The sequence below is a fragment of the Quercus suber genome, unplaced genomic scaffold, assembly GCF_002906115.3.
Source record: "Quercus suber isolate HL8 unplaced genomic scaffold, Cork oak 2.0 scaffold_170, whole genome shotgun sequence".
Classification (NCBI taxonomy): Eukaryota; Viridiplantae; Streptophyta; class Magnoliopsida; order Fagales; family Fagaceae; genus Quercus; species Quercus suber.
The window spans coordinates 591326-663414 of NW_027069630.1; the positions used below are offsets into that span (position 1 = coordinate 591326).

At 36.0% G+C, this 72089-nt stretch overlaps 4 protein-coding genes across 4 annotated transcripts; 3 read left to right on the plus strand and 1 right to left on the minus strand.

The window, feature by feature from the left end:
* The first annotated feature begins 8415 nt into the window (after window positions 1-8415).
* LOC112027220 (uncharacterized) lies at window positions 8416-10666 on the plus strand. Its single transcript, XM_024059892.2, has 2 exons — window positions 8416-8676; window positions 9149-10666. The coding sequence occupies exon 2, from the start codon at window positions 9181-9183 to the stop codon at window positions 10249-10251; it is 1071 nt and encodes a 356-aa protein (XP_023915660.1). The 5' UTR covers window positions 8416-8676; window positions 9149-9180; the 3' UTR covers window positions 10252-10666.
* A 6425-nt stretch (window positions 10667-17091) lies between these two features.
* Window positions 17092-20689, plus strand: LOC112027223 (protein phosphatase 1 regulatory inhibitor subunit PPP1R7 homolog). Its single transcript, XM_024059893.2, has 6 exons — window positions 17092-17510; window positions 18073-18303; window positions 18523-18669; window positions 18783-18925; window positions 19018-19132; window positions 20519-20689. The coding sequence occupies exons 1-6, from the start codon at window positions 17220-17222 to the stop codon at window positions 20597-20599; spliced, it is 1008 nt and encodes a 335-aa protein (XP_023915661.2). The 5' UTR covers window positions 17092-17219; the 3' UTR covers window positions 20600-20689.
* Window positions 20690-36340: 15651 nt separating this feature from the next.
* On the plus strand, window positions 36341-45004 carry LOC112027213 (dolichyl-diphosphooligosaccharide--protein glycosyltransferase subunit STT3A). Its single transcript, XM_024059886.2, has 23 exons — window positions 36341-36564; window positions 36979-37041; window positions 37215-37270; window positions 37432-37503; window positions 37682-37787; window positions 37874-37924; window positions 38887-38982; window positions 39227-39286; window positions 39501-39614; window positions 39862-39948; window positions 40760-40863; window positions 40955-41050; window positions 41344-41464; window positions 41548-41628; window positions 41721-41852; window positions 41951-42181; window positions 42726-42869; window positions 42993-43179; window positions 43261-43358; window positions 43546-43625; window positions 43721-43808; window positions 44420-44509; window positions 44607-45004. The coding sequence occupies exons 1-23, from the start codon at window positions 36448-36450 to the stop codon at window positions 44667-44669; spliced, it is 2337 nt and encodes a 778-aa protein (XP_023915654.1). The 5' UTR covers window positions 36341-36447; the 3' UTR covers window positions 44670-45004.
* Window positions 45005-45715: 711 nt separating this feature from the next.
* On the minus strand, window positions 45716-51515 carry LOC112027218 (protein unc-13 homolog). Its single transcript, XM_024059890.2, has 5 exons — window positions 50467-51515; window positions 48963-49829; window positions 47746-48201; window positions 47234-47423; window positions 45716-47142 (listed from the first exon to the last, which is right to left on the minus strand). Exons 1-5 carry the CDS (start codon window positions 50965-50967, stop codon window positions 46208-46210), a joined length of 2949 nt encoding a protein of 982 aa, XP_023915658.1. The 5' UTR covers window positions 50968-51515; the 3' UTR covers window positions 45716-46207.
* Between the last annotated feature and the right edge of the window lie 20574 nt (window positions 51516-72089).

Sequence of the window (72089 nt, forward strand, 5' to 3'; positions counted from 1 at the left end):
TTGTGACTTTGGCCTCCATTATCATTGTCACTGGTTCTGTTTCTACCTATTTTGTGAAGTAATCAATTGCAACAATCAGAAATTTGAATTGCTTTTTCCTTAAAGGGAATGGGCCTATAATGTCAATCCTCCACTAGGCGAAGGGCCACGGCAAGGATATGGGTGTCATCGTCTTTCTTGGTCTCTTTTGGACATTTGCAAAGCGTTAACACTTATCGCGTGCTTAAACGGTGTCGTGTGTGTCCTTTTGTAAGGTCAGCCAGTAATTTCCTACTCTGAGTGTCTTTCCTGCTAAAGATCTTGCTCCAGCATAATTTCCACAAATTCCCTCGTGTATCTCGTGGAGCACATAATTTGCTTATTTTGAGCTGGCACATCTTAGATATGGGAGTGAATACCCTCGTCTGTACAGCGCATCGTCAATAATGATGAATTGGGCTGCTCTGATCTGTATCTTCCTTGCTTTCGTCTTATTTTTTGGGAGCCATCCTTCTTTCAAGTAACGGATGATAGGAGTCATCCACTCGTCTTGTTCCTTTATCTTCAGAACCTGCCCACCTTCTGTGCTTGGTTGCCCCCTTATCTCTATACATAGTTTGGAGGTCGCATTGTAGTTGTTTAACATGGCGAATCTTGCTAGGAAGTCAGCTTTTACGTTTTTGGCTCGAGGGATTTGCACAAAGTCTAGGCTGTCAAAATGCTGTGAGAGTTGTTAGACGATATTAAGGTACTTCTGCATCATTTCTTCTTTGGCTTCATAATCTCCCTTCACTTGTCCAATTATTAGATGAGAATCAGCTTGAACGATAAGATTCTTTGCTCTTAGAGCATTTGCTAGACTTAGCCCTATTAGCAATTCTTCGTATTCTGCCTCGTTATTTGTTGCTGAGAATTGCAATCTAACTGCATACTTCAATGTTTCTCTTTTTAGAGATATGAGCACTACTCCTGCTCCTCTTACTTTCTTCGTGGCAGACCCATCTGTTTGGACCGTCTATGTTTCCATGGGAAGTTCTTCTTCCTTATAGGGGTAAGTGAATTCTGCAATGAAGTCCACTAGTACTTGGGCTTTAATTGCTGCTTGAGGCCAATATTCGATGTCAAATTGGCCCAATTTAATTGCCCATTGAATAAGTCGTCCTGCTGCATCTATCTTGTTCATCGTCTTTCTTATTGGTTGGTCTATCATGACGATGATGAAGTGTGCTTGGAAGTACCGATGAAGTTTCCTGGAAGCGACCAACAATGTGAAAGCTATCTTTTAAATCATTGGGTAACTTGCCTCTGCTCCCTAGAATGCCTGGTTGGTATAGTAGATTGGCTTTTGGACATTTTCTTCTTCTCTGATCAATGCTGAACTTAATGCAGTGTTAGATACTACTAAGTAGAGGTACAGCTTTTCTCCCATCACTGAGGGGCTTATCAGTGGTGGCATCGTCAAGTACTCTTTTAACTTGGCAAGGGCTTCTTTGCATTTATCAATCCAATAAAAGGCCTTTTTCAATACCTTGAAGAATGGCATGCACTTATCCATTGCCCTAGAAATGAATCTGTTTAGGCCTGTGACCTTTCCTGTCAAGCTTTGAACCTCCTTCACTGTTTTTGGTGATTTGACCTTGATTGTCGCCTTTACTTTGTCTAGATTTGCCACTGTACCTAGTTGGGACACCATGAATCCCAAAAACTTTCCTAAAGCAACAGCAAAAACACACTTTGCAGGGTTTAGTTTCATATTGTACTTGTATAGTGTGCTAAAGGTTTCTTTTAGATCGTCCAAGTGGTTGGCTTTGTCCTTACTTTTCACTAGCATATCATCTATATATACTTCCACATTCCTTCCAATTTGATGAGAGAACATGCGGTTCACCAATCTTTGGTATGTGGCTCCTGCATTCTTCAATCCAAAGGGCATAACTTTGTAATAGTACAACCCTTGACTAGTGATGAACAAGGTTTTCTCTTGATCATTTTCATCCATAAGAATCTGGTTGTATCCAGAAAATGCATCTATGAAACTTAAGGGTTTGTGTCCAGCAATTGAGTCTACTAGTTAATTAATCCTCGGCGAAGGGAAGCTATCCTTTAGGCAAGCTCTGTTCAGGTCTGTGAAATCAATGCACACTCTTCATTTGTAATTGCTACTCTTTACTATTATCATGTTTGCTAGCCAATCTGGATAGAAGACTTTCCTGATGAAATTAGCTTCTAGTAACTACTCTACTTCTTCAATTACAGCTTTATTGTACTCTGGTGCAGATATTCTCCACTTCTGCTGTACAAGTTTGTATTCTGGGTTGACGTTGAGACGATGCTGTATGATCTTCCTGTCGATTCTAAGCATATCCTCGTATTTCCATGCAAAAACATCTTGGTTTGCCCTTAAGAAGGAAATCATCTTCTCTTTCTCTAGAGTTGGGAGTGTTGATCCTATTTTCAATACCTTTGTCAAATCTCCTAGGACGATCTCAACTTCTTGTGGTGTTTCTGACAATTCAGGGATGGGCACTGGTTCATTGATCACCCACGTGTGGTTCTCCCCAGATGCTAAGGCAGCTTAATAGCATTCTCTTGCCAAAACTTGGTCTCCTTTGATTTCTCCTACTCCGTGGGCTGTTGGAAACTTCACCTTCAAGTAATATGTTGACGTTATTGCTCTTACCCTGTTAAGTGCAAGTCTTCCCAAGATAATGTTGTATGTTGAAGGGCAATCAACTATAAGGAAATCAATTTCCTTGGTGACCTATGCTAGGTAATTTCCTGCAATTACAGTTAGAGTGACAATGCCCCTAGGGATGATTCTATCCCCTGTGAAGCTTACGAGATGCGAGGTGAAAGGCCTGATCCTTTTCTTATCCAGTTTCATCTGCTAAAACGCAGGCAAGTAAATATTATTTGCTAAGCTTATGTTGTCAATGAGCACCCAGTGGATGTTGAATTCTTCTACCCTGAGCATGATTACCAGTGGATTGTTATGGGTTTGCTTGATTCTGCGACCATCTCTCTTTGAGAAAACAATATCAAGCTCGTCATTCTTTGGCATCTTCATTGGAGGGAGCTACGAATAGACGTTGTTTATTTCTCTCCCATGGGATTTTTTAAGGACTTTAGTGTTCCGCCTGTCTTTAGTCCTCCCGAGATCGTCTTTATCTCTCATGTAAGAGGTTTGCTATCTCCTGCTCCCTGAGTTTCGTCATAATCGCCCTTCCATTGGTATCTGTGGGGCTTCGTCTTCCTGACATACTTCTGTAACTTTCCTTGCTTGATTAAAGTCTCCACCTGTTCTTTCAAATGCCTACACTTGTCGGTGCGATGCCCATGGTCCTAATAGAACCTACAGTACTTGTTCTTGTCTCTTTTTTTTGTTGGAGTACTAACTGGTTTCGGCCATTACAGGGAGGGATCGTCCCTTATCCGTATAAGGACCTGCTCAATTGGCATTATTAGAGGAGTAAAGTTATTGAACTTTGGTTTCTTGTCTGGAAGTTCTTTTTTTTTCCCTGTGCTCTACCCAACACTTTGCATCTCTTTCTTTTTATAGCTATTGTTGCTTGTTCCTTCGTCTCTCTTCCTTTTTCCTTTCATTTCTTTTACGAGCACCACATCTTCTACATTCATGTACCTTTGAGCTTTTTGAAACAACTGCATGACTATTTTTGGTAGACTTTTAGTGATTGAGAAGAAGAAATCCCCAAGTCGCAACCCTACTTGGAAAGTTGTTAGGATGACTTGATCTTCAGCTTCGTCTACCTGCAGTAGCTCCTTATTGAATCGAGTAACGTACTATCTTAGTGATTCTCCTTCTGCTTGTTAAACGTTGAGAAGATAGCCAATTGGCTTTTTATGCCTTTACCCCCCAATGAAATGACGAACAAAACCCTTGCTGAGTTGTTTGAAATCTGCAATAGTTCCTAGGGGTATCTTGTTAAACCATACTTTAGCTGCTCCCTTCAGTGTTGTTGGTAATGCCCTACACATCACCTCGTTTGGGGTCATCTACAATAGCATCAGTGTCTTGAATGATTCAATGTGATCTAAGGGATCCTTGAAACCATCATACGACTCCAACTGTGGAAGACGAAATTTCGGTGATAGGGGACTATTCAGTACTTCAGTAGTAAATGGTGAGTCCGTCCTTCGAATCATCCCTTCCAAATTCTCCCTGCCTTTGTCCTTCATGGCACTTTTTAACTCGTTCATCTCCTTTCTCATGTTGCAAAGCTCATTCTCCATCCTGGAAGAATCTTCTCTTGAGGTCCTATCTCGCCTGTTGGCTTAAGAGTTTGATTCTTCTTCATTTTGGTTTTCACCTATTCGTCGACGTTTTGCATTTTGGGATTCAATTTTCTTTTGCAACTCTTCATTCTGGCAAGGCAACTCTTCCACATTAGCTAGGAGGGCCTAGATTTGTTGTTGTTGCACAGCTTCTTGTTATTGTGCAATTTCTGATTCCATCTTGTACTTCGAGAAACTCTTTTGTCTCTGGGAAAAATGACTTGAATGATTAGCGTTTCCATAGATGGCGCCAAACTGATGATGCAAAAAATCAGTAGTTAAGCCCCTTGTCGTAGCGGATGGACGAAGCTGTGATTGAGGTCGTCTCTGTTGGAGGAAAACCTGCAAAATGAACTGGGTGGAAGAGTAACATGTCGGTGTAGCGTTAGCCAAATCGCCTCCGATGCTTAAGTCAGTGAGGGGAAAATATTTTAGGGAGAAACAGATTGGAGAGTGATTTTCGTAGAGTATTTGTGTGTACCTTTCACTTTGGTTGCTCTTTCTTTTATAGTTGTATGCCTCATTAATAGGCAATGAATCACTGTATTTATGCCCAACGGCTAATGCGTTACAAAATCTTGGTCTGAAGTTCACAACTTATCCTGTGATCGTTGCTCTGTTCGTTACGTTTTGTCATCAATGAACGTAATAAATGTGTGACATCATCTCTTGGTTAATGACAGCTTCAGCTTAATGACGATCGTAAATTTTTGACTAATCAATTATTATTTGGATAAGAGGGTTCAATCCACAGATGTCCAAAGCTCAACCTAATATCCAACCCAAGAGCATATAAACTCATATTTTCTATCATTTCTTATGTGAGACTTAAGGATTTTCACCACTTTAATATCATATTCAAGTTGTTTTGAATACATAATTTGAGTATAGAATATATCATACCGAGTTTGGTAATTTTTTTTTTTTAAATAACTTTTCTCACTTACACAAATCACATCACTTAAAAAAAAAAGTAATTTTGTGTTTTCACAATATTTACAAATATGTCACTGTATTCGTTTTCATAGAAAATGAAAATGTTAAAAAAGCTATTTTCATTTTTTGTATTCAAATCCAGCTTTTAAGATATTGAAAATGAAAACTGAGTACAAATGCTAAAACCAAACCAATTTTTTAGTGATAGGTCCCACATAAATCTGACAATGAATATAGAATATTTCATTTTTTTGGGCTAATCAAACAGCCTCATGCCGTTTTCAATTTCCTTTATAACCTAGGATTTGGAGACACACAAAAATTACCAAACAAGTATTTTGGCCTAAAAAAAACAGAAAACTGTTGTTAGAAATAGAAAATTGAAAGAAGAAAAAAAGGTCATAAAACACACCCTTATAGTTTTCAAAATTTTATGGTTATAAACAAAATTAAAGGCCTTCTAAGCTTTTGCAGATGATCTAATATGTATTTTTTATCAAGGTTCGTAGAGTTCAGCTTTCTCTTCTTAAGCGTTTTTAAAAAACAAATATTGATATTGATTGAATACACTACCATCACACTAACATCAAAATTATATGGACAGAACTCATGTGATAAATACAAACTCCAGTGTTGTTGCCACAACATTTATTTATTTTTTTTAATTGAACCTTGATTGTTTTCTTTAAAACCAAGGAAGTCAATTCCGTATAGAGAAAATATATGATACCAACCACTAAACCGGTATAGGTACTTCTCTAAAATGTACCAGAAAAAATACAGGATTGTACCAACCTATTTCGGTTGTAATAGCTTGTATCAACCTATATCAGCCTATATCACCCTGTACCGACCGGTAATTGCATTTCGGCCAGGACAATAAAAAAAATTAATAATTGAAAAAATTAATAAAAAATAATTTATTTAATTTAATATATTGGTTAATGTATTGAAGCAAATATGTAGGCTTACAAAATATGTGGATTTTAAAATTTTATGGTGGTAAACATAAAAATTGATAAATTTATACTTACATAAATAATGCAATTATATATTTATGTATAGAATTATATGAACAGCGGTAATTTCAAAAGGGTACATCGATATTAACTGATACCAAAATATTTTGTTCGTCTGACCAAACCTAAACAACATTCGGTATGAAATTGACTCCCTTGATTAAAATTGAAATTGAAATTGAAGTACAACAAAAAGAAAGACCAAAATACAAGAAATTATATAGGGAAATTAACATTTTGACTAATCGATCAAGAGAGTATGGTGAAGCATTAGGAGGTCAATCCTAATCCATGTTTAGGGTGTCCCCGTATCTCTTGTAACCTGAGCTAAATCATGTGCCACTTTGTTATAGTCCATTAATTTCAAATGCTTGCTTTCCAACTTCTAAAGGAATCCAGCAAGGCAAGGATTACAGTGAGTACTAAATTAGTAATATAACTTTCTTTTTATGAGTGAATTTGATCCCAAAGGGGGAAAAAGAGGGGAAATTTCAAATTGGTGATCTTGGACGTAATATTTGGACAATTGTGTTTCCCTTTTAAGCTTAAATCAAAGAGTACTTTGAACTTTGAACTAGCTTATAATAAGGTGGAGATTTACAATAGTACATTGAAAAATGACTCTACTCACTAGTCTTTCATGAAAGATACTTACAATTTTGGGTAAATTACAACGTACCCATCTGTGGTTTGACTGAAATTTAAGTTACCTACCTGGGGTTTGAAATATCATGATGCAAGTGTTCCATTGGTTTCTTTTTGAACTTATTTGATCTTGTCTTTTATGTTTTTTGTGTTTTTGAAGGAGAGAAACATAAAAGTAGAGCAAAATTGCATATTTAGTCATGTAGGTTACGAAACTCTAACTGAGCTAATCTGAGGTAGATAAAGTGTTAAATTTCAAACTATAGGTAGACAACTTAAATTTTGGCCAAACTACAGGTGGATAAGTTATAATTTTCCCTACAATCCTTATTCAGCAAGGAAAAAAAAAATACTTACAAAGGGGAAATTATTGTGTATTTTCGGAGTACCTGATGCGTACTCCCTCCTCTCACATGAATAGTAGGTCCCACTAATTAAATTTATAGTGAAACTTACTATTTCTATGAGAAGAAGGACTACGTATTTATGATATTTTAAGAGTAACTGATAATTTTCCCTCACAAAGGTACAATTTTCATTTTTCCCTGTTAAATAAAGGGATATTAGTCCACGGAAGCAAGGACGCATTAGGAAATGGGCCTGTGTCCATCCTTTTGTAAGGCTTCCCAGACTCAACTCAAGGAAGCAGCTTAGGAAATGGGACTGGCCTAGACCGATTACACAAAAAAGCCCAAGTAGCCGAACATTACAATACCCTTTTTGTTTTTAATTGAAGTCATTTGAATGACCAGCAATTCCTTGGTTCAACTCTGTGAATAATTGTAGGAAAAAAAAAAAAACTGGGAATAATTACTTTTTTTTTTTTGGTTGAGGTGAATAATTACTTTTATTAGCCTGTTTGTGTTTTATCAATGCAAACAAGTGTTTAAACTTTTCTTTTTCTTTTTCTTTTTTCTTTTTTTTTGAGAAAAAACAAGTGTTTAAACTTAATTGTAAATTTTAATGTATTGCAGTATTCCACCTAAAATATTATACTTTTTTTTTTTTTTGAATTTGATATAAGATATTATGCTTTAAAGTTTTATCATTATTTGTATTATCAATTTATTTTAGGTGTCTTACATGAAAATAAGTTACATAATTTTTGTTAAAAGATTTGTAGCTCAACTGATTTCAATAAAAACTTTTTTTTTTGGGTAAACTTTTCAATAAAAACATTCTTAGTTTAAATTCTCTACCCCTTAATTATTGATCTGTCATATATAGTTACCTAGTATCCCATAAAAAAATAAAAAAGGGAGTTACCTAGTATTTCTTCATAGTTCATACAATAAAAAGGAGGATGAGAGATTTGCAAGTTGCAACTGAAAATGTGAAATAGTAAAATTATGATGGTAATATCGGTACTTAGAAATCAGTGCGGCAATTTGGCATGGCAACAAAGCAATGGTAATGCTAAAAGGCAACGCATTTGCGGTCCCGTCATATGCGGATCTAACCAAGTGGAAGTGGGGTAACCGGGCGGCGTCGACGGTAGTTAGTCAACGGAGTTCACATATTCTCTCAACATAAAATAAGTAAAACTCTAAAATGACAGGTCAGCAGGTCCTGTGTCAGAGGGTAATTTGGGGATCACGTTGAGGAAAAAACATAACCGCTACTTCTGAAACCTCTAAAAGGAATAATCCCAAGAGCAGTTGGCTTCAACTTTCAAGTTTCAACGTTCAAACTTCAAAAGCACCCAACTTTGAAAACAAGGAAAAAGCAACCATATATTCTGGTTCTGCTACGTTCTGGGTTACTTTGGCTTACGGTTTTGGGTTTCTTGCTGCAACTGAACAAGGTAAATTTTCGTTTTCTTTAATTTCCATCCTGCAGTTTTACTATATTGCTTATATCTTATTATCATCTTAGTTGGAATCTATTTCTATATTTGAAACCTGGGTTATCTTGTGTAAACTGATCAAGTTCTTTTACTTGGTTTTAATTAATTTGAAAGATAGTAGGGACTAGGGAATGTAACTTACTATTATTATTATTGATTTAAATAGAGCAAAATACAGAAATATGAACTTAATTACATCTGAAGCCCAAGGGATTTTTTTTTCTCTGAAAACTCTCTTGCTGCATAGAGTGACTTTGATTGGTTTACATATTCAATTCCTGATGCCACTCATGATGCATACCTATTATTTCCCTAGTAGTTGACCTTATGTTTTTGTTGACTTAATTTTCTGTACATTTTAGAGCTAGCTTGTAATTTGTTTTAATTGGGAGATTCTTGATAAGTAATTTTCGCGATTTTTCTTCTTCAGTGATTGTTCATTTGGTTAGTCCACAGAGTGTGATGAATTACCAGTCCACTAGTCGTAACCAAATGCCCAAAGGGTTTAAGGTAAAACATGTTTTGCAATTGGTATTGTTTTTGGCTGTTGTCATCTGGTTGCAATACCAGTTAAGGCAGTCAAACTCAAACAAAAATGGAAATAACGATGGTGAAAGCATACAGAGCAAACTTAGTGAAGATCATGGTGGCATAATTTTGGGGCGTAAGGGGAATGCTGGGTTGTCAAGTGATGGTGGTAATACTGACTTAGAAGATGTGAATCTTGTGGAAGAAGATAAAAGAAAAGATGATGGAGAAGGTGGAGATGATGAATTTGATGGAAATGTTGAAGAAGAATTTTTCCACAAGGAAAGCGAATATTCTCGTGGGCAATTTTGGACTCGTGAAAAGAAAGAAAATTGGAAGGAACTGGAACTAGAACATAAGGACAACAATTCTGATATTGGAGTTGGAGGAAAAGGTGAATCAGTGGGCTTATATAATCATTCTGTTCAAGGAGGATATATTAAAAAAGGTCATGATGATTCATGGAGTAGTGTCCCAGATCATGATAAGAAAGGGGATGAGAAGGGTGGTGAAGTTCATGATGAAGAAGATGACAAGGACCCAGAAACACTAGTCAAGCAAGGGGATGACAAAGTTTCAGGAAGACAAGTTAAGGAACCACAACATATTGAGAAACTTACTGATGATACACTTAAAAAAGTCCAATACGAGGCAGATCACTTAAATAGCAATAATAAAGAAGATAATAACATTATGGAAAGCAAACGGGAGATTGCAATGCAGCCTAGTGGAACAGACAATAATGCTACTGTTCTTGACCGAAATGAAGTGTTAGATGGAGTCCTTGGCTTTCATGATGAGAATGGGGTACCACCAGATGGTAGTGATCTTTCAAAATCCATATTCACTGATTCACAGGATAATTATGCAAACATTCAACATCAAGAAACCATTTCCAATTCAAGTTATCAAAGTAGATTCAGTGAAAGCGCCAACATTGCAGAAGTTGCAACCGAAGAAGATATGGATGCTGCTGATGTAGAAAGCAGAAATAAAGAAGCCTAGAAGACTCAAAAAAGTTTATGCAGAAGTCAATTCTCAAGCTTCAGGCATCGTTCATGTTTCAGAAGCAACACCAGAAGATTCACAAGATCCTCATCTAATCTATACAACAAATTTAAGAGCAGGTCATAAAATAAAAGATTTTCTCTCCCCTCAAAAGAACCTCAAAGTAAAGACTGACTTCCATTGAAATATTTGCTGAGTTTTAGATGCATTTGCATCCTTTGTTCCTTCATGATTTTGTACAGTTCAATCTCATTTTGACATTAAATTTTTCAACATTTTCCTTGCCTGTGTTGTAAGTACTAGCTACTATGGTTTATGTGTTGGCTCTCTTTTGGTAGTGTATGAACATTCTAGTCTCAAGTGCTACTTAATCAATTCTAGTTCAGGGAGAAATGATTTCTACCTTTCATCATGTTCAAATTATTAATAGATTAGTGTGCTTCAATCAATAAAATTGCTTGAATAAAATTTTTTTGTTGTGTCTTGTATCATTTAACTTTTGACAGTAGTGGGACTAGGACAATGACATTAATCTCACAACTATAGCAGAACAGCTTGCTCCAAATTTTATTTCAGCAAATTAAAGTACTTGATTGTGTTAGCTCATTTCAAATATAACTGTAAAAAAACACTATGGGCAACTAATTACAATTTTTCCTTATTTGGAATGTGTAGTTAGCTTAATTTACATGAGAGAACAATGTGAAAAATAAAGGTTGGGAATTCACCCTACTCTCCTCCCTCCCCCTGGAAAAAGAAAAAGAAAGAAAGAAACCTGCAATTTTATGGTTCTCAATTCAAGTATATGTCATTAATTACCAAGCCATACAGTTGAGGCCTCGTGGGAGGATATTATTGGTGCCATTTTGTTAACATTACCGTCGTTGTTGTTCAAACTAAGTTGCTATATGATTCCTGTTTCATATCTCAATTATTTCATGATTCTACATCTAATGAGGTATTTGACAAGCTGGAACGATACTACATGATTTTAGTTAGCACTTGAAATAGTTGAAAAGGAGCATTACAAATTAATCTATGGATGTAATTCAAGGGATAATCTCAATTCTCAAAGCACCCGTTTTCCCATGGCTTATTATGACTATGGCAGTACAGCAGGAGTACCTTGACTACTGCCTCCTAATATATCTATGCTGCAGCAACAATATTTAGCACCTCAGGGTGACCTTTTCGTTGCCTCCTTGTGTTCTTCAGGGAGAGATAGTATCTTCAGTGCTGATTTGTACTGCATCCTAAAGTGTTGTGGTGGTTTTTATTCAACTTAGCTTTTGCATAGAGCAATATGACTTTAAGCCATGTTGATTATGAAACTATTGCTCCCCTCCAGTACCAATCTAACTGGATCATGCTGTGGGTTATTTTTATAATATTATGCAGACACTTTATTTCTATCATTGCTTGCCTTCTCTAAAGTTCACTGGACCCATCATTCTCTATTATAGGGAAGATATCTCTTGATTCAGATAGTTGTTGAGACATGATTCTTAGGTAGTCCCGGAGTATGGTGAAATGGTGTTCTTTACTCTCACATTCATGATGGACCCCATCATGAATTTAATAAGTGGACCCCACCATGAATGTAAGAGGAGGGAGTACCATTCTTCGTGCTCCGGAAATACCTAAGAATTACTCGTTGTTGAGATTCACTCCTTGTGCGACATGATGCAAGGGACACTGCACTGCTCAAAAGAGGAGGGAGAAACTAATACAAATTTTAGGAAATTTTGAACTAACATTGAAGTCGGATGAAGAAAGAACAAATTGTTTCTAAATGAGCTTAGTAATCTGAAGAAAACCAGAGAAGTTACTGAATCATAGTAAATCAATGGGATTTGAAATTAGCCACCTAATAAAAATGAAGTACTCTTGATACATGGCTTAAAGCGCATATTCAGTAAACACTACTGTTAGTGTATAATAAGCTAATTCAAACCTGTTTGGGTTATTACTCCATACTAGTCGCGGATTCCACACATTGCATGTGATAATATTTTTAGGATGGTCTCATTAAATTTATTTTTATAGTTTGAACTAATTTAATAAATAGTAATGTATTTCATAATCATATTTTCATTTGTTATATTGACAATCACAAATGTAATATATATAATTTTTGTCATACAAAAATGAAAACAATACAATTTTTCTTAGAAATTCAAAAGGTTGAAAAATATTAATTTTTTAATAAAAATTATTTATAACATTTTGTGTATTATCAAAAAGTAACTAAATTTTAGAAATTATTTTTTAGTTTAAAAAAATAATTCAAACCCAATTTTTTTTTACAGTACAATAAAAAATGCTGAGAAACGTATCAAAAAAATTTATAAAGTTCAACAAAACTACAATTCAAATAAAAAGAAAAGGAAAAATAAAACTCACATCAAAATCAAACCCAGTCTCCCGAATATGTAAAACATTTCAAGTGTGATGTGATCAAGTCAAATATTCAAAGCATAATCAAATTCAAAAATTTTACCTTATAATACATAATAATTGTAATCAAGCCAATATTGTGTTAATATTGTCAAATTTGATAAATATTGTGTTAATATTGTCATAATCTACTCTATAATAATTGTGTTAATATAGGAACAACTGAAGGTTGAATGAATAGTTATTTTCTCAGTATTTAAATGGCTGGAGATATTGAGTATTTGTCATATGATGAATATTAAGCTTTAGGAAAAGAGCAAATGGTGAATTTTATTGTTTTAAGTGCTATGTGATAAGAGATGCTTATTATATGTTACCTGCTATACCCAGACTAGTCAGAGTTCAGAGAGTTGGGGAAGACACGCCAAGTAACATGTTTCTTTAATCAACTTTAAACTACTAGAGCTTTACTGAACGTACCTCTTGGCCCTCCAAATCACGACTCTCAAAGAGACTTACGAGCTTGGATCATAAGTGAAAAATGAGATGATATACCTTGGGTTTTGTTGTCATTTTGTGTAAATATGGGCTTTTGTTGAAAAAGCCAATTGCCATGAGTGTAAGAGAAGTAATATGGGCCATGAGTTTTGATTCATTACTTGCGCCTGATCTATATGTTGATATTGATAATGTCATGAGATTATGATCCAATTGATGAAGAGGAATTGTAGACCATGAATCTGCCTCTTGAAGTAAGAATCTTGTGGGCCATGTGAGCCCAATCTATGAGATATAAGCTTATTTTGGGTTTTAAAGAGATTTACCAAATCAATAATATGTTGATATGGCGTGTGTTGCCAATGAAGTAGTGCCATGTAGGGCAAAAAAATAGTCCTCAACAAAGATAATTAGAGGGAGAAAGAATTGAAAAGTTTATGAGAGAGTTGTTCTTCTCTATTGGAATCCCATTTGAGGTGTTGATGAAGGGTTCTGTTTATAGCTAAGTTTAAGGGGTATTTTAGTAAAAAATATCAACCAAAATCTGTCTCAATTAGTAATGAATTTTCAGAGAATCTATCTTAAGATTTGGCCAAAAATGGTATGTTTAGCTTTAATGTATTCTTACTATTTTGGGTAAGAGCTGCTGGGGAAAGAGCAGCAGAAATGGAAAGTATTTTTGCAAGAAAAAAATAGTTTCTTTAGTTGGTTTTAGTTTTAGTCAAATGTGAAAAATCAGTAATGCTAAGGTTGTTGGATCAATTGTTACATCTGTTCTGAAAAAAGCTGTCCCAACTGTCAGGAAAAGCTGTAACAACTATTATATGACAGCTATCACAACTGTCATAAGACAGCTGTTGCTTGGGACAGAAGCAAATGAGGTCAGATGTCAGGTTGATGAGATTTGAGCATTAGAAGGCTAATGATATCACTTCCAGCCAAGTGTCAAGTGTTGAACATACTGCTGGAATTTTGCTAGAAATGTTTCCTTTTTTGGGTGTTTGTATTTTTGGTTCAAAGTTCTATTACAACACGTTTTTGGTAAGTAATAGAATGATTGGTTGAAAGTTAATGAAGATTTAGAGATTTAGTTAAGGTCTCATTGTGTTGTGACTTAATCTTGGTGAGCAAGAAGAGCATTTAATGCTCTGCTCTGACAATTGGCAGAGAAATATTTGGTTTGATTGTGACAGACAGTAGTTGGATATTGGAGATATCATGAATATATATATATATATATATATATGGAGATTAAAGATTGCTAATCAGATTAAGCCATGTGATTGAGTTGGATTTTAGCTGCAAGTAGTAATGTAGTTTATGTAGAATAATATAATGAAGTTTCTAAATATAGGAACAGCTGAATGTTAAATGAATAGTTATTTTCTTAGCATTTAGATGGCTGGAGATATTGAGTATTTGTCATATGATGAATATTAAGTTTTAGGAAAAGAGCAAATAGGGAATTTTATCGTTTTAAGTGCCATGTGATAAGAGATGCTTACTATATGTTACCCGCTACACACAAACTCATCAGAGTTCAGAGAGTTGGAGAAGACACGCTAAGTAACATGTTTCTTTTATCAACTTTAAATCGCTAGAGTTTTACTAAACATACCTCTTGGCCCTCCAAACCACGACTCCCAAAATTTCTCCAAAGAGACTTACGAGCTTAGATCATAAGTCGATGATGAGATGACATACCTTGGGTTTTGTTGTCATTTTGTGTAAATATAGGCTTTTGTTGAAGAAGTCGCTTGCCATGAGTGTAAGAGAGGTAATATGGGCCATGAGTTTTGATTCATTGCTTGAGCACGATCTATATGTTAATGTTGATGATGTCATGGGGTTATGGTCCTAATTGATGAAGAGGAATTGTGGACCGCCTCTTGAAGTAAGGATCTTGTGGTCCATATGAGCCCAATCCATGAGATATAAGCTTATTTTGGACTTTAAAGATATTTACTCAAAAAATCAATAATATGTTGATGTGGCGTGGGTTACCAACGAAGTAGTGCCATGTGGGGCGAAAAAAGAGTCCTTAATAAGTTCTCATACCCGGTTGGAGCTTCTTTTTATGGTTAGTGGGTAAAATAGCAACTTGGGGAGTTTTACACCACCAATGTTAATGCTCTACCTATGATATGAACCCAAATGCCAACAAGAAAAAATGAACAGTAAAGTAAGTAACCCTATTTTGCATTACCATGAGAATGAATGGAAATAATAATCATATTATTATATTATAAAATGTGAGTATTTTTTTTAGGTAGAATAAGATGTGAGTACTTGAAATAATAATAATAATAATAAGATGAGTAAATTGAGACTATTGATTATAATAATTTTTTATCATATAATTATAAGTGAACATTTTAGAGATTTTGATCAAAATTTTATTATAAGTTATTTCATTTTCTTTTAATTTCTATTGAAGTAAAAAAAAAAAAAAATGCTACATCTACAACATTTTCACAACAAATTATAGGTGGTCAATTGTTATTATTTTAAATTTAAACTTAACACTAAGATTACTTTTTTGCCCCAATAATAACAACCACTAACAACCTACTACTTAGAGCACTAGCATTGGTGGTGCTAAAAAGTTATAAAGCTATTTTTAGCACCACCAAATGCAAAAATGAGGCTCCATTGGTGGAGCTATAGCCAAAATTTTTGTATTCTTTGTTACAGTGCACATCTATCTTTGGCTGTGCACTGTAACTCAAAAGTAAAAAAAATAAATAAAAAAAATATTTGCACGTTCACATTGCTTTGATTATTTTAATGATTTCTTCTTCTATTTTCTTTTTATTTTTTTTTCTTCCTTTTCTTTCATTTCATCCTAGCTATCTCTCTCCTTACGTTTTGTTCTCCATCTTCCCTCTGAGTTTCTCTCTTCCTCCATCACCAATTTGCACAAGCCCAGCCATCACAAACCTAACTTGCCTACCCAGCTTCGACCTAGCCCTTCCGCCGACATAGTTTGTCGATCTCCCTAGCCCATTCCGTCGACCTAGCTTTCTCTTTAGTTCCTCACTCTCACCACCCAAGTCGTGGGTTTTGCCGTGTTTAATGTAGGTTTCGGGTTTAATGGTTTGTGGGTTTGATGGTGGTGGATTTTGGCCGTGTTAGTGGGTTTATGGCAGTGGATTTTGGTTGGTTTTGTGGTGGATTGTGGGTCAATGATGGTGTGGCTGGATTTTGCTTGTGTTTCGAGGTAGCTGGGTTGTTGGATTTCGCCGCCATGCCTCACCTCTTTGGGTGGATCGTGGTCGTGGTTTGGGTTGCTTGATTTTTTTCTTGTTAATGGGTTTTGTAGTGGATCTTGGTTGGGTTCATGGTGGCCGATTAGTGGTTGATGGTAGCTGAGTTTGTGATGGTGGATCATGGATGGTGGCAAATTGGTGATTGGTGATTGACAGTTGTTGGGTTTGTGGTGGTGGATCGTGACTGGTGGCAAATCGATGGTGGGTTTTGCCGTGGGTTGGTTGTGAGTTGGTGGCTTGGTTGGTTTGACACAACAGTGAGTGGTGGTGGTGCCGTGAGGGGTTGTGGGTCAAAGAGAGGGAAGGGAGGGAGAAGATAGAGAGATAGAGATGAATAGTGAGAAAAAAATAATAAATAGGTGTATGTAGATATATATATATATATATATTATTGTGTAGTTTATGTTATTTTATTATGTTAAAAGCTAAAATAAAACCATTGATGTTAGGAGTTTTGTAAAGTGAGAATGTAAAATAGATAAAGTACTTTTGGTAGAGTCAAATAACTAAAATTATGGCTCTACCAATCTAAATGCTCTTAGAATTTGTCGCGAAAATATTATAGAAGTAGCAATTTTTTAGAAAAAAAAAAAAAAAAAGGGGAATAATCTCTCCCGTCCATTATATTCTTTAAAAAAAGAAAAAAGATTTTTGAAACGTTAAAAAAAGGAATGTTGTTTTCATCTCATTTCCGAAGTGTGTTAAGACTTACGAGTTGAGAGAGAGGGGTAGCTGGCTATCGCGGTGCGCGCCGTGCCAGAACAATTACCATTACATCGATTACAATCGAATTAGTCTGAGATGGAGGCAACACGAACACCAGCGGTAGCGGGTTCGGATCCTGTGGCGGAGGAGGAGGATGATTCTTCCTCCACAGTCCTCGACCTCACCAGCTTCCAGCTCCACGATCTCGAGTCAGTCGAGTTGCCCCTGAGTCTCACTGAGTTGGACCTCACTGCGAATCGTTTGTCCAGCTTGGACTCTCGGATTGGGACCCTCTCCAACCTCAAAAAGCTCTCTTTCCGCCAAAACCTAATCCACGATAACGCCCTCGAACCCATCTCTCGTTGGGACGCCTTGTCAGCTCTCGAGGTTTTCTATTTTTCTATTGAGATAATTTCATTGTCTTCAACTTTGGTTGGATAATTATATGCTTTTAACTTTTACTTTACTGTTTCATTTTGTTCTTAATGCATGTGTCTGGTTTTCCTGCTGCTCTGTTTAACGTTAGCTGAAAGGCTTATTTTGTTAATTTGGACTTATCTATGTTTGGATTCTCACAAAATGTTTGAAAAGAGAAATATAAGTTGAAAGCCTTGAAGATATTAGGGTTTCTCAATTTGTGAGAGAATTGAAAGGGTTACGTGTGTATGTGTGCGTGCGTGTTGGTTTTCCTGAGAGTTTGGGCTGTGTTTGGATGCTCAGAAAATGTTTGAAAGAAAAAATAAGCCGAAAGCTTTGATGCTTGGATATTTCTGAATTTGGACATGAGAAAAGGGGGTATGTTTGTGGTTTCTCCTCCATCTTAATTTGGAAGACTCTCTCAGCTGAGGTGTACCAGGCTAGTGGAAACGATGATTCTTCTGCATCCATTATTTTAGTACTCTACTGTGTAACTAGTTGCTTGAATGACACCGAAGCTGTTATTTTGCAGGAACTGGTGCTTAGGGATAATAAGCTGATGAAAATTCCTGATGTCAGTATATTTAAGAAGCTTCTGGTTTTCGATGTTTCTTTTAATGAAATTACTTCCTTACATGGGCTGTGCAAGGTCTCCAACACACTCAAGGAACTCTATGTATCCAAAAATCAAGTTAGCAAAATAGAGGAGATTGACCACTTCTATGATCTGCTCATTCTTGAACTTGGCTGCAACAGATTACGGGTTAGTTCTCTTCATTCTTAATGAGTCTTTTTGATGCTAAACTAATAAGGCTTTATTGTATACTTAATTGGTGGATGCAATCCTTTGTATGATTTTTTTAATTGTGCACCATTTGCTGAAAGGGTGAGGTATTGACTAGGATGGAACAACCATTTGTTGTATAGGTCTGTCTTTATTGGAGTATAGGCTCAATCCTTAATTAATGTTTTGCTACTTCAGGTAATGGAGAACTTTCAGAACTTAACAAATTTACAGGAGTTATGGCTGGGACGAAATCGCATTAAAGTAGTAAACCTATGTGGTTTAAAATGCATCAAGAAGATTAGCTTGCAAAGCAATCGTTTAACTTCTACGAGAGGATTTGAGGTATGCCATCCAGCAATTGTGAGACAGTATTTCTTTTTTCTTTTGACTCTCAAGGCATTATATTACATAAAAGATTGCACTGAACATGTTGTTTCATTGATTGTTTCTATAAGGATTGTGTTGCCCTTGAAGAACTATACTTGAGCCATAATGGTATTGCTAAGATGGAAGGCCTATCATCTTTAGTCAACCTCCGGGTTTTGGATGTATCATCAAATAAGATAACACAAGTGAATGACATTCAAAACCTGACACAGTATGTATAATATTTCCTTATCCTATGCTGCGGGTGGTATTCTCTTGTCTTCCATTGTTGATTTTGCCACCTGTATGAATATCTGTTTACAGGTTAGAAGATCTATGGCTTAATGACAATCAAATAGAATCATTTGAAGACCTTGCTGTGGCTGTTGCTGGTTCAAAAGAGAAGCTCACCACTATCTACTTAGAGAACAATCCATGTGTATGTACATTCACATCTTGGAGAACTTAAATTTTTAGACTTCACTATTGCATTTGCCAGTATGCTTGGCCGTCTTTTTTGACTGTTCATGTATGTTGATTCTCATGTCCTGTTCTAGCTGTTCATTTGTAAATCAGAAAACGCCCTTATCCTAAATATTTTTACCTTTGAGCTCTTGTTGGGGGCGTAAATTGTATCACTTGTAGGCCATTGCAACTTGATCCATGATCTCTCAACTGTCCTCTAGTCCTAGGATGGCTTTAAATCAACACACTCCCAATTGGTGTACTAGTTGTTTTTTTTTTTTTTTTTTACTTTGTATGCCTTGTTACCCCTTTTTCTATAAACTTCATGTTTCATGATTTCTCCTTGCTAAAACAGTGAGATGAAGCAACCTTCTTTGATGCCATCCTTTACTTGGAAACTTGTTATGGTTTCCTTTTTTGAATGACATCATATGCCTCATGCTTGAAATTCATTTACTAAGAGGAGTCAGTGAAAACAGAGGAAGTTACAAATCAGTTTCTTCAGTAGTGTTAACGTTAACGTTATAGATGGTAAATGGGCATTTAGAAAGTCTCATGTGCACCTATTTGGGGTATCATAGATTAGCTGATGATTATGTATCTCCAAAAGATAGTAGTGCTTATATTATGGGTCTTATTATATCAGAAGGTTTGAGAGTTACCTTCTTTCTCTTCTTGCTTCTTTTGGGATTTCATTTAGGAGGTTTACATCAATGACAGGTCCTATTTGTTATCATTAGGCAAGTTTTCAACATAATTCTGAATGATACATTCACTTTTTGTTGACAAATGTATTTACTGTCCTCGCCAACCATTCCTCCTCAAGGGAGAACTAACTTCTCAATAAAAATTATGTGTTTGAACTTTTTATAGAATTCCTGTAAGGAAAGCAAATGTTAGTAAGTTGCACACGCACCTGATGGGTAATTAACTTTTGACCTCATTTTCCACTTACAAGGGAAGGAATTGCCACTTGAGCTAGAGCTCATTGACCATTGCCAAAGTTTATATTAATGGGGAAGAATATTACTACACAAATCAAATTAGTTACCTCTCACTGCAATCATAGGCACTAATTTAAATATAGTACTATACAAGCATGCGCATAAGGTTATCATATTTTCTCTTGTTTGTTTCTGATTAACTGAGTCTGTAACGATCCTCATTTAAAGATTGAAAAAACAGCTTCTTTTATTATACTATATAGCATACTTTTGATTCTGCTTTTTTGCCTTTTATATGTGATTGATGGGGGAGTACTTCTCTCTGTATGGCTATGATAATTAAGTTATATTGCCTTTCAACTTCATCAAATGTATTTCTTTCAGATTCTATATCTGATCCTGCTTCTTTATTGCAGGGCAAGACTCAAAACTATTCTGCCACACTGAGAGGAATCTTCCCAAACATCCAACAAATTGATTCTGATGTATTTGCTTAAAAGTTTTTTGTGGCTATAACTTTTCTCAGGACCTTTGTGGTTGAAAGCCCCAGCCAGAAGTAATAATCCTACATTAGTTAGTTCTCTGCATGCTTTTTTCCAGGGTTTTAATGGAATGTTGCTGCCTTCAGCTAATAGGCTGAGCGTTCACCAATCAGGCTTGCAGGCAAAATTGTGGTTTCAAAGGTTACTTAAAAGGAGTAGTGGTTTGATAGGAACACCCTTGATACAGGGAATTATATACTGATAAAGCACGGGATATTCTAGACTCATATNCTATAAACTTCATGTTTCATGATTTCTCCTTGCTAAAACAGTGAGATGAAGCAACCTTCTTTGATGCCATCCTTTACTTGGAAACTTGTTATGGTTTCCTTTTTTGAATGACATCATATGCCTCATGCTTGAAATTCATTTACTAAGAGGAGTCAGTGAAAACAGAGGAAGTTACAAATCAGTTTCTTCAGTAGTGTTAACGTTAACGTTATAGATGGTAAATGGGCATTTAGAAAGTCTCATGTGCACCTATTTGGGGTATCATAGATTAGCTGATGATTATGTATCTCCAAAAGATAGTAGTGCTTATATTATGGGTCTTATTATATCAGAAGGTTTGAGAGTTACCTTCTTTCTCTTCTTGCTTCTTTTGGGATTTCATTTAGGAGGTTTACATCAATGACAGGTCCTATTTGTTATCATTAGGCAAGTTTTCAACATAATTCTGAATGATACATTCACTTTTTGTTGACAAATGTATTTACTGTCCTCGCCAACCATTCCTCCTCAAGGGAGAACTAACTTCTCAATAAAAATTATGTGTTTGAACTTTTTATAGAATTCCTGTAAGGAAAGCAAATGTTAGTAAGTTGCACACGCACCTGATGGGTAATTAACTTTTGACCTCATTTTCCACTTACAAGGGAAGGAATTGCCACTTGAGCTAGAGCTCATTGACCATTGCCAAAGTTTATATTAATGGGGAAGAATATTACTACACAAATCAAATTAGTTACCTCTCACTGCAATCATAGGCACTAATTTAAATATAGTACTATACAAGCATGCGCATAAGGTTATCATATTTTCTCTTGTTTGTTTCTGATTAACTGAGTCTGTAACGATCCTCATTTAAAGATTGAAAAAACAGCTTCTTTTATTATACTATATAGCATACTTTTGATTCTGCTTTTTTGCCTTTTATATGTGATTGATGGGGGGGTACTTCTCTCTGTATGGCTATGATAATTAAGTTATATTGCCTTTCAACTTCATCAAATGTATTTCTTTCAGATTCTATATCTGATCCTGCTTCTTTATTGCAGGGCAAGACTCAAAACTATTCTGCCACACTGAGAGGAATCTTCCCAAACATCCAACAAATTGATTCTGATGTATTTGCTTAAAAGTTTTTTGTGGCTATAACTTTTCTCAGGACCTTTGTGGTTGAAAGCCCCAGCCAGAAGTAATAATCCTACATTAGTTAGTTCTCTGCATGCTTTTTCCAGGGTTTTAATGGAATGTTGCTGCCTTCAGCTAATAGGCTGAGCGTTCACCAATCAGGCTTGCAGGCAAAATTGTGGTTTCAAAGGTTACTTAAAAGGAGTAGTGGTTTGATAGGAACACCCTTGATACAGGGAATTATATACTGATCAAGCACGGGATATTCTAGACTCATATGCTTGCTCATTGGTTATGAGGCATTTAAGATGCTTTTAACTAATGTTTCTTGAGACCACCTTCTTCTTCCTCATTTCCTACCGGTCAACTTTTGAGTTTAAAGTAAATTTGTTTCTTTGTTATGGTTGTTTTTAGCACTTTTGTTAGTTATTCTGTTATGGACGAGGATGTATGATGAAATGCTCTGACCGCATAAAGATGTAATTAGTATTAAACTTCATTTGGAGGATCTATAAAGATTTATTTAACACCGGTTCCAGAATGATCAAGTAAAATGGCATTTCTTTTTTATACTGTTGGCTTGAGAGTTATTGCATGATTTGAAAAGCTTAAGTCAACTCAATCTTTGGAATGAGTAGATTGAATTTTTTGTCATATCATTCATTGTTAATAGTTTAATAGATATTAAAATTGTGATAATTACAGTTTGTTTAAATAATGATAATTTGGTAAAAATTAACTCACTTATTTCAAAATAGATTGATAGGATTAGAAAATTTTACCCCGCCGGGGGGGGGGGGGGGGGGGAGGGGGACATGCTTGGTTATTCATAACTGAGGCCTATCTTCAAAATGGACCAGACCTAATTAAGATTCAACCTTTTACCCACATTACCTGGAGACAGGTTGACAATATATTCGATGTATGTGTGCATTTGAACTCTGGATGTCATGTATTCACCACACCACATCAGGTGTCAACTAGTTGAAAACTACAAGGCTCTTCTTAGCATTATATTAAAAATTAATGTTAATATGACTAATGATGTATTAGTTGATAAAAGTGCGTAGTTCTCACTAATTATGCTAAGATCAACAAGAATCTATATCTCAGCTCATTTGAGCTAGTATTTTCTTCTTAAAATGAAGTTGTTTGTGGAAAAAATATTAACGAGAATAAGAGCATCTCCAACAGATGCTGTATCCGGGTTTGTTGGCTAAAATTTGAAAAATCTGTGCATTATTCATGCTCCAACCAGTTCGGTATTCTTGGATTTTTCTTGGCTAATAAACACTAGCCCATCAGATTGGGCTACTGTTCATTCTTCAAATACTTTTTTTTTTCTATTATAATAATTAGATATTGAATAAAAAAATGTTAGCAAATGTGTAATTGTTAAAAAAAGAATAAATAATGAATGAAGAAATAATATTTAAATGAGATAGAGAATTTGTTGGAAAGTATATTTAAAAAAAAAAAGTAAATAAAGATAAAAATTACTGTTTATTCTCCAAATACTATAAAAATTTGATGAATTTGTTTGAGATGCGCAATGCTATTATTAACAACTAAATTTCAGTCACATAACATGAGTGTCCCATTTCCAGTTGCCTGCACGCTAGAGGCACATGACTGTCCAACAAGGCACTTCCGACCGCTCCTATTTCTATTTATTGAAAAACGGGTTTGTGGCATGTTCCTTTTTTTTTTTTATCCTTGTGGCATGTTCCTCGTCCTCCAAGCAAAGCAAAGCAAACATTTGGGAAATTAGTTGAACCCATATTTATTTTTTTCCCATGAAACCTCAGGTCTCTAGAGCAAATATGCTTTTTTCTTTTTTTTTTTTTGTATCGCCACTGATGAGACAGCCTCACACACATAAGAAGTGATAGTTATAAAAGAAAAATATGAAGTAGCCACCACTAAGGTATAATAGGCAACTCATCTTTGTCTTTAACGACTGATTGCTGACTCGATAGTGTATTCCTCATTTAGAGCAAGAACGATACGATCCACCCACGAATTTCTTCCAACCAAGCAGTGGCAACAATATTATTTAAACAATCATTGGCAGAACAACTTACCGGATGACACCTCCAATGGCATCTCATTCTAGCTCTTGCAAAAAACACTTCTTCTATTGTGACAGTAACAGATGAACCCCTCAAGTGTATTATTATTGTCCACAGTTTCAGTCTTAATTTTTGCTTCCATATCAGAGAACACCCAACCCAATCGTTTATTGGAGATTAAGCATATTTTCTGGCAACAGTAACACTGCAATTTCAAATTTAGTATCATCACAAAGATTTAGTGCTCATAACAAAATTAACTGCTACATTCAAATTACAATTAATAAATCAATGCTAAATATCATTTGTGTAATACCCCTAACATTGCCAATAGTGGCCCTATAGCTTGAAGAATAAATTGCAAATTCAAGCCTGTAAGTAAGTAAACCCTAAACACAGATTATTAATAATAGACTCATCTCTAGGTGGTAAAATCCATGCAAAGGTGGGTGAAAAAAAAGAGTTTCCCTTCACGGAGATGGAACAGTATCTCAGAAGGAAAAATCTGCACAAAATGCTTGCTTGGTATACATGACAGAGAGTCTCTTTCTTACAAGCATATTACTTTTCTGCCTGTATTTTCACCCCTACAACAGATAGTGTAACCAAGAACCATACATTGACTACATGTAAATAACCTCAGTCAATATTATCAAGGCCAAAATAGACAAAAAGTTCTACCACTTTGATTAGGACAAAGCTACCATGAAAATGTGGTAAAAACTAAAAACGAACAACCACCCTGGGTTCTCACTTTTAGTCATATGGAATCATAAGTCATAACATGTCAATTTTTTTAGTTTGGCCACTTCATCTTAAGGGACTAAAAGCGATTACTTGGAACTTCAGGGACTAAAATCGATCCATGTGCTAAACTTTAGAGACCCAGCAATATATTTAAGCCCTTTTTAATATTTTTATGTAATTTGGAAGTTTTAGGATTTAGAGTTTTTTTTTTTTGATGGGAAATACTTCGACTTTATTAAAATAAGAAGACAATTTACATTTTGTCATGCAAACAGGCATGGGCTATCAGAGGAGGAACTTCCTCTAGCCATGCATCATAATCCTCAACAGATTTAGTGTGTTGAGCGAGCAAATGGGCAGGGACATTTCCCTGCCGTTTTGTGTGAGTAAAACTCCACCATCTAAAATGTGAGACTTGGTCCATTATTCCAGCAAGCACTGTGACTACTGAAGCAGGTGGCGAGCTTAAACCTTGCAAGGCGTTGCACACTAGCAAGGAGTCACTTTCAAACACAACATCTCTGATACCAACGTCTTTTGCAAAAGCAACTCCAGCTTCGAAAGCTTTTGCTTCAGCCTCTATTGCACCCAACGGCCATTTCCACTTCTTGCTTAATGCTGTGACCACTTCTTCGGTACCGTCCCTGATTAAAACCCCAGCTCCTGCTTGCTTTCTGTCCGAGAAAACCGCACCGTCGATATTCACTTTATAGTATCCTTGAGGTGGGGGTTGCCAAGAGACCACAGCCTCGGGTTCAGCTTGGTGCTCTGTTTTTATTTCATTCGCAGACCGAAACTCTTCCACCAGATGCAAGGCATTCCGGATCACTGTTCTACCTGCTTTTCCTTTTCCTCCCATTCGTAGATCATTCCTATTCTTCCAAATGCCCCAGCAAACAGAAACAAATTGCTCCATTTGCCCAGGCCGAAGGTGGTCACACCTCTGTAGGTTCTCAATCACATCCAAGAAATTCCATTGCGGCAAGATTTCAAACGGCAAAGAGAATTTGCCACTGTTCCACACTTCTTCGGCATGTTCACAACTCCATAGCAAGTGACAGACAGTTTCCTCACTTTGACCACAGAGCTCACAGATTCCATCTAGTGTAATCTTCCTCTTCGCCAAGTTGGATTTCGTGGCTAATATACCCCGCCCTGCCTTCCACGCAAAATGTTTTATTTTCTGTGAGACTTTCAAGAGCCATATTGACTTCCAAACTTTCCTCCTAGTTGACTTGTCTGAATAGTCAGCCTTATTGGCTTGTGTCTTCTCTTCCAACGCTAGTGCGTAAGCACTCTTCACTGTAAACTTCCCACTCTTATTTTCAGCCCATATCAGCCTGTCGTGAGTGTTGCTTGAACTCAGAGGGATACCCAAAATCGCATCTCTGTCTTCAGGAAGAAACCACGAGTTGAGCTTGTTAAAATCCCATTCACCTGTTGCTCTGTTTATGAGCTCACAAACCAGATTATTAGTGGGATTTGGCTTCTCCTTTGTAATCAGCTTGTACGTGCATGGTCTAGGTATCCATTTATCATTCCATACCCTTATCTTGTTACCATTTCCCACTTGCCATTGTGTGCCTCCTTGAACAATGCTCTGTGCCGCCATTAAGCTTCTCCACGCATATGATGGATTTCGGCCCAATGTCGCCTTCGTAAAACTGCAGTGAGGGAAATAGTTTGCTTTGTAAACACGACTAAACAGAAAGTTGGAGTTGGTTAGAAGCCGCTAGCCTTGTTTGGCTAGGAGAGCCAAACTGAAGCTCCTCAGGTCTCTAAAGCCAAGGCCACCCCTGTTTTTTGGCAAGCACATCGTGTCCTACTTCAACCATGCTATTTTCTTCTCATTCTCGGTCTGTCCCTACCAGAAGTGTCTGATTACACTAGTAAGCTCATCACATAGATTCTTGGATAGCAGAAAACAACTCATGGTATATGAAGGCACGGCATGGGCTACTGATTTGATCAGAATTTCCTTCCCAGCAGGCGTCAATATTTTTTCCTTCCATCCTGAAACTTTGTTAGCCACTCTCTGTTTGAGTTGTGCAAAAGTATTGTTCTTAGATCTTCCCACCAGTGATGGCAGACCCAGATAGGCTTCATGCGGTTTAATTACTTGTGCACGGAACATAGTTTTCACCCTCTCTTTTATTCCTCCGTCAGTGTTTGGGCTGAAATACAGGGAAGTTTTGTGACAATTTAACTGTTGGCCAGAGGATAATTCATAGACCTTGAGAATTCTTTGAATTTCCGTAGCTTCACTTTCTGTTGCTCTTCCAAATATCAAGCTGTCATAGGCGAAGAATAAGTGAGATATTCTGGGCCCATTTGCTGAGGCAGCCACCCCTTTAATAGCATTTCTTTGTGCCGCATGGGTTAGCAAGGCAGACAAACCCTCCGCACACAGAAGGAAGAGATAGGGCGATAGCGGATCGCCTTGTCTTAGCTCTCGGGTTGGGTGGATAGAACCATATGGCTGTCCATTGATCCGAATTGCATATTTCACCGAAGAAACACACCTCATTACAGTGCTAATCCATTTCTCATGGAAGCCAAGCTTCTTCATAATCTGTTTCAAACATTCCCATTCAACCCGATCGTACTCCTTGCTCATATCCAACTTTATAGCCATATTTCCACATTTACCTTTCTTCTTTTTGCTAATATGGCTCATCATCTCATGTGCCACCAAAACATTGTCTGTGATGAGACGTTCTGCCACAAAAGCACTTTGATTCTCCCCAATGATTTCCTGCAATACTAGTTTCATCATCTTCGCCACAACTTTGGAAGCAATTTTGTAAGCCACATTACATAACGAAATCGATCTATAATCAGTTACTTTATCCGGGTTTTTGGTTTTTGGAATAAGCACAATGTGGGTGTCATGGAATTTAGGAGGGGACACATCATGGTTAAGAAAATCAAGTACAGTGCTAATGACAATAGATTTAACAGTGGGCCAAAAATGATGATAAAATAAGGGTGGCATACCGTCTGGTCCAGGAGCCGTTAAGGGGTGCATTTGCTTAAGTTCCTTCTCCACCTCCATAGCATGAAAGTCTTGTGTAAGAGTAGAATTCATTCTCTCAGTGACCTTGGACTGGACTGCATCAATTAGTTCTTGCTCCACTAATCGCCTTGAAGTAGTGAATAGCTCCTCAAAGTAGCTCACAAAGGCTTGCCCAATTTGGTCTTCCTCCTCCAACCACCTGTTGTTTTCATCCATAATTCTACTAATGGTATTCCGTTGGTACCGGTTTGAGGCCTTAGTGTGGAAGAAAGTGGTGTTTTTATCCCCTGCCCTCAGCCAGTTATTTCTGCTTCTTTGCTGCCATATTTTCTCTTCAATGCCAAGCCATCTATTTAGCTCCACTTTCGTTGCATGGACTGCCTCCAAGTCCGTACCAGTTGCCTTCATGTTTTCAAGCATTTGAAGCTTTCTTTGTAAGTCAACAACTTGCTTTCCATTGTGGCCAAAGGTGTTGGTGTTCCACGACCTCAATGACATTTGACACTCCTCAAGACAAGCTTCAAATGGCCATTGTGAGTGGCTGGTCCGTCCCCTTTCCCATGCCTCCTCCACCACATTTTTACATCTCTCATCCTCAAGCCACATAGATTCAAAGAGGAACAATTTTGGCTGCCTCCTTTGTTTTCTTGGGAGGTTAGTTTCTTTGAGCACTAAAATACTATGGTCAGACACTGAGTTGGACAGATGGTACACCTTTACTATCGGGAAAGCCACTGCCCAATTCGTAGACAACAAATCTCTATCGAGTCTTTCTCGCACCCATCCCTGACTTCCCAACCGTCTACTCCACGTGTAGTTTGAACCCACATATCCCAAGTCTCTTAGCTTGCATTTATTAATCACCTCACGAAAACATCTCATCTACCCTTCCACTCTAATTTCGCCACCAATCTTTTCCTTAGCATACATTAGTTCATTAAAGTCTCCCATACATACCCACGGTAAGTTACTTTGACGACTGAGACTCTCCAACAGTGCCCACGACTCTCCCCTTTTCATTGTCTCAGGATGGCCATAAAACCCGGTGAACCGCCATTGTTTTATTCCCTGTTCGTCATTCACTATTGCATCAATATGCCTTGGGGAGTATGATAATATATCAACCTGCAAAGGTTTCTTCCACAAAAGAGCCAAGCCTCCTGCCCGTCGAAAACGTGGCACTACCAGTCCTTGCTACTGTTCTATTTTCTGTTTTATTCCATCCATTTCCGTAACATCGAACTTAGTCTCCATGAGAAAGACTAAGGTGGGATCTTTCTCCAACGCAACCTTTTGGAGTGCATTCACTGTTAGGGGGTTCCCAAGCCCCCTACAGTTCCAGCTGATAACACTCATTGTGTTGTGCAGCCCCGCCGATCCCAAGTGTTGTGCTAAAAGTTTACCAAACTCCTGTATCTCATCCTCCACTTTCATCCGCTTCCCATTATCTTCCTTATCATCTAACTCAGCCAGTGGTGATCTTGCACTTCTTTTTATTCCCATATCCTTCATCTCATATTCCATGGTTAAAGCAACGTTGTTGGTATCCCTCTGGTTTTGAGTGTCCTCCCTCTGAACAAGCAGTAACTTTCAATTAGGAAAACGAATAAATAACCTAAAATTCATGAGACCGAGAGACAATGAGGAAGAGAATCCGTATACTTGTATTGGGAACGACCAAAGTAAAACTTTTTGCCTTCTCCGGAACGGTTTTCTTTTCTTTTAGTACCAATTTTAGGAGCACAAAACAGAGCATAAAGATCAAATAATTTCTAATAGGAACCGTTTTCTTTTCTTTTAGTACCAATTTTAGGAGCACAAAACAGAGCATAAAGATCAAATAATTTCTAATAGAACAAATTAAATAAAGTTGACCATGCTCAAAACATAATTAAACAATAAAGAAATTTAAACCCAATACTGAAACACATAAAATTAACCAAAAAAAAAAAAAACTTTTATTGATGAAAATTTTGATTGCCGTGAACAAAAAACGAGTATTAGAAAAGTGGGGACACAAATAACAAAACCTTTGAATTAAAACACTAATATTAAAATGAAAGGAGTGGGACAGAAAATCAAATAAGAACTAAGAATGCGAACCTCATACGAGTGTGCGATGTGTTATGCTTATGTCCATTTGGGTGCATTTTTTTTTTTTTTAAAATAGTGATTTTAAAATGTGCATTTTGAATGCTCTATTTGTTTTGACAGAAAATATTTTTTTATTTTCAGGTGTTTGTTTGCAGGTAAAATATAGTCAAACATGTAAAATATTTTCTATTGACCATAAAATCCTTTATAAAAATTGTAAAATATTTTGCTTTTGAAAATTTGGTGAAACATTTTCCAAAAACACACAGTGACTTCCCCTCACCTATTTGGTTGCTAGTTCACCGATTTGGTGATTGGAGACATCGCTCCAGCAACAAGTGACAAAGGCCTGGTGTCTAGTGACTTTGCTTTGGCGACTGGTGTCGACAGTCTGGTGGCTAGAGACACCTCACCAATTGTTCGATGGCCAGATTCAATGCGCACTGGCAATCAGTGATGACAGTTTAGTGGCCAAAGACGTTGCACTGCAACTGGTGCTAGAGGTCTGGTAATTGAAGATGCCGTTTTTGTCAACTGGTGTTGGTGGTCTGGTTATCAGAAATACTTCTCCAATGGTGATTGTCGGCAGTCTAGTTGCAAGAGCCACCACTTTGATTGCTAGTTCTAGCGGTCCAATCACCGAACCTCTGGCACTAGCAACTTCGATTTTGAGCCATCGGCTTTGGTAGTTTGCTTGAGAAATATTTGCAAATTGTAACTCAAGTTGGCCAATTTTATCAGTATCTTCATCCACAATATATACAATATTTTAATATAACTTAAGTGTACCATGAAAGCAAATCAAAGCTTACAAATAAGGAGTTAAAAATGTATAATTTTTAATACTCTATTAATAAATTAAAATATCTTTAAATCCATATAACCAACTTTTAGTGCACAACATAACTTACACGTTCTCTGGCAAAATATGTGATCGATACGTAGTAAGAATTATTTTTACTGTGCTAAAACTTGATTCAGATACAACAGTAGTTATAGGAATGCTCATGAGATCCCATGCCAGAAGGGAGACGGAGAAGAGAAAGGCATAAGTTACTGAGAGTTTGAGAGTGAGAGACAATAGAGTTAAGCTTTGTTTTTCCTTTTTCGCCTTTTGAGTCACGATTGAATTCTTTTAATTTTGTTTTGTTTACTGTTTTGTCACTTTGTGGCCTAGTTTGTGCTAGTAAGATAGATATTACTATATTAGTTAGACTGACTTGGACGTGTTATTAGTAATAGTTAGTAGTCTTTGAAGTAGAACTTAGTTACTGAGTAGTTAGCAATCTTAGTTAATACATGTTACAACTAGAAGTAGAGCTTAGTAGTTAGTACCTCGTAGTTAGTGCTACTTAGTAGTGTAGTCTGCGTAGACACTAGATAGTAGATGCTTTAAGCTTTAGCTTTCATTTTGTATTTTTTTTTTTCCCTTTCATTTAACTCTTTTTTTTTTTTTAAATAAATAGGGGGCACAACACACAAGTTCATTGCGCCTTTTATGATAATGTTATGCACCTAGGAGTAGTCTAGCACACCTTGCCATGTAGTTTTTAAATTTTTTTAGGAGGGAAAAAAAAGAGGTTACAAAAAGGGCAGACCATGGGTCGAGTCGGGTTAGCTTGCAAAAAAATGGGCGGATAGTGAGTTGGCCCATATTTAATTCGAGCCAAAAAAATTGGATTCAGACCAGGCCAAAACAGGTGGGTTTGGGTTGGGTCAGCGAATTTTGGCCCATATTACCTTGTCTACTTTTAAAGTGAAAATTGAAGTTTTTAAAAAATATATAAGATTAAAAAGAAAAACACCCCCTATGCAAATTTAGGATATATTTTCTCTCTCAAAAAATGTTTTCGTATTCAAGTTATTTTTAGTAAATTAAATTTTTGTTCATATAATTATTTGAAATTATAGTAAATTCATGCAAGCAAAATTTGAATTTTTTTTTTACTCATTTTTATGGTTGCAACTAAACACAAGAAAATGTGTGTCTGCCCATTTTCCCCCTAGAAATTGATTTTTTTTTTTTATTATTATTATTATTTATATATATATATATATATATCATAAAATTCAAAATAATATTGAAACATCCTACCTACTATTCCTTGTTAATAAGGTGAAAATATTATGCGATAAAGTAGGTTTCAAGTGAGGAATGGGGATATGATTCGTTTTGATAAAATACTTTGTGTTTGGATTAATTTTACTTTTTTTATTATTATTTTTTAAAAAATATGAGTAGATAGTAGGTAAGGGAGATATGAAGTATGAACTATACATGAATTAGTACAAAAGATACTATTACTAGTGCACTGTCACTTGAACCGGACGAAATGTTTAATAAACATAAAATTCTAACTATATAATTAGTTGTCAATGTTTTCAAACTATATTTTTTACTAGTATCTCGAGTTTCAAAGATCGATTTTGTCCTATAAATCGAGTCTCAAAAGCTCAATTTTTATAGCCTAATCATATCCGATGTGGCGTTTTTTTCCACGTGGCGACCACATGAAAATCGAGTTTCTAAGACTTGATTTTTAACCCTTATAAATGAAAGCAAATCATAGAGGAACCAGATAGAGAAACCCAGAGAAAAAAAAAAAAACATAATGAGAAGAACCCAGAAGAAAAAAAAAAAAAAAAAAAAAAAAAAAAAAAAAAAAAAAAAAAAAAAAAAAACCCAGAACAAGAAGATCTAGATCGGACTCATGCTCGACGACCACCGCGGGTGGCCCAGGCCAGAACCAGATCAGAGAAACCCAGAGAAAAAAAAAAACATAACGAGAAGAACCCAGAAAAAAAAAAAAAAAAAAAAAAAAACAGAACAAGAAGATCCAGATCGGACCCGTGCTCGACGACCACTGCGCGCCGCCCAGGCCGCACCTGGCTAGTGATTTCCCTCTGAGCTCTCTCTCCCTCTATCTGAGTTTCTCAGGATTAGGATTGATGTGGTTGGGATTTTGAAATTTGTTTTTGAGTATTTCGGCTGGTACATGGACTTAGAATTTTATTTTTGTATTAGAAATCGAGTCTTAGAAACTCGATTTTTATGTGATCGCCACGTGAAAAAATATGCCACATCGGATATGATTAGGTCATGAAAATCGAGTTTTTGCGAGTCGATTTATAGGCCAAAATCGAGTTTTGAAAACTCGAGATGCTAGTAAAAAATATAGTTTGAAAACGTTGACAACTAATTATATAGTTAGACTTTTATGTTTAGTTACCAATTTCGTCCACTTGAACCTCTTGTTTTATGAAATTTGATAGAATTACAATTAGACCTTTAAAAGAAATTGTCATAACAAATTATTTATAAGTAAATAAACCAAAAAGAAAAGAAAATGTTAATTTGAACTCTCTTGACAGTTAATAGAGTTGCCCCAAATTTGATTTTAGGGTTTAATTTGTCATCTTTTAAAAGTTCATGGTTTAATTTAGTACTTTTGAAACTATGAGATTTAATGCGGATTACCCCTAAACTATAAGATTTAAAATGAAGTTTTTCCTCCCATTTTTTTTATACTGAAAATGCTAAAAGTATAACAAGTTCTATTTACAAAATTACGTGACAATGAACGTGATCGATGTTTTAACTACCTCATAAATAAATATTTGAATTAATTACCTCATAAAAAGATATTTGAAATGCGTCTTTTATGATCCATGATACATGAATTTGTAAACTCAATATAGTAAAACCATCTCATAAATATATACTTGAATTAATTACCTCATAAAAAGATATTTAAAATGCCTCTTTTATCATTAGTGATACATTCATTTGTAAGCTCAATATACTAAAACTTGTAGCTAGGGATAGCAATGGGGCGGGGTGGGGCTGAAGACGGACCCCACCCCAGGATGGAGTTTTTAGCCCGCCCCGCATGGTTTTATCTTGCCCCATTCTTGCCCCACCTTACATGATGGGAAAAATTTTCTTGTCCCATCTCTGCCCTTTAGGGCCCTACGAAGTCTCGTCCCATCTCGTAAAACTCTACTTCTTATTAAATTTTCTCCCAACTACTACAAATTTTTTTAATAAAACTTATGTTATTAATATAAATATACTTGAATTTATAAATAAATTTATCCCATAAAATCAGACAAATTTTTAGCAAAAATTGAATAATATTATTCAAGTGTTTAACAAGACAATATTAAAAAAAAAAGAAAAGAAAAGAATATGGTTAAGATTATGGAGTAATAGCGAATGACCTATATAAGCAACAAATGTTTACTTGTGTCAAGGTATGAAAAAGAAAAACTGAAAAACAGTATACAACATATATAATTTGATGGGTTAACTTAAGTAAAGTGAGTATCAAATAAGTTTTTATCCGTATCACAATGTTGTCACTCTGAATTTAAGTGTAATCTTTTACAATTGCAAGTTTTTTAAAACTCATTTAGACATATGCATCAAATAAGAAGCATTTTGGAAAGAATCACAATTTCTATTTCAAAAGACAATAATTGGTTGCACAACTGCACAACCACAAATAGAAAACATACTATTATGTTAATGATAGAATCTATGCTGAGAAGGAAGATGAATGGAATCAATGATTCAATAATATATAATTTTTTTTTTCTAATAAAGACAAAAAAAGAAGAAGTTAAAATTGGTACTTTATTTTCAACCTTGCTGGAGAGAAAAAAGTGGCAGGGAGCCATGTTGATTAGAATAAAATAAGTTGATGATATGTTTGTTTAAATAGTAGAGTTTTAGATATGAAAAATTTACAATTTAACCTTTATCAATATGGGACGAGGCAGGGCAAAATTGTCATCCCTACTTGTAGCACCTATACCAATACTTCTATTTTATTTTTATTTTTATTTTATACTCACGACTTTTTATTTGGTGTGAAACTAAATTTTCATGAATTTAAGCAAATAACCCATTGTTTGATTGGTAACTTTGCTCATGATTTAATATTTTGCCCATGAAACATAGTACTGCATGTTGTTACCTAGCCTATCCACGGGTTGAGTTGGTTCATTTTGGACTGAACCTAAACTTGACCTGCTCATATTAGGTGGCAAGTGGAGAGACCCGCAATCGACCACCGACGTGAACAAGTCGAGTCGGTTTCAAGCTTTGATAAACGTTGGTCAGTTCGGTTGGTGGTGGAGGTCTTCGGATTCTAGTATATCATTGGTTGGTTTTTGGAGAAGAAAACCTGCTACTTGACTTGCTGGAGTTGGTACTTGGAGGCAAAGACTGGTGGCAAACTGACTAGAGTTTCGAATCGAGTAGGCTACAAGTCGGCAATGGGTAGTTCCGTCAGTGATTGGTTTGGACACCCCTAGTAAAATGGTACCATTGCCATAGGTCATAAAAGATATAAAATTTGTCAAATCACAACCGTATGGTGTAATTACTAATTAGGATCATTGTTATTGATTTCGTTCCGTTCCGGCCAGAACGGCCGGAATTTTTCGTACGGTATGCAAACCGGTACCGGAATACTCACATTCCACCTCGGGTCAAATTCCGGGTCATTCGGTCCATTCCGGCCATTCCGGTCAATTCCGGCCAATTCCGGCCGAGATGCAAATTCCGCCGGTACTGGATTTGGCCTATTATTAAAAAAAAAAAAAAAAAAAAAGAGTAAAGGTCCAATGGGTGTTGGTAGTTCTTGGGAGTTCTTTTGATGATGAATTTGATCATTCTCTCATGGATGATTATGAGGAGGAGGAGTAAATCTTGTATTTTTTTATATTTAGTTATTGTCTTGTAAATCTTCTTATTGTGTGATGTTATATTGATGTTTAAGACTTAAGAGTTAAGACTAAATGATTTGTATTATTTGATTTTTAGTTATTTATTTATTAGAATTGACAATTTTATGTTCAACAAGGATATATATAAATTATTTTTTAAGAACCCGAAACACCCTGAAACGGTACGCCGAAATCGGCCGGTACCGAAATATTCCATTCCACTGGACAAACCGAAATGGAGTCCGAAACGGTATTAATAACAATGATTAGGATATTATCTTTATCTCATCCCCGTGGAGTTTGGACCCAAAAATAGTAACAAAACAACAACAAACTCATAATTGTCCATTTAAAGGAAAACTCATATTTATCCAAACAGAAAACAATTGGAAATATCCACCACATTACACAGATTCCACAGATTTGTAAAGACTTGAGGAGTCCACAGCCCAGCGTATCAAGAAGATCACAAAAGTCCTTCCAATAAGATCACACCACAATGGCAAGCCACGTTGTTCATCACCAATGGCGAGCCCTGTCCAAGAAAAACCAATAAAAATCCGCCACGTCAAAGCAGAAAAGAACAGATTTGTCATTTCACCGAGACCCATCATTGTAATTTGGAATGCAGAGGCAATTTCGTAATACTCTCAAAATTAAAACCTCCACAGCTACAAAGTCTTCCACCTCTGTCTTCGTCTACGGTCTAGACCCACACGACCTGCAAAACCAACCTCACTCTCTCTCTCTTTCTCTCGCACTTAACTCAGAGCTCGATTTTGCCGTCAATGGCGGCCTCGGAGACCTCAAACGGAACCGCCTTAAGATACGCTTTCGGAAATGTTCTCTCCTTCTTCATCCTCCTCCTGATCGGTGTTCTCGCATTCTCGATCCGACTTTTCTCCGTAAGCTCTTCTTAACCTCATAGATCCGATCTTTTCGTACTTTTCAATTCTACAATTTTCTCCGTTTGGTTGCTTCGAAAATGTGGGAAAATACTCACTTTACATAATATTTTTTCCGTCTAACACTAATTCATGAGTAATTTCCTATTTCTCTTAGCATTTAGGGAATGCTCTATGCGGCTTAGGGATTGATTGTACATGTAATTTAGCAAAATTAAAATAGATGCAGTTGCAGCATGATTATTAGGCCTGACTAATGGAAATTTAGGTCGAATTTTTCATTTCCTTTGTGTTCTTACATTTTCTAACCAGCCAAACGGAAAGTAACAGTGTGTCTGTGTCTTTCTAGAATTTTTGCTTTTTATGTGTATGGGTAGTGCTTGCTGTAACATTGTTCTGTGGAATAATCTGCAGGTTATAAAGTACGAGAGTGTTATTCACGAGTTTGATCCTTATTTCAATTATAGAGTCACTCAGGTTTGTTTTCCGTTGATTTGATTTGGCTTTGCTTTTTGATTAGTCGGAAGCTTTTCACTATTATGTTGAACTTTATTATGTAAGTTTGGTATTGTATTAATAAATTGCATTATGTTCTCATAATGTGTAAAGCAAAGTTGAAGATGATGTCCTCGTTTTATTTTTTATTACAGTACCTGACAAAGAATGGAATATATGACTTTTGGAACTGGTTTGACGATCGGACTTGGTAATTATTTTCTACTATATAGTGGAGATCGATTCTTATTCATTAGGAAAAAAAAAAAAAAAAACTCTCACTGCAAAGTTCTTTTGCGCTCTTTCACCCTTTTAGTGAGGTACTTATTTTAACAGTTCTGAAGCGACCTTGTTTGTGTCACTTTTCTCAAGGTATCCTCTTGGTCGTGTTATTGGCGGAACTGTTTACCCTGGATTGACATTGACCGCAGGCACCTTATATTGGTGGGTATTCGAGAGTTTTTAGTAAGAAGTTATTATAGTTAATTTTGTTGTTCTATTTTGCTACTGGATTTGGTTTACCATCTGTTGATGGTTTTCCCATGTTAACAATGCTTGAAGTAGTAGCTATGTTTGAGTCATATGCTGTTACTAAGTTTGAGAAATTACTCTATAATGGCAGGATTTTGAATTCGTTGAACATTCCTCTGTCTGTGGAGACTGTGTGTGTATTTACTGCACCTATATTTTCTGCTTTTGCGTCATGGGCTACTTATCTTCTGACTAAGGTATTTATTTTGACCTGAACCTGTGTTCTCAGAATTTGTGTTTATCCTAAGCTTAGATGATGATTGTAAATTACCCTTCTTTATAGGAAGTTAAGGGTGCTGGTGCTGGACTGACAGCAGCGGTTCTTTTGGCCATGGTAAATTATACATCGGGTATTTGTAACTCTGCAAGTTGTTCTTGTAGTTGATTTTTTTAAGACTTAAGCTTTGTTTGGATTGTGTCTGTGTTTTCACACAGACGCGGTTTTGGCTGCTTTTTTTTTTTTTTTAATTATTCCAGCTCCTGGTGCACTGTTCATGGGACATGAACAATGCATTTAGGCTATTGAACAGTAATTTTAAAAGTGAACGGTAACCAAAAAAATGATTTTTTATTGTTTTCAGCAAAATAAGCGGTATTCAAACACACACTTAGAACTGCAGCACAAGAAAGTCATTTCTTCTGATTTATCCTACATAATTTTGATCTATGATTGTTTTATCCTGATTATTTTGCTACGTAAATGTCTTTCAATTGAGATATCTTAACATCTCTTACACTTTTCTCTTAGAAATTCTGAGCTTAGTCTGAAAGGTGAAAACCCCAAAACAAAAGTCTCTAAATGAAAAAAATAGCAACATATGTACATGTTTGTGTTCCCCTGGGCCTGGGATGAAGTAGTAAGGAGGTGGGGTGAGTTGTGGTTATTTGCTGGTTTTTTTTTTTTTTTTTTGATAAGTAGTTGTGATTTTTTGCTTAAAAGCATATCATCAAAAAGGGAAAAAAAAAGCACTGTATCAATGTAATTATGAAGGCTGATTTATGATTTATGTGTAAGGTCATGTGATTGAAAGTTTCTTGGGAATTTAAACTAATTTTTTTTTTTTTTTTTATGGAAGGGGTTGGGGGGGGGGGGGAGGGGTTGTGATTGTTCTTGAAATATGTTCTTGTTCCCTGTCTTTATATTACTTGTGAATTATTTTTTAATATGGCTTTAGTGTAAATGCAAGTTTCTCTTGATTGTGCAGAACCGTTGCGTATTATGACTGATAATTATTTGCAACACAAATATGACAAGCACATAATGTCTGTTGTTCTCTTTTGTATTTTCATTTTCAGGTTCCATCATATATATCCCGATCTGTGGCTGGCAGCTATGACAATGAAGCCGTAGCTATATTTGCCTTGATCTTCACCTTTTTCCTTTATATAAAGGTTAGACTTTGTTAAAACCACGCTACATTTTTTGTGGTATTGTATTTGCTTCTAAAGAAGATTTTTGTTTAGGAAATAATTAGTTGTAGTTTCCGGCTAATAGTTTTACCATTCTTATTTTTTATAAAATAATATTTGTTTTAGGAATAATATGATTTTGTTCATTGGTTAATGTTTTCCGATTGATGTACTACTGCAGTTTCTACGTGATGATTATTTTCTGACTACAGATATTTATTTGCAGACATTGAATACAGGATCCCTCTTCTATGCCACTTTAAATGCCATAGCATACTTTTACATGGTAAGCGTGCATTTGGTATGGCCTATTTTCATTGTCCTATTTTGCTTAAAAGATAAGCTGGGTAAAAGTACAGTTGTACTTGGAAAAAGTGGGGCTTTGAAAAGTCGACCAATAAGCTATAACAAACGTAGTCAAAGGTTTGTGTGCTATTCTTGTTCAGCTCCTTATCCATGTTCCCCCATATTTATGTTTGGAAATATATTATTTCTTTCAGGTTTGCTCTTGGGGAGGATACACCTTTATTATTAACCTTATACCGATGCATGTTCTTCTGTGCATTGTAACTGGTCGCTATTCTTCTCGACTGTACATTGCATATGCTCCCCTTGTAAGTATCTATAGCATTCATGAAAGTTTCTTATTTACAAATGATTAAAGAATGTGTGCCATTATTGATCATAGAATAACGTCTGATTCATATCTGTGTCGGAACTACTAACATCACTGATACAGGTCACAAATTGTCCTATCGATTTCCTTGACTAGAACCCTAGGTTATATAGCTGGGATTCTTTTTTTTTGATTCATAAAAAATTCACTTGGTTCTTGTCAGAATTTTAACTTTTCCAATGCAGGTTGTCTTGGGAACGTTGTTAGCTTCGTTGGTGCCTGTTGTTGGATTCAATGCAGTCTTGACATCAGAACATTTTGGATCATTTTTGGTGAGTGTTTTTCTCCACTGATAATCAGCTATGATATTAGCCTTTTTATTTTTATAAATATTATAGTGTTAATTTGTTTACATCATGATTTTCCATGTCTGACTGCTTTTGCTTGGCCTATTTATTGGTTCTTGTTAGAAATCTATAGCCGTTTCTTCAGATTTGTGGCTGGGACCAGTGAGTCTACATATCTGGTTATGCCACTCATGGAGTTATATTTTATGACTAATTGATTTTAGGGGAGCACTATTTCAGCTCATAATTTGTTTCTTCAACACCACCCCTCACTAGGTTTGGTCCTGCCCATGAGAGGGGGTGGAGGTGAAGAAACAAATTCTGGAGTTGAAACAACATTTTCCTTACTATTTATAACGATGCTTTGAAGGCCAACAGCATTTCCAAATTCAGATGTGTTGCAAACATGGAAAGTTTCATAAGGACTAAGGGACATGAAATAGTAATTGTTTGAAAGATGTCGCTAAGACAGTTAATATAAAATGCTAGATGGCATTTAGTTGATGTTGTCCACTAAGTGTCCATTTGGAATCCCGTTTTGAGACCACACTTTTTCAAAGTACAGCTTTCTTGAGCTTCCTCTCCCCCACCCCCATCACTTTGTACTACTCTTTCAAACAGCCCATTTTTGGAAAGTTGAAAAAATATGTAGAACCAAATGCCTTTTTTTTTTTTTTTTTTTTTTTTTTTTTTGGGGTTTTCCACAAGATTTTTTCTCTCCTACATTTTGCACCATGTTGCTTTTATTTCTTTCACATCACGATCATGATTTCTTGCTGCTAATTTTCACCTGCAGGTTTTCATTATTATCCATGTGGTGGCTCTTGTGTATTATATCAAAGGGATTCTCTCTCCAAAAATGTTCAAAGTTGCTGTTACCCTTGTTTTATCTATTGGCCTGTAAGCTTCTGTTATTCAGTTTCTTTAATATATTCATGGTTGACAGAGCACTCATTTGATCTCCATTCCTTTTGCATTATTTATTCCTCAGGGTAGTGTGTTGTGCTGTGATAGCAGTACTTGTAGCACTGGTAGCTTCAAGTCCGACAAAGGGATGGAGTGGAAGAAGTTTGAGCCTGCTTGATCCGTAAGTACCTAGTTCACATTTCACATCTTCTTTGTATAGTTACCCAAGTCCTCTGTGATGATATAAATATGATAGCAACCGAATTTTGTAATTAGGTTGAACTTGGTTGGTGCAACCTGACTCCATAATAGCTCATTCTTTTCCTCTGAGTTGCAAAAGAACTGTTTGACATGCTTATCATTTTATTGTTTTTCCCAAATTATTTGGAATATTGTTTATCATGGCTTTAATATTCGTAGGTATAAATTGGCATGCACCATTCTTTATTTTCTATTTTGCTCGTGTTTTTACAGAACATATGCAAGCAAGTACATTCCAATTATTGCTAGTGTTAGTGAGCATCAACCTCCTACTTGGCCTTCTTATTTTATGGACATTAATGTCTTGGCATTCTTGGTTCCTGCTGGCATTATTGTAAGTAATAAATTTGTAAGGCAAGTTTGCTTTATGTTATATGTACTTATAACATCTTTAACATGGTGTGTATCCGTTGGTAGGCATGCTTCTCGCCCCTGTCTGATGCAAGCTCCTTTGTGGTCCTTTATATTGTGACATCAGTTTATTTTTCTGGAGTCATGGTGAGATTATGTTGGGAGCTGATGTCTTTTTGTCTTTCTTCTTTCATTTTTTATTTTTCTGTCCATCATTATTGTTTTGGTTAATATTACAGGTGCGGCTTATGCTTGTACTTGCTCCAGCGGCATGCATCATGTCTGGGATTGCTCTCTCAGCATCTTTTGATGTTTTTACACGATCAATCAAATTTCAGTTACCTGGAGTGAAAGGAAATTCCCAAGTTGACGTGAGCTTGTTTCTTTATGCTATACTGCCCGTTTACATTCATCTGTCCTCAATAAATTTAATCAGGACTAAAATCCATTTCTGTTTTTGGCCATTAAGGCGGGGGATACTAGTTCTGAAGGTGTTGTAGCGCAAAATGAGGTTGCAAAGACTGACAAAAATGAAGAGGCATTGAAGGAACGACCCTCAAAAAAGAATAGGAAGAAGGAAAAGGAGCATGTGGAAAAGCCTTCTGTTAAGGCCCAAACTAAGAAGAGGCTACTGGTTTTACCTTTTGAGGCATCTATCATTGCCATTCTCTTGCTAATTTTGCTGGGTGCCTTCTATGTGGTAATGGAACTGTCTTCTTTCTCCATCTATAAGAAACTTTCTGTAAAGAATTTATATTATTTTTTCCCCTACTTTTAATTCAATTAATATATACTTAATAGAAAACTGTTTGATTGTGGTCAATTTAACTTTTAATATGTCAACCCATTTTCATATAATAATTCTGAAGTCTTCATCTTGCCATCCTTTTATCAAATAAATGACAACAACAAGCAAGCCTTGGTCCCAAAATTTTGGGTTGGCTATGGAGCCTCAATAGATTAGTCAGGATGTTATTTAAATAAATAAATGTCAAATTAGTCATAGGTTTACAAACATCCATCTGCAAGCTTTATGTAAGACATTAAATATTACTGTAGTGAAATTTTAGACTGAATTGAAATATCTATGTATTTTACTTAAAAAAAAATCTAATTTTCTTATATTCTATTTTATATAATTTAATATAATTGTTTTAGAGGAGAGTTGCTTCTTACATTTGTGTACTCAACTCTCTTTTTTTATAAAAGCTTTTTCTTGATAATGAGTATCTTTCTTTTTTTAGGTTCACTCTGTCTGGGCGGCTGCTGAAGCTTATTCTGCTCCTTCTATTGTTCTAACATCTTATTCGCATGATGGTCTTCATGTTTTTGATGATTTTCGAGAGGCTTATTCATGGTTGAGCCATAACACTGAGGTGGATGACAAAGTGAGTTTCACATCTGTCTTTTCCTTTCTTTTACTGCACCTCTTCTCTTCTGTTTAACATTTGTATTACTGACCAAAAACAAGATGTTTGGTGACACTAATTCTTGCTGGAAACTTCTTTCAGGTTGCATCTTGGTGGGACTATGGGTACCAAACTACTGCTATGGCTAATCGTACTGTCATTGTTGACAATAATACCTGGAATAACACTCATATTGCAACTGTTGGTACTGCCATGTCTTCTCCTGAGAAGGCAGCTTGGGAAATTTTTGACTCCTTAGATGTGAAATATGTTCTTGTTGTCTTTGGAGGTAAATTTCTGACATGTATACTGAGATTATCTTACAAGATAAATAAAGAAACTTTATTCCTATGTCTTACTTTAATTCTAGGTCTTGTTGGCTACCCGAGTGATGATATCAATAAGTTCCTGTGGATGGTTCGAATAGGAGGCGGTGTATTTCCTCATATCAAGGAACCTGATTACCTTGTAAGTTATTATCACTAACAAATGAGTCTTAAACCTCCATTTTGTGTGTGGCTGTGGCTGTGGCTGTGGCTGTGGTTTTTGTTATATTTTGGGGGTGGGAGGAGGGGAACAAACAATGATATTGTTAGCTTACAAGTAATTTATTTGATTTATCAATGTCTTTTAACTATTTTCCTTCTGTTTATAGAGAGATGGTCAGTATCGGATTGATTCTCAGGCCACTCCAACCATGCTTAATTGCCTCATGTATAAACTCTCATATTACAGGTGTGGTTTTGCTGTGAACTTTTTTGTTGTTTGTACGTGGAGATGAAATTTGTTTGACTGCTTGATCTTTTAATTATTTTGCCTGCTTACTACAGATTTGTGGAGACAGATGGTAAAGCCTTTGATAGGGTCAGGCGAACAGAAATTGGAAAGAAACATTTCAAACTCACCCATTTTGAAGAGGTCAGTTGATCTTTAACATCTGGTTTCTAAAAGAAGTCTGTTCTCCAAGATCATTAGTATTGTACATCGCCTATCAAAAAATTCCTTAGTATTGTACGTCTCAATATGATTTAGATGCCTAATTTTGCGAGGGCATGTTTTTAGTAGTTATATGCACAAGTCCTGCATGTAGTGGACGCTGAAATGAAGCATTTTGATCCACAAACATTAAACAGTTTAAACATCTGTTTTTCTTTAACTCTGTGCGTCCATACTCAAAACTGTGGCCGCAAGGGGGTATATAACGTGGGCAATAAGTTGGTGTCTTTGTTTGTCACATAATAAATTATGGCCCCTATTCTATTTTTATTCGCCTCTTCTTCATGGTTTGATATTATTAATTTTTGTGATGCTTGCGTGGTCTTACTTTTGAAAATGTAATTGTATTAAGCAGTTTTTCCATAAAAGTATAGGTACTGTAAGCAGGTGCTTATTCTCATTTTTCCAGGCCAATAATTTATGAGCATTAGTGATCTTGGTTAAACCGGGAAATTTTTTCAAGTGGTGTTTTCTCATGTGAAGTGCCAGTAGTTTTTCTAATTTGACATTGGTGACCTTTTAAAACAATTTAGGTATTCACAACTCATCATTGGATGGTTCGCATATACAAACTGAAACCTCAGAAGAACAGGATCCGGGGAAAGGCCAAGAAATCAAGATCGGTATGTATTATTCCTCCTCACAAGGTTGTCGTATGCCTTTGAGATACTTGCCCAATCTTATCAACATAACTGATTTTAATTATTTTGGTCTTAACAGAAAGCAAGCTCAACAACTAGCACGAAACGAGGTGAAACACAAAGGAAGAATCCTTGGCACTGAAGATCTCATTTATCTTATCTGAGGCATTTTCTAAATTCAGTTACTGTAGTTGATACATATAAATGTATGTCGGAGCTGATGGAGAAGGATTGAGCTGTCATGGTTAGTACTATTACAGAAATGCAAATGACCGGTCAAGGATTTTGCAGCCTCATATATCCTGTAATTTCTCATCTTTAACATTCGGGTGGAGCAGATGGAAGAGAACAATTTTGCATTAGTTGTTTGAGCATGGCGCTTAGTGATACATTTTTATTTTTCCCTCTTTTTGAGAATGCTTAGTGATATATTTGAGCTTGTGGCTTTTGTGGCCACTAACGGACGGTTTCTTTTTAGACACGTGTTTATTCCTTTTCCTAACTAACTGAATAGATTCTTTACACGCGTGTATACTAACCATATAAGAATAAGAATTGAAACCAATAGCGAAGTCTAACCAAAACCAAATCACACTGATTTAAGATTTGTTTGCCCTCCTTGGTAGGTATGGGAAATTTATTGATTTAAGTGCCATCCTAGATCTGGATTAATTTTAATTAATCTGACATCACCATCTGCTTTACCGATCAATGGCATTTCCAAGTCCTGGGATAGGTGAATCACGATTTGCAAGATTTTTTCGACTTTAGTTCTTTCCTATCCAGTCCCAATACTTATTACCCAAGTGCTGTTGGTTAATAATGTCGTCATGTTTTATCCGTATCAAGCCACGATGCCAGAAAATGTTAACTGGTTAGATCTAGTTAAGTGTTGGCTATGAGTGGCTCTAATGCCTGGCAGCTTCTTCATATCAGTATCAACCTAGACCTAGAGTTGATTAACACGGACGCACAATCAAGTGACTGGACCAAACCCTGAGAGAGTAACAACACAGTACAATGACAGCTGTTACATAGGGCAAATTTCTGTTATGGTTTTCCAAAAAATTACTACCAAAGACAATTCACATTATTGGCCTAAATTCTGAACATTTAAATAATAAATTTATACAAAATATAATGCTTCAATCATCTGATAAGACTACCTATTACTAATGCCCAAAAAAAGAAGTAAAAACAATACCATCCTATTATCAAACCTTTCTCTTTCTACTATTTTGCAATTTGCCAATTTAGGCAGTGTGAAACATAAGAAATATAACCAAAGGGAGCTGAAGAACCTCACCATGTGAAACAAATGCTTATGTGGTAGTTTGGACACAAGGATTGTCTTCATGGGATCTTATGGGAAAGTATAAAACTTCAATCTGCACCCTTCCTCTTGCATAATACATTCCCAAACTTATTAATCATAAACCTAGGAGCAAGTCCATTGCTCCCACGAGGTTCCCATAACTGACTAGTAAGGCCCTAAACAAATGGAATGCAGCCAATAGATTACTATACAGGAGCTATAATTTTCCGCCAACAATATAAGTCCCCCATAGGAGATGTTGGAGTTCTTAGCATCTAGTCGGTGCAATATGTACTGGAAAAGGCAGACATGACCTAGCAGCATTTCTTGCCCAGAAATGCATTTCTCTTTACAACCCAAAGTTGTTATAATTTCTTGGGCAGATTGTAAGTCTTCTTAAGAAACTTTGCTGCCATCTCATCATTCCGATAACACAAAACTCGTAAAATTGTGTTTGGTTCAGTTGGATCCCACTGAGCAGAAGTTGGAGGCAGTGGAAGCTTTGATATAGCAGAGGAGCTATAAATCTCAAGAATCATACGTCTGAATTGCTCAATTAGGCTCTCAGTATCAGTACGAAGTAAAGCAAGGATACTTTTAACAGTAGTTGAAAACTTATTTATTAAATCAGCTGGCAATCCATCCCCATTGGACCAAAATAGTTCTGTCAGAAACTTAAAATCCTCCTCTATTATTTCAGAATCATGTTGAGTGAAAGCACGAGAAGGGCCTCCAGCAAGCAAAATCAACAGGAACCCATCAAAAGAAGCTTTCATTATGTCAGTAATAACACGCGTTCTGACTCTGTCATGCACCGTTGATGAAACAATCTCCAAATATTGCTCAAGCTCCTGAAGGAAGGGATCAATCCTAGAAGAAGAAACTTCCCCAACATACAAGCCATCCCAAAGAATATGATTTAGGTCATGGAAGATTATCTTATATGCCATTGCCTCGCACAGTTGTTGGATCCCTTCCCCACATGCAGCTTTTGAAAGTTCAAACTTTTTCCCTGTCCCATTTGCAATACTCTCAGTGAGAGTACATTCAGTGTTTTCAAGATGAGCAATCATCCTCTTCTCTAAAACTCCCAATTCTGTTCGAATTTGCTGCAAAGTATTTACGCGAACACACAGCTGGGGTATCCCAAAGGAGTTATCCCCATTAGGTGTTTCAACTTGGGATTTCCTCTTCTGTGTTATTTGTGATTTTTCCTTCTTTTTGAATACACCATGGAACTTTGATCCTGTTGAGCATCTAGTCAGAGCAGGCATACTGGGGATGTAAGTACTTCGGCCTCCTGCAGATCACAGAAGAAAACCGGTAATCATTAAAGAGATTAATAACTTAAACATAAATGCATCAGTCTCTCACAGGCCATAGAATAATACCACAGCCAGACATAGTCTTCAATATGTAATGATGAAGACATCTGTCAAAACCAGTCATCAATTCTGGAAGCAAGACTGGATGCATAGGAATTGGCAACAGAAAGAATGCTTCTAAAGTTTCATCTATGATTTGTAGAACTTCAACAGCAGAAGGAGCAAATCGCTCCTTGTTGACGTGTGGATTCCATACCTACAAAAAAGATGACATCAAGGTTTAGTCATGGACAGGACAACTAGTAAAAAGATAAGAATCACATTATTCTTCCTAACAAATGATTGGTGAAGTGTGTGTGCAGGCAAGCACATATATGCATGCATAGAGAATGTTCACATCCTCCTGAATTTCAGATGATATTGATCTATATCACATAAAATTGAGAAAAAAAATCACATCCAATTTACATAATATTAAAGGCATATCAAAGTTGCATCCTAATCAGCAGGTGCTGGCTGAAATTCAGATGTGAATAGACTCGGATTATTTAGAGAAACAAGAACCTTCCATCACATACCTCTTGTTGCAGATTCCTGTCAGTCCATTCCTTCAGTCTGTCAACTCTTGTCTTTATCCATGACTTTACCAGATTGGCCATAACCGCTTCAGCCTCATAAGGAGGCATCTCCTGTATGATAGACTTCCCACCATCGTCACTGTCCACTGCATCTTCAACTGCAATCTGCACAAGATCTTTCTCCAATTTTTCAGCAGCTCTCAGCACTTGTACAGCATCAGGAGTCAACTCACTAATACCCTTAATATATTGCTTCAGCTCATTCCAGTAGCAAGAATGAAGGGTAGCTACAGCAACACCTGCTGCAAGAGGGTGCCAACTCTTCAGTATTGGACTAAATATCTCTTTCTCGTTAAGAGCCAATTCACTAACATCTTGTGCAAGGATGGAAAGGGCAGGAAGAGAACTGTTCTGGTTCTTAGATATACGCTTGCCTGAGTTCATCTTCTCCATTTTCTGCCTTAAGATAGACAAATCAGATCCTTGAGTCATATTTTTCAAGGCAAAATTGGGAAGCATCCTTGTTAATATATATATAAATGTATCCAAACATAATCTGGGGGGAAAAAAGTAAAGTAACTGGGAAAAAGTATATAGCTCAAAGTGCATTGTCTAAACTTACAATATATGCACCCAGATATAGGAAAATATATTCACAAAAGCCGCTCATATAGTTTGTAGCCCCATGGACTAAGGGCAACCAAACATAAAATTTTTACCATATAAGTAAGCTTATCACCAAGATCATCCATTTCAGCCAACAGAGATATTTAAGAGTCAGATCAATTCAGGAAATAACAGAACTGTATTAAAAATGTCAATTTACAAATGGGACTGACAAGTAAAAGGAATTCAACCAATAATAGGTTCACCTGTGGAGGCAGGGGGGAAGTACAGATTTTCAAGAAAATGAGAGATTGCTATACCATAGGAGTACAGAAGAATGAAGCAATTCATAGAATGCTTATTATCTATGAAGAACATGGTTAGGTAGCATGTAACAGAAATGTTAGAAATAGTCGAAAGCTTCTCTGCAAGATTACAAAAATTGTAACAAAGATCATTTTCTGGAGTCAAATGTGTACAGAGGGTTCACCAACTGAAAATTTTAATTGATTGGTCAAAAAGCCTACCAATACATCTCAGGATCAAAGGGTTATTGGATATCAGTTTCATATTCATACTTAGGGATATTATGCTGAATGAATGAAACTTGCCTGAGCAAAAGCAGTGCTTAGCGATGATCTTATATAAGTTTCAACCCTTTCACAGGTCACATTAATTTCTTTCCTCTTCTTACGATACTCATGAGAGATATCTTCTACCAATATCTTTGCTGATAATACCCCTAGGGAGACAACACTTTGCATTGATTCAATATTACCACTGTGGAAAGTATCACGGTAAGCAAGAAGCCTTTTTTCTGCCCACCCCAATATCAAACTCAACGTAGAGCTCAAAACCTCAGAGTGGACTGGATTGGTTATTGCCTTGGCATCCTTTTCAATTTCTATCAAGAGATTATTGGATGCAAATAACAGGTCAATTTCCACTTGACCAGTTACAACATAATGGTGGAATAAAACCCATGAAAAACAAAGATCATGCAGCATCTGGTTCAATCCTAGGATTACCCAGGTCTTCTTTATGAGTTCTAAAACCTCATCAACCTCTTCGATTATAGTTGTTTCTTCATTAATATCAAAACATGCTTCTAAGAGCACTTGGTAGAGCCGGAGGTTCAATGGAAATCCATCTGCCCAGTGACACGTCTCGGAAGTAGAACCATCAAATGATCTGCAAGCAAGAGACATTACGACACTCCGCAAGACTTGAATCGACTCACTGTGTTTTCCAGTTTCTATCGGCTTCTCTAAGGCCCCACGAATTATCTGGCGAAGTTGCTGTGCAGTGGTGTTTGACTTCTCTAGTGGCAGGTGAGGATGCACAAGGAGTCCTGCTTCCAGAACCTTCAAATTCCTCCTTTGCCAAGCCTCATATTCTAGCTGATTAGGAAAATCTGTAGATCGAAACTGTTGGAGTAGCTCAAGTGGCAAAACCATCGACTCCATTCGTCTTCCAAGCTGATTCATGAAATAGAATCTCAATAAATTACTGTACTGGACTAAAAGGACACAAGTAACAGACAACCATGGTTTAAGTTAATTTTTTCTTATTAGTTTATGATTGATAAATAAATTATATTCTCTACCCCTTTGGACAAGGTCATGGTACCAAAATTATACATTAGAATCATATAATTCTTTGCTTTCACCTTAAGAAACTAGGCTGACACCGAGCAATTAACTAAAATAGAACTCCAAATTAGTGTTCTCAAGCAAGTTCATAGTACTATTTTTAAGTAAAAAAAGAGAGAAAGTTCAAAACTTTTTTTTTTAACGTCTTTTCATTTCTCTCAATTCAATACAATACTTTCCTTTATTTCCCTAAATTACAAAATGAACACACACTTATAAAAATTTTTTTTTTTTTTTTTTTTTTTTTTTCTAATGTAGAAAGAAATTGAAATTTGTGCTCCCTAAACATGGTCCTCGCTTGAGTTTGCTCAATATATTTTTAGGTATAAAAAAAGAAGTTTCTTTTCCTCCTCAATTATCTAAACTTCCACAGAGAATCCAAATCACAAAACCACTAAGAAGAAGCAGCCAAATGTAAAATTCAGAAAGAAAGAGAGTGAAAGAAAAAGGTTTTGTAGGTGACCTGACCAGCAGCGACCCTTAATAAGGCTCTTCTAATTCTGGAATCAGTTTGCTCCGAAACCCTCATTTGGACCCTCATCAGCTCCCCAGTAGTCACCGCCTTCTTCACTCGTCCCTGTCCCTCACTCACTGACTCACCTCCTCCCACTGCGGCAACCCTCCTCTTCGATGTCGTTTTGAGCCCAAGCGCCTTCTTTACTCGGCTTGCCGCCGATGAAGTCAGCGACCTCTGCAACGAAGCCGACGGTGTGACTGTAGGAGCCCTTTCGGGCTTCTCTGACTGAGGGATGTAAGTCAACGGTCTCGTACCGGAGCTCCGGCAAGCGCCGACGAGGATCTCGTAAGCGGTGTCTCTGAGCTCCGAATCGGAGAGATTGGGAGCCCCGAATGGAGAGGGTAGGTGCTCCACTGGTTGCATGGGCATGGGAACGGGAACTTGGAAGTCGATGTTGTGTCTTTTGGAAGATCCTCCTAAGGTTTTGTCTCTGAAAGTCTTGGACATTGTTGCTGTTGCTGTTGCTGTTGTGTCAGTGTGGTGTGGGCTCACTTTGCGTGTTTGTGTGAGTGAGTGATGTTTTGTTTTGGGATGCGAGAAAAGAAAAAAGGTCAAAGGAAATGAATGAATGGAGTTGGATTATAATAATAATAATAATAATAATTGATTATGGATAGAATAGTGTTGGTGTTGTTGGGTTTATGCTTGCTTGACTTTTAGAATAGGAAATGATAGATAGATAGACATTATTATGGCTTGAGAATTGAGACAGACGAAGAGTGTGAGTGTGGGCGAAGAATTTCTTCTTTTTTAGATAAAAAGAAGGAATTGTGAGAGTTTTGTATGGTGTGTTTTTGCTCGTGTCATTAGGAAGATCTGAGCTCATGGAATGGAATCTCAAGTCTCAAATCTCAAATATGTGAGAGAGAGAAAAAAAAGAAGAAGAGAGATTTGAGAATTGGGATTTGAACTTTGAGAGGTGGAGTGGGGTCTGGTTTGGTCTGTGCTGCTGAGAGTTGAGAGAGAGAGAGAGAGAGAGAAGCGGTGGGAGCTTTGGTCCAGAAGAAAGACTCCTTCCAAATGCAAAGATTTATTATATAAATCAATTTTGTTTTGGGATAAGGATAAAAACAATGTAGTTTTTCTTTCGGATTAACAACTTCTTAACTTTTGAATCCAGTAGTTATTACTTAATACAAATGCTTTATATGACCATTGGATTCAATTGGACCCAATTCCATACCCTACGTATTGCACCAAATTTCAAAAGATGAGTACAGATTTATTAGTACAATTTATTTTAGTTTTTACCCTTTTTGTAAACAATTTCACAAAATGTGGAATAATGAAAAAGTTTGTTAGGAAGTCGTAATGATTTTTTTTTTAAAAAAAATTATTTTTTTAAGTGGCAATGTGATTGCCCATTCCGTCGAATTTTATTTAATTATATATTTTTTTAATAAAAAAAATGGCAATGCTTTTACCTATCTCTCAAAAAAGCTTTAAAAAGAAAAAGAAATAGAAAAGTAATTGCCCATTTCTAAAAAAAAAAGTTGCATTCTTAATTAAATCTTGAAATTCGTAATGACAAAATGTTGCGACTAAATACTTGTAAATTTTATACTAACATACACATTAGGAAAACTTATAGGGATAATTACACTTTATCCACCTGTGGTTTGTCTCTAATTCAATGTGTTTATCCGTGATTTCAATTTTGACATTTTGCCCACCTGTGATTCTCACCGTTACTGTGCTGTAACCCACCTCTCTACTTTTCGTTACTCTAACACAGAAAATGTAAAAAACAAAAGCCCAAACGGATCAAAACACTCTCACTCAAATCTTGAACATGAAGAACATACCCAAATTTTGAAACTTGAGTTGCCTCACTAAACCTAGAACATGAAGATTAACCAAAAACTAAACCCACATTTTTTTGTTTTTCATGTTCAAACTAATTGTACCCAAACTAAACCCATAATCATGTTCTGGGTTTAGTGATTTTGAAGAAAAGTAGAAGAACATACCCAAAAACTAAACCCACAGTCAACTACCTTTCGAGTAACTGGCCCATCCTGAAGAACATGAGTATGTGCCACAAGACTAATATCCTAGTAGAAGCACTGCGCTGACAAGACTAACCTCAGATAACACTAACATAAAACCCTTGAGCGCGCGATCCTCAATCGACTCTGCCAAAATAGATTCCTCCGATCGCAAGCGAAAGAAAACCTCGTCGTTGATCTCATCGTCGAGAGACAAGGACAAAGACAAGCATAAGAAAAAGAAGAAGACGAGAATGTCATCATCGAAAACGACAATGGTGACCAATTAGGTTAGAGCATTGCACATACTGATCAAAACACCAAGGCTCTTAAAGAAAGGCTTCGTGGAAAGATCCAGAAGGCCGTGTTATCATGAACACCGCCAGAGATAGTGTCGTGTCTCAGCTCAAATCCATCTGCGACAACATCGTTTCGAGCAAAGCCAAGTTTGACGACCTCGCCACTCGCTTGTCCGATTGCAGCTCCGCCAAGCGCGGCGGCAATCTTGGTCAGTTTTTACTTTTATTATTAGATCTTGAATGTTATCGTTGAAAGCAATTGAAGAGGATGTGTTTGTTTGGTTTTGAATTATATCGTTGTTGTTTATGTTAAGGTTTAGATGAATGAGGTTATGTTTGGTAGGAGAGAAAATCAAAACAATTTTCACTTGTGCTAATTACAATAAGTTAAAAGATAATTTCTTGAAATGCTTGCTCCTTCTCCTCTCTTTCTTCGTTCGATGACATCGTTTTGGAGCTTTAAGAAAAAACTCCTTTTGCAACTGAAAAAAAGATCTGGGTTTAGTTTTTGGGTATGTTCTTCTACTTTTCTTTAGATTCACTAAACCCAGAACATGATTGTGGGTTTAGTTTGGGTACAATTAGTTTGAACATGAAAACAGAAAAATCTGGGTTTAGTTTTTGGTTAATCTTCATGTTCTGGGTTTAGTGAGTCAACTCAAGTTTCAAAATTTGGGTATGTTCTTCATGTTCAAGATTTGAGTGAGAGTGTTTTGATCCGTTTGGGCTTTTGTTTTTTACATTTTCTGTGTTAGAGTAATGGAAAGTAGAGAGGTGGGTTACGGCATAGTAATGGTGAGAATCATAGGTGGGTAAAGTGTCAAAATTGAAACCACGGGTATGCACATCGAATTAGAGTATGAGAAATAGGTGGGTAAAGTGTAATTATCCCAAACTTATATTAATTAAAAAGTTCTATTTGAAAAAATATTTGTAAGTACAACCCCAGTATACAACTACAAAGATTATGTCATTTTGTAGTTGTACTGTGGTTATATAATATATTATAAACCTGATTTAAAATATTAGTATTACTATTTTCGTGTGTGTTTTAATAAGTATTATTATTTACTCAAAAAAAAAAAAGTAAGTATGATTTAACTAAGGAAGAAAATTAGTTTTAGGGGGAAAAAACATTTTCTCCATCTATGTTTTGTAAATGAGCAAATATCTCAATTTCATTACTTCCTCAAATCTAATAAAATATTTTAATTCCTGAAATATTCCATTATAAAATGTCTAAAATACCCTCAACTAAAAAATAAAATACCGAAATGATATTAATTTTGATTGGTTAATAATTAAAATTAATTAATTGAATTTTTGTGACTGATGGAATATTAAAGTGTGATTTGTTGCATAGGAATAAAATTCATAAGCTAATAATATTAAATTTGGACTGATATTAGGTTTGTAGGGAAATTATCTTTAAAATAATTATTTTAAGGGCTTAATTAACAATTTGGGATGAGTTTTATCAGGAATATAATTCTAAAATATGTCTAGATGCATTTTCTAATTGAGAAAAACATTGAAAATAGTCCAAAATGTGTAAAAAAAATGAGTTTTGGATGAATCTGCTAAAAGTGCCAATTGGCACAAATTCCAGAATATGCCCAGATTAGTGTGTTTTAAAAAAAAAAAAAAAAAAAAAAAAAAAAAAAAAAAAAAAAAAACAGTTTAAAACTCATCAATTTTTTCTTTTTTTGGGATAAACCTCACCCAATTCATGTTTACTAATTTTCAAGTTAGTTTAGCTTATTTTTCAAGCAATTACCACCTCTATAAATGGAGGGGATCATTCAAGATTCAGCACACCTCTTCCCTTAACGTAAAAGAACTTCTTGAAGTTTTTCTTGAAGTTTTTCTTCTTTGTTAGTGATAGTTCTTTAGACCATAGAGAGATCTATTCTCTCTAATTTCTAAAGGAAATCCCCTTTGTTTCAATTAATCATGCAAGTAAGTAGTTTGTAATTTCTTTCTATACTTTGATTGTTTATTTGTTCGCTTTGCATGATTGTTTAAATTTGTTCACATCATTGCTTTACATGTTCTTGATTAATTTGTTCATATGATAATCACATGATGTAGCATTGTTCACGCATTAAAATTAGACTCATTATAGATCTAAGATGGGTTTTTGAAGTTTTTTATAAATCCATTGTTTCTTTCTCATAAAAAATAGAACTGAAGTTTTTATTTATTTATAAATCTATTTTTTTCCGCTCATAAAAAACAGATCTAAAACCTTTTATTTTTATTTTTTTATAAATCTCTTATTTTTGTTTATAAAAACAGATCAAGAATATCTTTTACCAACTCATTGTTCTCTATTTATAAAAAATCAGATCTAAATTTTTTTTCTTAAATCTATTTTTTTCTTTTTATAAAAATAGATTTCGAATATTTTTCACCAACTTATTGTTTTTGACAAATTTTAGTTAATACCTTACTTAATATCTTTTTACTGTAGGTGAATTTTGATAAATCCACAATTAGAATACATCTTCTTCTTATATCCTACATGCTTGCAAAATTTCTAGAAATTTAAATATCAATAACTATGTCATCAATAAATTGTTTAAATTACAAGTTTTTGTAGTTTAAAATTATGCATAAAATATAAACTTATAGACCATAAAATAAATAATATCTGATTGACACAAAATTTAACATGTGGATTAAAAGAATAAAGAACACGCAATTAAACGGTTATATTTTCAAAATATGTAGTAATGTTTATTTTATTGAATAAGGTTATAACCTAAGCCTACAACCAATTTTGTAGCTAAACTTTGTCCTATTGTTTTCTTCTCGTAAAAAACAAATCTTGAATTTTTCTCTCAAATCCATTGTTTTTTGCTTATAAAAATAGGTCTAGAACTTTTCTTTTAAATCTATTGTTTTCTTCTTATAAAAACAGATCTGGAAATTTTCTTTTAAATTTATTGTTTTCTTCTTACAAAAAAAAAAAAAAAAAGAAAAAAAGAAAAAAAAAGATCTAAAATTTTTGTCATAAATATTTGTAAATTTTATTTTATTTTTGATTGGAAAAAGGATACATAAGCAAACAGAAAAGGCAATACAACAGAGAAAGGAAAGAACATGAGCTACAACCAAAACTAAACACAATCTTTCTAAATGAGGTGTTGCACCATAGGCGAGCAAACCCCTCTCCAACATTGAGAAGCCTCATACTTTTTGGTAGATTGTGTGAGCTCGTGTGCGACCTTGTTGTAGTCCCGTTTCAAATGCTTTAACTCCTAGCTCTTGAAAGGCTTAAGAAGACCAATGATTCCAAGATACAGGTGGCCATATTTCCTGAGCAAGAAGGATCCCACATTCAACTGCTAGAGTTTCAGTTTCTAAAGTTGAAAATTGACCTGAATGGTAATTTGCACTGGCAACAATTGTCATTCCTTTGGAGTCTCTAATAATCACCCCCACACTTGAATTCCTTCCATTTTTTGAGGTAGCTCGGTCCCCATTTATTTTAAATACTCCAGCAGGAGGGGGGACGCCATCTACTGCTTTCATAGGGCTTATCATGGCCTATAGATGAGGATGCTTCTTTGTAATCTTGAAGGTACCTTTTAGCAAAATTCCATATTTGATTTGGAAGTTGGCAGACTGACTCATGCACCACCTAGTTTCGATTATACCATATTGACCATGCCGTGACAAAATAAGTCTCAAGATCCATAGCTATCCCTTGTGCCAGAATTTCCAACGCTACATCAGAGATATCCCACTGACTTGATGGTATATCCACTAGACACTCCCGCCAGCAATTCTAAACTTTTTGGCAATCTCAAATCTCAACAAGGAGTGAGTTATTGATTCAGGTTCTTTTTCATAGCATGGGCAAAGCTCACTTGTATTAATTCCCCTCTTTTTTAAGTTCTTGGTAGTTGGTAGTCCATTCAAGCATGCTCTCCATCCAAAAATTCTGATCTTTGAAGGGATTTTTAAGTGCCAAATTCTTTTCCATAGTGGAGCTCTGCAATCCCCTGAAGAGCATTCCTCTTCATCCTCTCCTTTGCTCAGCATAAGGGCAATGTAATATGCGCTTTTCATTGTAAACTCCCCCTTTTTATTTCCAACCCAAATGATCTTATCTTTAGGCATGTTGAAACTCAGGGGAATGTTGAGGATTATGGATGCTTCAAAAGGTAGAAACAATGTTCTAACTAAATCTGGCTTCCACCTTCTTGTATCTTTATCAATGAGGTTAGAGACCATAGGGAAGCCAATAAAAGGCCGAGGTGGAGAGATTACTTTGTAAGTTGTGGGTGTAGGCATCCATTTAACCTCTCAAATATGGATCAAATTCCCATTTCCAACTTGCCATCGGGTTCCTCTCCTTATCACTTCTAGCCCATTCCTAATACTTCTCCACGTGTATGAGGGGTTTGATCCAAGCTTTGCTTTGAGAACATCCCCGTGGGGATAATAGTGTGCTTTATAAATTTGAGCAACTAAGGAGTTCGGATTTGTTAACAGTCTCTAGCCTTACTTTGCTAACGTAGCCAAATTGAAGGCTTGAAGGTCTCTAAAGCCCATACCACCCCTAGTCTTTGATTTGCAAAGCTTCCTCCAACTGACCCATGCAATTTTTGACTCTTATTGGCGCTGCCCCCACCAGAATCTTAGCATCATCCTTTCCATCTCATCACAAAGACATTTTGGTAGCTGAAAATAGCTCATGGTATAAGTCGGAATGCTTGGGCAACCGCCTTAATGAGAATTTTCCTATCACCCATTGAGAGCATTTTTTCCTTCCATCCAACCAACTTTTTCCCTACTCTCTCTTTAATTTCTGCAAAAACTTCAGTTTTGGACTTACCAATGATAGTAGGAAGACCAAGGTATTTACTATGCCGAGAGTTCTGCATAGGTCCAAGTACATTCAACACCTAATTCCTTAAAGCTTCAAGAGCATTACAGCTAAAAAATACTGATGATTTATCAATATTAACTTTCTGGCCCAATGCAGCCTCATATAATTGGAGGATTTCAACAAGTTGATGGCATTCTTGGTTGCTAGCCTTGCTAAACAATAAACTATCATTGGCAAAGAATAGATGGGTGATTATTGGGCAGCCTTTACATATGCTTATTCCACTCAGCCTCTGATTTCTAACAGCATTGTTAATGAAAGAGGAAAGACCATCTGCACACAGTAAGAATAGATATGAGGATAAGGGGTCACCTTGATGGAGACCCCTTGTGGGAATAATACTTCCATAGGCCACACCAATTATGAGAATAGAATAAGATATAGTGGATATACAATGCATAACTAGACCTATCCATCTTTCATGAAAGCCCATTCCCTCCATAAGTTTCTCAATAAAGCCCTATTCAACCTTATCATATGCCTTACTCATATCTAATTTGACAGCCATATAATAGTCTTTGCCATCTCTTTTGTGTTCAAGATAGTGCATAACTTCAAAGGCTACAAGGACATTGTTGGTGATTAGCCTTTCAGAGAGAAAAGCACTTTGGTTTTCTGTGATTAGAATAGGGAGGATGGCTTTCAGTCTATTGGCTAATACTTTCGATATGATCTTATACAGCACGTTGCTAAGACTTATAGGCCTATATTCTGTCATTTTAGTTGGGCTTTTTGTCTTTGGAACCAGGGTAATGTAGGTTTTGTTAATTTCTACTACAGATTTATTACAATTCAGCACATTCAAAACCATACTAGTAACATCATTACCCACCACATCCCAATATTTTTGAAAGAAAATAGTAGACATACCATCAAGCCCAGGGGCTTTGGTTGGATGCATTTGCTTTAAGGCAGCTAGCACTTCTTCCTTGGTGAACTCCTTGATAAGACTTTGATTCATTTCTGAAGAAACTTTGGTGGGAATTGTATTAGTGACCTCTAAGATGTGACTAGGATAGGAGGTAGTGTACAGCTTCTCAAAATAGGACACATCAACATTTGCAATACCTTCCATGGTTTCATACCAGTTTTCATTTTCATCCATAATTCTTGATATGCATTTTTCCTCCTTCTATCCAAGGCCTTTGAGTGAAAATACTTGGTATTGCGATCACCCAGCATCATCCATTGTACTCTTAATCTTTGGTGCCACATAATTTCTTCACAATCCAGGAGGTCATTGATGTCTTTTCTCAATCTATTAATTTCACTGCCCAAACTTCCATCTCTATCTCTCAAAACTAAAGCGTTGAGAGTCTTCCTTTTATTTTGAATCAGTTTTGGAACATGTCTAAACATTGATTTGTTCCACCAAGAGAGGTCAGTAGCACATTGTCTAAATCCCACTTGGCATATTGAGATCCCCACACCTATTCCAAGCAACCTTAATAATGTCTTTACAATCTTCTCTTTTAGTCCACATTGCCTTAAAATGGAATCTTCTCTTTCTAGGCGGCTGTTGAGGCATAGAGTCAGTGATTAACAAGGCACAATGATTGGATGTAGAGTCTACTAGGTGGTGCACCCTTGTTTCTCTGTAGTGCTCTATCCAATCATCTATGGCTAAGGCCCTATCTAGTCTTAAATAAACTCTATCATCCCCTTTTTGCATGTTACACCATGTATAATCAGGATCACAATACCCCAGGTCTTTAAAACCACATTGATGAATAACATTTCAAAAATCTTCCATCTGCCTTTTTGACCTCACAGCCCCACCTTTCTTTTCTTCCATGGATACAATTTCATTGAAGTCTCCAAAGCACATCCCTGGCAGTAATTTGCCATTTAAAACCGGTGGTTGGATCGGTGACAATTGCATCGATATAGTTATCAGAGTAACCTTGGACCTCCACCAATATATCTTTTTTCCAACACAATGCAAGACCTCCACTTCTACCCAAACTGGGTATAACCAGACCATTGTTAAAGCCTGCCTTTTTCTTTCTCCCTTTCCATAATTTTCTTTTTTAGTTTAGTCTTCGTTAAGAAGACTATTTTGGAATCCCATCGTTGCACAAATTCGCAAAACACTCTAACTGTCCGAGGGTTCCCAAGCCCTCTGCAGTTCCCTCCTAAGGCAATCATTGTTCTCAGCAGTGCTGCATTGCAGCCACCGCTGTTTCATTAGATAAAAATTCATCCTCCCTAACACTTCTTTCACAAATACGTTTTTGAGCCTTTCCTTTTGTTATAGACAAAGTTTCTATATTATTAGGCCTTTTTTTTACTGACCTTAGCAGGGAGAATATCCATTTCAGCATCTTGGGCCTTTCCAACCTCCTTGGCAATTTTCTTCAACTTAACAACATCCTTCTTTCTATTAATTGGGTTGGCTTTATTATATTTTGCTGCTTCATTATCTATACCCTCATGATTGTTCTTCTTTGGGCTAGAGGCATCTTGCTCTTCACTTTTGGGCCCATCTCCTCGGCCCAGACTTGATTGAATATCCTGGTTCCCTTTGGACAATTCCCTAATTATATCAGCTCTATCTCCATCATGCTATCCCTGTCCCATCTGCTCAGTTGGTGCAACTCATTTGGTTTTGTCATACCAGTATCCTTTCCTTCTCCCGAGGCATGTTCTTCGCTCAAGCTCTGACTACCACCACTCCTCACATCCTTTGTTTGCATCCATGACCTCAAACTTTCCGATTTTGAAGGTGATTTGGACCTTGTTTCATCACGTCTCATTTTTTCCCCACTCCTATTACTTGTCACACTTGCATATTCACCTTCGGATTTGGTACTCCCCCAGCTTTTAGCCACTCTCTGTATTGCCTTCCTTGTTGATGCTCCTTTAGAGTTTCCCCATAATGTTTATCATCGTGCCCTAGCTTTCCACAAAGAAAACAGAAAGTGGGAAGCCATTCATACTTAAAGGTTACCAACATCTTTCACCATCTTCAACACTAATATATCCTCCCCTTCAGAGTGGTTTGTTGATGGGCAGATTAGTCCTTACTCTGATATACTTCGCTTGATCTGCTTGCATGGATTGTTTGTCAACCTCCAAAACATTGCCTAGTTTGCACCCAATTTCTATCACTACTTCTTCAGACATATGCTCAAAAGGAAGCCCCCATACTTGGACCCAAAAGGAGGAGTGGGAGAAAGTAATGTTTGAGGACATCAACTCTTTCCTCCAACGGCAGGGAAGGAAAAGGTTGTTGTCAAAATTTCAAGGACCACTTCTTTCCACCCAATCTAGTTGAAACATAGAGTTGAATTTAAATTGCAAAATATTGTTCCCTACCTCAATGATTCTTAGATCAGACCCCTTCTTCCAAGCTGCCCTTAAAGTGCTTTTGAGAGCCCTCAAATTCTGATGGCGATCAGAAAGGAGACAACCAAAGAGGCTATGATAACATTCTTCAATCAGTTCTAGTTTACTGGCTTTTGTAATGAAAATGCTTTCCTCTTCTTGCTTGGTTAGCTGTAACTTTTTGAGTTGGTTAACTACTTCGTTTTCCATGGTTCAGATCTAAATGGCCACTACCCCAGCAGCAAGGAAGGGTAGGCCAAGAAAGAAACCCACCCTTGAAAGATACTAAGGGAGAAAAGAAACTCGCACCGTGAAAAGGGGAGAGAAAGAGCTCCTACAAGGGAGAGAAAGCCATAAATTTTATACTAACATACACATTAGGAAAACTTATATTAATTAAGAAGTTCCATTTGACAAATATTTGTAGGTATAACCTCGGTATACAACTACAAAGGTTATGTCATTTTGTAGTTGTACTATGGTTATATAATGTGTTATAAACCCAGTTTAAAATACTAGTATTACTATTTTCATGTGTGTTTTAATAAGTATTATTATTTACTCAAAAAAGAAAAAAGAAAACAAGAAGTAAGTATGATTTAACAAGATAACTAGATAGACCTATTAAAATTGGTCTGAGGAAGAAAATTAGTTTTTGGGGAAAAAAACATTTTCTCCATCTATGTTTTGTAAATGAGCAAATATCTCAATTCCATTACTTCCTCAAATCTAATAAAATCTTTTAATTCTTGAAATATTCCATTATAAAAAGTCTAAAATACCCTCAACTAAAAAATAAAATACCGAAATGATATTAATTTTGATTGGTTAATAATTAAATTAATTAATTGAATTTTTGTGATTGGTGGAATATTAAAGTGTGATTTGTTGCATAGGAATAAAAGTAATAAGCTGATAATATTGAATTGGGACTGATAATTAGGTTTTTAGTGTAATTATCTTTAAAATAATTATTTAAAGGCTTAATTATCAATTTGGGATGAGTTTTATCAGGAATATAATTCTAAAATACGTCCAGGTGCATTTTCTAATTGAGAAAAACTTTGAAAATAGTCCAAAATGTGTAAAAAAAAAGTTTTGGATGAATTTGCTAAAAGTGCCAATTAGCACTTCAACAGTGCCGATTGGCACAAATTCCATAATATGCCCAAAATTTTTTTTTTCTTTCTTCAGTTTAAAACTCATCAGATCCAATTTTTTTGGGATAAACCTCACCCAATTCATGTTTACTAATTTTCAAGATAGTTTAGCTTATTTTTCAAGCAATTACCACCTCTATAAATGGAGGAGATCATTCAAGATTCAACACTCCTCTTCCCTTAACGTAAAAGAACCTCTTGAAGTTTTTCTTCAAGTTATTGACAGTTCTTTAGACCTTAGAGAGATCTATTCTCTCTAATTTCTAAAGGAAATCCCCTTTGTTTCAATTAATCATGCAAGTAAGTAGTTTGTAATTTCTTTCTATACTTTGATTGTTTATCTGTTTTCTTTACATGATTGTTTAAATTTGTTCACATCATTCCTTTACATGTTCTTGATTAATTTGTTCATATGGTAATAACATGATGTAGCATTGTTCATGCATTAAAATGAGACTCATTATAGATCTAAGATGGGTTTTCGAAGTTTTTTATAAATCCATTGTTTCTTTTTCATAAAAAACAAAACTGAAGTTTTTATTTATTTATAAATCTATTGTTTCCTGCTCATAAAAAACAGATCTGAAACCTTCTATTTATTTATTTATTTATAAATCTCTTATTTTTTATTTATAAAAATAGATTTGGAATATTTTTTTACCAACTGATTGTTCTCTGTTTATAAAAAATCAAATTTAAAAATTTTCTCTTAAATCTATTGTTTTCTTTTTATAAAAACAGATTTGGAATATTTTTCACCAACTTATTGTTTTTGACAAAGTTTAGTTACAAAATTAGTTGTAGCATAAGGGTACAACCTTACTTAATATCCTTTTACTGGAGGTGAATTTTGATAAATCCACAATTGGATTACATCTTCTTTTATCCTCCATGCTTGTAAAATTTCTAGAAATTTAAATATCAATAGCTATGTCATCAATAAATTGTTTAAATTGAAAGTTTTTATAGTTTAAAATTATGCATAAAATATAAGTTTATAGATCATATAATAAATAATATCTAATTGACACAAAATTTAACATGTGTATTAAAAGCAAAAAGAATATGCAATTAAATGATTATATTTTCAAAATATGTAGTAATGTTTATTTTATTGAATAAGGTTATAACTTAAGGTTACAACCAATTTTGTAACTAAATTTTGTCCTATTGTTTTCTTCTCACAAAAAACAAATCTAGAATTTTTCTCTCAAATCCATTGTTTTTTTGCTTACAAAAACAGGTCTAGAACTTTTCTTTTAAACCTATTGTTTTCTTCTTATAAAAACAGATCTGGAACTTTTCTTTTAAATTTATTGTTTTCTTCTTACAAAAAAAAGAAAAAATCTAAAATTTTTGTCATAAATTTATTGTTTTCTTCTTATAAGAATCAAATTTGAAATATTTTCTCAAATCTACTGTTTTCTTCTAATGAAAAACAGATTTGAAATATTTTTCCAAAACCTTTTGTTTTTAAAAAGAATGGATTTATAAAATCTAATCCTAGACTCAGTCTTAGATCTATCATTGGCTCAAACACATGTTGCATTTAAGATCATCACATTTAATGTTTAATGGGTACATACCTTGTCATTCATAAGTCTAGAAGATCGAACTCCGTTCGGGCAGAATGGGTGCTTGACACCTTCCCATTCTATAACTTAGCCCCCAAATCTAGATCTTAAGTTTGTAGATAGTGTTTTGTCTTTTTTATTATTGATAGATTGTAACTAGGACAAAAAGGCTCTGTAATTCTTTACTTTGATTGTAATTAGGACCAAAGCCATGTATATTTTCTTTCTATCAATTGTAAATGTTCATATTAATGAGAACTCGATGTTATTCAGTCATACACTTTTGTATCTTTTATAGTTTTTCTTATTTTTTCCTTGTAATATAAAAATAAGTGGTGACTCCACAAAACCCCCAAAAGAGGTGCCTAATACGCTCTTTTTGAGAGTTGGTCTCTCACAGCCCCAATACCTAAATTGGCTCTCTCTCTCTCTCTCTCTCTCTCTCTCCCCTACATTTTTACATTGGAATCTAGGAGAATATTGAAGGTCTAAATAATCTAATCATCTCTCTCTTCTGATTCAGATCCTTTTCTTTGTTATTCTACACTCGCTTCTCTTTTCATATATATTTTTTTCTTTCTTTCTTAACCCAAAAAATATAAAATTAAATCCTCTAAATTCATAAAGAAAATTAAATTTTTAAATAACCATGAGAATGCCCCCAAAATCCGGGAAGATCCAAAACCTACCTAAAGCTCACCTAAACTTACCACAAAATTAGCACCCCCATTATTTGTTTGTTTGTTTGTCCCCCCCCCCCCCCCCCCTGCCCCTCTCATCACTAATTTCTCTCCCAAATCTTGGAGATTCCTTTCCCCATTTTTGCCCCTAGAAAAGGGACACATTAATTCTTCACGTGCATTATTCTCCAAAAGCTTCCATCTTCATTGATTTCAAATTCAAACCAAGCAATAGAAAAAGAAACACAGATAAGATCTTCTTTTCTATAATTTGAAATATTCAGATCAAAGTGGCCACGAAAGAATAGTTGTTAGGGTCATATTTTATTGTAATTGGCTAATCTTTTAACAAAATGCACTTTACTTGTAATTAGGTAGATCTAAGGTGATTTTAGTACTTCAAGAAACATGTTGTTCAAGTTAAGTATTAAAGACATGAAGATTGGTCTAAGAAACAAGTGAAGAAAAGCTATTCACTAAGTCTTGACAGATTGCTTGACAGATTGCTCGACAGAAGCTTGCTATCGAGACTTAATGTGAAGCTCGATAGATAACTCGATAGCAACTCAATCTATCGAGAACTATGATTTCAAAATTTTCAAATTTGAAATTCGGTCTAATCTTGTGAAATTATTTAGGGTTTCTTTTCTCACAACCCTAGACACATATAATGCTTATTTTAAGAGCCGTCATATACGGATACAGAGACAAAGAGATTTATTTTCTTTATGTGAAGTTATTGCGTTTGTACATCATAGTGTTTTGTAAGCAAGTGCTTCCTGATCTTCATTGTTGATGAAGTGAAAAACTTTGCAGCCAACAACATTTGTTCAAGTTGCTGGAGTTAGTCACGTATTGGGATCCGTGAGAGGTTTTCCCCATTTGTCAACAAATCACCGTGTTTAATTTATTTTCTGTTGCACTTAGTATTTTTGGTAATTTGTTGGTGCCTTCACGATTTGCATGCAATTGAACCTAATTAATCAACTTGGATAATTGAATTAATTAACCGGGGTTAAGCTATCTTAACCCAACAAGTGGTATCAAAGCAGACACACTTTGATTAGGTTTTAATCTTTATTGTGTGATCCATTGACCCCTGTTGTTATGGATCATGGGCAATCCTTGATTATTCCTCATTTATTTGATGGTACTAACTATGCATACTGGAAAGTATGCATGAGAGTTTTTTTTTTTTTTTTTTTTTTTTTTTTTTTTTTTTTTGCAGTCTATAGATGAGAAAGTAGGGCTTGTAGTTGAAGTAGGTTGGGCGAAGCTTGAAGAGCCACCAACCACATGGGATGATGCAAAGATCAAAGCTACAAATTTTAACTGTCGAGCACTGAATGCTTTGTTTAGTATTGTGACCAATGAAGAATTCAAGAAGATCCTTTCCACTGACAATGTAAAGGAAGAATGGACTATTCTTCTAAAATACCTACGAGGGCACAAAAGCTTTTAAAAACTCCAAGCTCTAAAGGCTCACTACCAGTTTTGAGGAAATAAGGATGGATGAGGACGAGTCATTCAATGAATTCTATGCCAAGCTCAAGGTCATAGTGAATTCAACCTTCAATCTTGGAGAATAGATTCTGGAGCCCAAGATTTTCAAGAAGATCCTCAGATCTCTTCTAGAGAGATTTCATGCTAAGATCACTGCCATTGAAGAATCAAAGGATCTTGACTCTATTCCTTTGACATAACTGATTGGGAACTTGCAAACCTATGAACTAGGGTTAGCAAGGGTTGGCAAAGGTGGCAAAGGCAAGAATATGGCCTTGAAAACTAAGAATGATGATAATGATGAGTCGCTTGATGATGAGGATACCAAGTTGAAATCATATATCACCAGACAATTCAAGAAGTTCATCAAAAATGCGAATGTCAAAGTAGGCGATAAGGATCGCAAACAGTCTGCATTCTCTCGATTCAAGTTCCAAGACAGAGGTAAGAGAGAATTCAAGGATGCTGGTCAAGAAAACAATGTTCCAACTTGACCAAAGTGCTATAGGTGTCAAGGATTTGGACACATAAAGTAAGAATGTCCTACATATCTCAAATCCATTGGCAAAAGTAAAGCCCTAGCTGCCACCTTGAGTGATACGGAACCATAAGCAGATTCTGATGAAAGTGACCAAGACAGAATAGTGAGTGCTTTCATAGCTATTATTGAGTCTATTGAGGAAGTAGTAGATGTAATTGATGAGGAAGAAGAGTCAATGGAATCAAAGATTGAGAAGATGGATGATTAAGATGACATCCACATTGCCTACACAAAGCTGTACAAGGTTTTTGAAAAGTATGAGAAGCTTTACAGGTTGGCCATGAGAAAGCTCAGTGAAGTGGAGTTAGAATGTGAGGAACTCTCCACCAAGGTTGATGAAGCTACTTAGATCATTGGAGCATTGAGGTTTAAGAACAACCTTTTGTTGAAAAGACCAAGAAACTGGATGCTAAACTGTTTCAGGTTAGAGTACAACTGGAAAGGACTTTAAGTGCCAAGCTAGATGAAATGCTAAATGTTCAGAAGTCTGCATTTGACAAAACAGGTCTTGGGTATGGTCACTCTCTCTCCTCTTGTAGTACCTCTTCTAATGCTTTAAATAGAGTTATTTTTATTCTACCTACTAATGATGAGAACTTCTAGGTAATTGATCCTAAAACTGAAAATGTGAGTGAGGATAAGAATGATAAGGGAAAATTCATTCTAGGAGCACCACCTAAGGTTGGTAAGAAAAAGACTAAGTAGAATAATCATCGCTCCATTAACAAGAAGTCTCAACCAAAGAAGTCTTACTTCTGTCACTATTGTGGAGCATTTAGGCAAACTCGTCCTAATTGCTATAAGTGGTTAGCCACTTAACAAAGCAATAGTGTGTCATCTTTGGGGAACCAAAATCAACTCCAACTCTCTTTAGCCCTTCTTGTAGAACTTCTTAAGGTAGTCATACTTCTTTCAAACTTCAATGGTTTCAACTTTCCTCCTTATCCATCTAAACAAAGGTTCATGCAAAAGAAAGGATCTCCATCCAGGTCTCCCATCTGGAAGGAAAAAGATTCTAAGTGATTTTTTCTCTCTTCTGATCTCTTGCATGGTTCGTGTTATGGTTTGAGTTAGTCTAGTTTGATGCTTTGTTTGTTTGTTTTTGCTTTGTTTTAAGTTTTTGTTTAATAAAAAAAGGAAAAATTAGAAAAATACAAAAACAATGTGTGTTTGTGTATATTGGTACTTGTGTACCTTGGATGGTTTTTGAAACAAAAATTTTCCAACTTTGTATCTCTTGTAGCTTAAATGAGCATCTTCATGTACAACTAAGCAATGTGAGTTTTGTGGCTCTTTTATGTGATTTGTATGATTTGGTTGATATCTTATCTTTCATATCATAAATCATTCTTTTTGATGGGATGGACTAGAAAATCCTAAGAGAAAGATATAAATAACCATCTCACTACTAAAACTATTCAATTATAAGACTTCTGTGTGCAATTCATAAAAGCTATCCTCGGTAAGGTGTAGGACTTGCACAGCAAAATAAGGATGTTTAAGCTTACATAATCGGGTAATTTCTTTTCTCTCTTTTATGCCCAAGCTTGATATGCTTAAAAGAAAAAAAAAATGTAAAGAACATGAAAAGCAAAAGAATCAAAATGCTTTTAATATGGTTGTAAGCGTGTTTCTAGGAGGTGTAGGAGTTATATGATGTATCTTGAAGGTGATAGTCCCTATCAAATAGTTATGATTGTGTGTGAATATATTTGATTCTCCTATATCATTAATTTTCATATAATGATGTATTTATACTCTCTTGAAAAAGTTTCACACACAACACACATACTCTTTACTACTTTTGACACTATTGTACAAGAACAATATGATTTAACCATCACAAGGAATACATGTGGCAGTATATGCTCTCTAAACTGTTTAAACTTGTATTGAAATAAAATTTGGTTAGACATGCTTAGAGTATTTTGATCTAGGAATGCTATGCATCTAGAGTTGAGGTTGTGTTTTTGTGCTTAACATGCTCTTTGAGTGCTTGCTTTGATGGTTATCTTGGTTGCATTCATCTTGTGTTCTTTCTCCTTCTTGAAAAATCTTCTTTAGGCTCCNTCTTCTTCACCACCAACATCATCATCTCCAGAATCCATAAACTTCTGAAATTACCTCAACTTAACCTGAGTAAAGCGATGACACATGCGCACTCAATCACTTTCCCACATGGCCTCGCCGTAATTCGAAGTATACTCTTCTGAGATGACTTCACCAGCGGTTCTTAAAAGCACGAGGCTAGCCCCATGACTCTGTATGCTGTACCCAGCCACCATCCTCGCGTCTTCCCCATCTTCTACACCATGTGATCGCCACCAACGATCCAGAAACACTCTTCTGAAGTTACTTCAACTTAACCTCTGCTGAGAAGGTTCGGTCATGCAAGTACATTCAAATACAGGCAGACCCCTTTTCGGTCTTACCAAATCCTTTCATATGGGTGGGTCTACTCCTCAGAAATTATCTCATCCTGCTGAAAGCTCTGCCACCTTCAATTACTTCATTTGAAGAGCCAAGAGTAAAAGTCTGTTTTCGAAACTCATTCCCACACCACGCTCTGAAACTGTGTGTGTGAACGAGTCTCGATGGGGCATTTGTAGATAGGAAAAATTCCCGACCTATCACAAGCTGACATGTCACACTACTAAGTCCACAAATTCCGGCCAATTACAAAGCGCCACGTATTGCTGCTAGGTTTTGCTATCATTACTCAGAAACCAACAGAAATTTGCCAAGTGTCATGCAAAAACCAATCACACATCATCGCACGTGTAAGCGATGACATAATCAGCTTCGCACGTGTAAGCGATGACACAATCAGTCCAGCATGTGCAGGCGATGACATAAGCGGATCAATCAAGCTCTGCCACGTGTCACCAATCAAGCGCTGCCACGTGTCACCAATCAAGCTCCGCCACGTGTCACTTACCTACCCCTAAACTCCTATAAATAGAAGCCTTCCTAAGGCATTTGGGAGGAGCTGAGGAGATCTACAGATTTGGAGGGGACCAAACCATTTAAAGCACTCAGAAGTCCAGAAGCTCTGCCGGAATCAAGCTCTAAAGCCTCCAAGAACTTCAACCTTCAAATACGAAGAACATTCAAAGCAGAATTATCCAAACTACCTGCCTAGATCTCAAAGTTCACTGGAATCAAGCTCAAAAGCCTCCGGAAACCTCAACAAACCATAAATTGGTGAAGCTCAACGGATCTAAGCCTCTAAAGCCCCGAAGAACTTCTACCACAAACCTTCAAGTACGAAGAACATTCAAAGAGGAATCATCCAAATCATATTCCTAAATCTCAAAGTTCACTGGAATCAAGCTCAAAAGCCTCTAGAAACCTCAACAAATCATAAATCAGCGAAGCTCTACGGATCAAGCCTCTAAAGCCCGGAAGAACTTCCACCACAAACCTTCGAAGACGAAGAACGCACCAAGACCACAAAGAACACACGAAGAACGTGAAGAACAAAGGATTTATAACAAGCTCATAGCCAGAGATTCATTGTAATTCCGTTTCAACAATCTTCGATCCATCCTTCAACCAAATTGAAGGATACTTTGTGTTCAAGTGAAAATCACATTACCACAAATCCAATTAACAAATCTTTCAAGGAGATCGAATCAGAGGGTCACTCTTTTATAATTACAGAGAATTGTACCACACATATATTCAATACAAATTCACATTTGTGACACTATTTTACTTGTTTGACTTATTTCGAACCGAGAAATTTAGTCGTCCACACCCCTATATCCCAACTGATTGTCTAGTGGATCGATTTCCGCTTAGAGGGCGGCGAAGAGGTTTTTCGCCGAGTTCTTCAGTTTCTTCTTCGATAACACATCAACATATTATCTTGTGTTTGCATCTTTCTTCCCTACTCTTTTACATTGCATTTTACTGCTATGTTGCTATGATTATAGATTAAAGTAGCTTGTTTGTTTATCGGCTCGCATTTACACTATTCTGCACTTAGTATTAAGTTAGTGTAAAATCCATCGAGCCGTAACTTTAATTTGGGAGTCTAAACAGCTCTTGTGTTTTCAACACATTTTCAAGCTTTCATTTGATATCAGAGCGGGTGCACTAGCTGTGGTTTAATTACCTTAGTGCGATCCTTGACCCCGTTTAAGATGGACCGGTCTCAATCTTTAAATGTTCCACCATATTTTGATGGCAAAAACTATGCCTTTTGGAAAGTCTGAATGAGGCATTCTAGTGTTCAATTGATGATATTGTTGAGGATGCAGTAGAAGTAGGATGGACTAGGCCGAAGGCCGCTAAATCCACTTGGGATAAAGTAGCATTTGCGGCAGCTAACACTAACAGTAAAGCTTTGAATGCAATTTTTTTGTGGTGTTTCTCCAAATGAGTTTCACAGGATTTCTCACATAACAGTTGTCAAGGAACCTTGGAGATATTGGAGACCACCTATAAAGGCACGAAGAAGGTGAAGGATACTAAGTTGTAGATGCTAACCACTCGATTTGAAGAGTTTAAAATGAGTGAAGACGAGTCATTCGACTCATTCTATAACAAGCTGAACGAGGTGGTTATTGGCAAGTTCAACTTGGGTGAGAAGATGGAGGACTCAAAGATAGTGAGGAAAATCCTTCGATCATTGCCAAAGAGCTTCCAAGCAAAAGTCACAGTTATAGAGGAAAGTAAAGATTTGGATGAGATCAAAATCCAAGAGCTCATTGGATCTCTCCAAACATATGACCTGGGATTGCCTTCTCATAAGTCGAGCAAATCTCTTGCTCTCAAAACCATCACCGAGAGAATGGATGACTCCTCTGTAGAAGATGGTGTGGAGAAGGAGGTAGCATTTCTTGCAAAGAACTTCCGAAAATTTCTGAAGATGAAGAACAGTGGGAAACCATTTAGCAGAAGGAAGTTTTCATCCTCCAAAGTTGATAGGAAGGAGTTTAAGAAGAAAGATGGGAAGGATTCTTATTCCCCTCAAGGCATTGTGCTATGAATGCAATGACCATGGACATCTCAAGAAGAAGTGTCCTAACTATCTAAGAGGGAAGGGCAAGGCGTATGCCACAACACTTAGTGATTTGGATTCTTCCAATTCAGATTTGGAAGAGAACTGTGATGGAAAAGGGAATTACTCCACATTTATGACTATTGCTCATGTTGAGTCCTTGAAGGACTTGAGCTTGCTAGTGGAAGAGCTTGGGGAACATAATGAAGTAGAGTCAATGGGAGTAGTAGAAAAATCTGGTGCTGAAGAAGATGAAAGTGCAGTGGGACTTCAAGAAAACTACAATTCCCTCCTTGAGAAGTCAAGAGAATATACAAGGGTGGCCAATGCAGCAGTTAAAAAGATGAAGAAGGTAGAGGAGGACTATAGAAGTCTCCTTATGCAATATAAGGAGGCCAAATGTGAAATAGAGACGTTAAATGTAGAGCTGACCGAAGCCTACTCAAAGATAAAATTCCTTAAGCTTGAGGTGGTTCAAGCCAATGCTAAAATAGAGTGAGTCTCCTCCAAGAATTTTGATGAAGTCCTCTCTCATCAAAAACCTTTTTCCGACAAAACCGGATTGAGATATACTGGAGAAAGTAATTCA

Excerpts from the sequence above, each read along its gene's own strand:
- LOC112027220 (XM_024059892.2), top strand. The coding sequence starts at position 9,181 with ATGAATTACCAGTCCACTAGTCGTAACCAAATGCCCAAAGGGTTTAAG.
- LOC112027218 (XM_024059890.2), bottom strand. The coding sequence starts at position 50,967 with ATGTCCAAGACTTTCAGAGACAAAACCTTAGGAGGATCTTCCAAAAGA. Across the intron at positions 47,424-47,745 it reads ACAGGAATCTGCAACAAGAG|GTATGGAATCCACACGTCAA; the intron begins GTATGTGATGGA and ends TCTTTTTTGTAG. Across the intron at positions 47,143-47,233 it reads GAAGACTATGTCTGGCTGTG|GAGGCCGAAGTACTTACATC; the intron begins GTATTATTCTAT and ends TGTGATCTGCAG.
- LOC112027223 (XM_024059893.2), top strand. The coding sequence starts at position 17,220 with ATGGAGGCAACACGAACACCAGCGGTAGCGGGTTCGGATCCTGTGGCG. Across the intron at positions 18,304-18,522 it reads TTGGCTGCAACAGATTACGG|GTAATGGAGAACTTTCAGAA; the intron begins GTTAGTTCTCTT and ends TTGCTACTTCAG. Across the intron at positions 19,133-20,518 it reads ACTTAGAGAACAATCCATGT|GGCAAGACTCAAAACTATTC; the intron begins GTATGTACATTC and ends TCTTTATTGCAG.
- LOC112027213 (XM_024059886.2), top strand. The coding sequence starts at position 36,448 with ATGGCGGCCTCGGAGACCTCAAACGGAACCGCCTTAAGATACGCTTTC. Across the intron at positions 37,504-37,681 it reads ACCGCAGGCACCTTATATTG|GATTTTGAATTCGTTGAACA; the intron begins GTGGGTATTCGA and ends CTATAATGGCAG. Across the intron at positions 41,051-41,343 it reads AGTTTGAGCCTGCTTGATCC|AACATATGCAAGCAAGTACA; the intron begins GTAAGTACCTAG and ends GTGTTTTTACAG.